This window comes from Chinchilla lanigera, unplaced genomic scaffold (assembly GCF_000276665.1).
Source record: "Chinchilla lanigera isolate Chin_1 unplaced genomic scaffold, ChiLan1.0 scaffold00052, whole genome shotgun sequence".
Classification (NCBI taxonomy): Eukaryota; Metazoa; Chordata; class Mammalia; order Rodentia; family Chinchillidae; genus Chinchilla; species Chinchilla lanigera.
The window spans coordinates 10,274,480-10,346,568 of record NW_004955453.1 but is presented as its reverse complement, the minus strand read 5'-3'; positions in this window follow the sequence as shown (position 1 = coordinate 10,346,568).

Below are 72,089 nucleotides of genomic sequence, written 5' to 3'. Positions count from 1 at the left end.
AGTCCTTAACACTGCCCGTCAGTCCCTGCAGGGCCTATCAGTGTTTGTCGCCCAAGCCCACCACATTCTACTCCAGTCCTTCCTTTCTGTTCCTCAATCATGTTGGGTTTTCTTCTGCCTCAGGACATCTGCACATGTCCCTTCTTCTGAATGGAGTGGTTCCTCACTCTTTCTAATTAGCTTCTACTCAAAGTCTGTAACCCTCACTTTACTCACCAATACCTAAAGGAACTCATCCCTGACGCCTCAGGTTAGTGCAGATTCATTTCATAGGCTCTCAAAGAACCCGATTTATTACTAAATTGTCTACATTTTCTTATCTTTTATGTTCTTTTTTGGTGTTTTTTTTTTTGTTTTTCTCTGGTACCGGGAACTGAACTCATGACCTTGCACTTGCCAGGCAGGCACTTTGCCGCTGAGCTAAATCCCCAGCCCCTCTTTTATGTTCTTGAATGCCCTGGCATTAGGGGCCCTCATTCTGGACAGACTGGCACTCCCAGGGTTAGCTAATCCCTACAGATGGCAAATAACTCCCTGTAAACACACCTTTGACATAGAAAACAAAAGATCCAGAAGATTTTATGTCTTTCATCAAACTCTCATAAACCAAGCCAATATTCCCTCTGCCCTAAATCACCCCAGTGCCAGATACGAGAAATCATCCCTGGTCCAGAGCCTGCCAAAATTACTTGAATTAGCCAATCATAAACTTTGTGTGCAGGTCAATCTTGATTGTCAATTTAACTGGATTGAGAGATTCCTAGAGAAGTGATTGGCTTACATGGGTTAATCCACTGACGAATGCATAGCTGAATGGGCTATGAGGGTTGGTGGAAGTGGGACATGGGGATGTGACCCTAGGGACTGACCATATCTGGTCCCTGGGCCCTTCCTCTCTGGCTCTTCCCCTGCTCTCTGCTTCCCAGATTCCATGAGCTGAGCAGCTTTCCTTAACCATTCATTCCTGCCTTGGAGCCAGATGACCATGGTCTGAACCCTCTGAAACCATGAGCCCCAATAAACCTCTTCTCCTTCAAGGTGCTGGTGTCAGGTATTTCATCCCAGTGATAAAAAGCTGACCAATACATTCAGCTTACCTATTCTTGCCCTTTCTGTCCCTAAAAATGCCAGTAAAGACCCTGGCTCTTGCTCTGCCCTCTCCACCTCCTCCCTCCTGACTGATCCTGCTGCTTCCCCATGTGGATCTGCTGGCAAAGTGTGCCTCCAAATTCTACAGATCTTTGCATACAGTTATCCTTTGGTATCTGTGGCCACTGGTTCCAGGATATCTCCTCAGGGTACCAAAATCTGAGGATGCACAAGTGTATATATAATCATTATACATACATAAAATCATCCGATATGTATATAGTCATTATATATATATATGTATATATAATGACAGGAAAATTTAACATATGTATAAAGTGACAGGAGAGTGATTATATATTATATATATAAAATGACACAATTAAATATATAAAATGACCTAGTGTTAGCACATAACCTATGCAAGCTTCCACCATATCTTTGGTTTTTTTTTTTTTGGATTTTTGGTTTTTTTCCGGTACCTAGAATTGAACTCATGACCTTGTACTTGCCAGGCAGGCACTGTGCCACTGAGCTAAATCCCCAGCCTGCTTCCACCATATCTTAAATCATCTGTAGATTACTTATAGAATGTAATACAATATAAATGTTATATAAATAGTTGTATAATGTATTATTTTAGAGAATAATGACAAGAAAAATCTCTGTACATGATCTCTTGCTGGTTGAATTACGATAAGGAGCCTGTATCTGATGAGTACAGGGATCTAGAGGGCCAACTATATAAACCTCTTCCTTCATAACAATCATTTCTTTACCTGAATATCCTACCACACCTGATTGAAATAAACAGAGGGTACATTTTAACACATGTATTGTCATAGAACTTTCCTTGTTCATTGACCTTTTTCTTTGTCTTCTTGCCTAGACTGTAAGTTCCCTGAGAGAAGATTCCATTTCTGTTTGTGCTGACTTTAGTATCCCAATACCTAACACTTTTGAGATGCTCTAAAAAAGAACAAATAGTCCCTGTACCTAGTGAGGAATAGCAGTACTAATCAGGAAGAGAGAGGTAGGGACCCACCGGGTTTTTTAATTAAAAACACACCATTCAGGAACTGCATGGTATGGACCTGACACGTGGGTGTGGATCCAGTGCACCTCTAAAACAGGGAGGCTGCCAGGTGAGTTGTTGTTGGCCCAGCTCTAGACCCCATTGCCTAGAGAACTAAGTCCATATCTCCCATTGCCTTGCACCCTGGTGTGTGATGAAAGGCATCAATGACTATTTGAGAAGGTCTGGGGTCTTGGAGAGACACACTAGCCAAAATGACACATAAGTTAGAGTGTTAGTACGTCCCACCCCAATGATCCTGAACCACCTGTGTACTTTACCTATGGATCTCCAGCATGTAGGCAATAAAGGACGCAGGAAATGGCACATGAGCCAGGAAGAAGCAGCAAGACACAGGGCTCCCACTTACCAAGGGGAAAGTCATGAGTGGGCAGGACTTTGCTTTTAATATTTGTCTGAAAGAGAAGGCATCTGTGCTCTCAGCACAATCTTAAAATATTGCAGAGTTTCTATAAATTCATCCCTTGAAGCTCAAGGGCATTTAGGAGCACAGTTCAAGTGATGACTGACATAGCTGTGACCATGAAAAAACAGGCCCATAGTCACCCCTCCCTGAGGGCTGAATCACAAAATTAGAGAGTGTCATTGTTCCTTCTCTCTTTTGCTTTGAAATGCGTCACAGGCTAAACATACATCCTGAGCATCTTTTAGCAAGCCCCTGACCTGTTCTCTGACACAGCGTGGCCAATTAAAATCCCCCATCTAGCACCTCTGACCCCATCTGTGGGAGGCAGGCTCTTCAGCTCCAGATTCTATTTCCAGCTTCTGAGACGCTGAGCCCTGGGAGGTGACACATCCAAACACCTCATCTGGTGTTTTCTAATTGACAGCCTTAGAGCGTCACATCAAATATTCTTCCCTCCAAACCTAATTAAGCAGCTTGCATCTCCTGGAAGACATGTGTTTTTGTTTTTTTTAATTCTCTCATAGCTCTGTTTTCCACTTGCATTCCCCAAGACCTAACCACCTCCTTCCCACAGGCGAGTGTGTTAGGGTACGCAGTGTGTGCCTTTTTGGTTGTTTGCAGACAACCAAATAAGGCCATCTTACAAAATGGCCTTATTGGTTCTGCATGCACATGTCTTTAATTTATGTACATTGCCTTGTGCTGAGGTTTCCTTCCACTTTTGTGCTTGTTTTCACTTATCCTTGTGCCCCCATAGATTATCCAAGTTGGTACATGTGAATGTAATCTGCATAATGTGGGCATGAATGCCCCATGCTTCACCCAGCCACTGACCTAGTGATGGGCACTGCAGTTGCCCCACCCCGGACCAATACAGAGTCTCAGAAATCATCTCTGGCCTTGTCTCCCTTACATTTGTGCAGATTTCTTTTCTTAAGTGCCAAGTTCTCTCCAGAGGCTCCTGAGCACTCCTCTATCTTCACATACCCCCATCCTCACCAACTCTTGGCATTTTCCAACCCCCTTGGTTTTTCCAAACTTAAAAATGCAAAATGATATCTTATTCTTGGAATGATCGCTAATGAGTTTAAACAATCCTTCATATGCTTCATGGCCTTTTGAACTTCCTCTTCTGGTAAATTTCTCTATTTGTATTCTCTGCCCAGTATTATTTTGTGGTAGTGTCTTGGTTACTTTTCTCTCTTGCTGAGACAAAATACCCCACACCCAAAATTAAGGAAGGAAATGTTTATTTAGCTCACAGTTTGTGGAGGTTTCAGTCCATACTCAGCTGGCTCCAAGGCAGAGTGCCATGGCACAGGGCAACAACCCAAGGCAGCAGAAGACAGCAAAAGCAGCAGGAGAAAAGGGAGAACAATCTCTTTTCCTCTCCATATTGTAAGCAGGGTACCCACCCTACGGTGCGTATAGCACTCATGTAATCTCCATGCCCTCCTCTTGCAGAAGATGAGGATGTTTACAAAGTAAGGACCCTGGCTCCCGGCTGAGTTGCTTAAACGGCTAAACTTCTCAAGTTGACACAATGTATCAACCATTCCAAGTAGCTACCTTATAGAGTCCAAATATTAATGCTTTGTCTGTTTTAGATATTGTAAATGTTTTATCTAATTATGCCTTCTATTAATTTTGTCTACAGTGCTAAATTTAAATTTGTTGCCAAATATGTCCTTTTATTAGCTAAGGGTAGTCATTCAAGGATTTGCTTTTTTAAGAAAATTCCTTCTACCACTGTCAAAAAAGTCTACTTTTTTGTAATCCTTTGTCCACTATTGGCAGCAGTATTACTAAAACCCAGTTTTACTTTTCTCCATAGAATAAGCCACTTTTCCCATCCCACCTACTAAATCATTTGTCAATACCACATTAATTTTTTAGCTCCACATTTACTGTATACAAATTCTAATATATTCACAAGCCTATCTCTCTGTTTTTCATTATATTCCATGGTCCATATATCTATTCCTGATCATATGCCATATTTTTATTATGAGAGCTTTATAGGATATTATAATATTTCATGCCTCAAGCCAGAACTTTAATGAAATGAAGTTCTTCAAGCATCCTAAGATGCTAGACTTCCATATGAAGCTAGACTCTTAGCTCATCCTGCTAAGGTAGAGCTCTGCTAGATAGGGACCAGCCCTGGCTAGGGCAAAGGAAGTCATCTAGATCAGTCTTCTACAGTAAGAAAAGGCTGCCTCACACCTGAGGTGGGGCAGAGACTGACAAGGCTTAAAGGGGAAGTTTCTTTAGTACTTATTGGTACATCTATTTCTCTACTACATTTTACACCACCTTTGGCATTTGATTTTTTTTCTGGAAATTAATCCACACTATCTAGTTTACCAAATGCATTAGACACGATTATCACATTATTTTTATCTCTACTGAATCTGAAGTTGCTTCTTCTTATATTCTGTATTTTATATTTTTTCCATGTTTTCTTTTTCCTTCATGTTGCTTGTCAAAGCTCTCTTTTGAATTAATATTTTGGCTTTGTTAATCTTTGCTAGGGTTCTTTCTGCTCATTACATTGATATCTGACTTATTTTCATTATTTCATTTCCTTTTTTACTTATTTGCTCTGCTGCTTTGTTCCTCCTCTTATAATTAGCTCGCTTACTTCTGAATCTTTCATATTTTGATAAATGTTTTTAAAGCCTTTCAATTTCCTTCAAAATAGATGTGCTTGACAAATTTTGACATTAATGCTTTCATAATCATGTATATCTATACCTTTCTTCATTTCCTTATGCCTCCAAGTTCATTTAGTAGTAAGATATCTAATCTCCTTGCATAGGATATTTCTTTTAGCTATCATTTTCTTATTTCAGTTCTAATTTTATTGCATTATAGTTGCAATACTTTGTCTGCTAGACAGGTATCTACCTGTCCCCCAGAGTTTCCTCAAAGATACCACAGCAGCTAATCTAATCATACTTCCCCAACCATGGTATCTCGCTTGAGGAATGGTCAGTTTGGACCAAGAAACTGCTTCTAGTTAAGGACATGTTGAGGGTTGGTCATCCTCGATACTGAGTTGAAATTGAGACAGACTTGAGGAGGGGGTTTAAACCCATCTCTCATTTTCAAAAAAGACCTTACACACTGTCATAGCAGGACAGAAGCACTTGAAAAAGTGGCAAAGTTGGGGCTGGGGATTTAGCTCAGCAGTAAAAAGCGCCTGCCTGGCAAGTGCAAGGTCGTGAGTTCGGTTCCCTGTACCGAAGAAAAACCAAAAACCAAAAAAAAAAAAAAAAAAGTGGCAAAGTTGAGTCCACAATACAGTTACAGCATTTGAGGATTTAGTATGTCACTCAGGATTCAAAGGAAAAGTCTACAAGAATAAGATGGTGAGAAACAGCAGGGATATGGGTCTGGAACAGGGCATAGGAGGAAAGGACATAGAGACAGAAGACCCACAGCAATCATTAGTATTTGGTAGAAGGAAGGTGCCTAAGTAGTGCAGAAAATCACTGAAGAATAGAAGCTGGTATTGGATAAGGTAAGGGACACCGAAAGATAAAGTCTGCAAAATTCAGTAGAGCAACATAGCCTTAAATGGTGAAGGATACAGTATTTGAACAGATTCAGGGAATAGAATGCATATTTTAAAATGTATGAATTCATAATTCTAGAAGATAATATATATATGCAGACCTATTATAGTATAGATTCACTGGTTAGTCAAGCACTTAAAATCAGCCCTTGGGTAGAAGGTATGAAGTGTAATATTCACTTACCTGTGTTTTTGGACAACAATCCCTCCTAAGAAGTATTTGGAGGCATCTTTTCTTTTTGCTTGCCTGCATACTTGTTGGTTTGCTTATTTCAGGGGTGAAGCACGGCCATTTATAGTGATAGGCTTAGATCTTACCCAAGGACTTTAAATTCCAGTGCTTGAATAGTGCAAATTTTCCTATTCCTGTTGACCAGAAAGTAGAATTGCTCATTAAGTTAACTTTTTTTTGCTAATGTCTTTTTGGGTAAATTTTCTGGCCAGAACAATTTATTCAACTTGTAGATTAGTTGGATGGCAGATATTATAAGACCCCCACAAGACTGGCATGCCTAAGTCCTAACTTCTAATACATTAGAATGAGAGCTTGTTTGGAAATTGTCATTGCAGATGAAATTATTTAAACTGATCTGAGATCATATCAGAATGTGTTGGCTCATAATCCAGTACAACTGGAGTGCTTATAAAAGATGAAATTTGAACATACATGTGCACACAGCAAGAACCCACAGAAGGAAAAGAACAGAGATGGTGTGGCAGAAACCTAGGCACCCTTGGTGAGGGTCTCAACACAGCAGGAAGAGTTGGAGGCTATCAAAGACGTGGAAGAGAGCCAATGGCAGTGTGACAGGTGTTTAGCTGGGAAGATCCATGTCAGTATCCATACAAATTAGTAAGTTAAGGTGGCTTTGTCTTCCCAACTTCCCTGTTTATGTCCCTCTGAGTGCCAGGCGTGTTTTTTACTCCTCCATGATTTACAGGAACTATGTTCTGTTAATTGCTACATAGGTTCACCAGCACTGGTGCACTTTGCTTTAAACTGAGAATACTGGCTGGCACAGTGACTCATCCATTGTCCCCTTGGGAGCCCCTAACAAGGCAGAGTCTCTTCAGACTCTAGGTCACACCCAGTCTGAGCTCTGAATAACACTCTCCCCCCACTCTGCTCCCAGACAGCATTGCAGCATTTCTTAGGTGCTCAAATGCCACACTTCAGGTGGCTTGGACTACAAGATCCTCCTCCTTCAGCCTTATTTTCCGACTGTGAATGATTATTTCTTCTGCTGCTTTTGATTATACACAATATACTCAGTATTTCTATCCCTCTTTCAGCAAGCAATTTAGAGTTGAATGTATCATACTGCTCTAAATTTTATCACTTTTTTAAAACAATTAATTACCTAGATGGCAGACCTTCAAGGACTCTTGCTTTTTTAAGGGATCTGAAATCAGAAGGTTACATAGTTTTATTTAGTGCCTCTTGGACCTATTCCTCTTTGGTTTCCAGAAACTCCATCTTCAGCAGGCAGTACTACTAAATTAAGGATATTTGTCTACAAGCTTTGAGTAAGCTTTTCTAATTGCAACAGTTTCACATCACTTTTGTTCACATTGATAAGTTATTTAAACACCATAAATAATTCAAAATCAGGTTTTGAATTGTTAATCAGAATAGATAGAGGCAGTTCAGTACTCTTTAACAACATGATTTGCAGCAAGCTTGAAAAACTGCCCCAGAACCTGAAACTGTGTTCTTTAACTCCACGCTCTGCTCTCAAAGCACAGCAGAAATCCTCCAAACACAAACGCTGCTGCTGCTCAAAGATAACCTTTCCCCCCGCTGCTCCCTGGTGCCTGTGCTCTTGCTGATGGCTTTGTGCGAGGTGATACACTGGTGACCTGTGTCTCTCTGAGGGTATATTTTACAACTGCAAATATCTTTGCATGCTCCATCCCCCTGATTTGCTGTCTTCATTAGGGACATGGCATTAAAAGCTCCTTCCTGCCTAAGGACTGTTAAGCAGGCAGAATTTAATCAGGGTCCCATTTGAGGAGAAATGGAGATTTACTCTTTGTATGAGCTATATTCTGCTTCATTTGTGCCTGTTGGCAAAGTGTGCACTTCTGAATCTGTAACCCCAGCTGCAGCTCTCAAAACCAGCCCCAGCCTGCACCTAAATGGCACCTGGTGAGTCCACTCAGATGAACCATCATCTCAACAAGCCAGCAGCTCTGCTGACTCCCTGGAGCTCAGTCCCCTTTCCAAATGCAGGGCTTGGGTTGATGCAGAGGAAGCAGCAGAGCAAGCAGTTAAGAGCACATCATTGATGCCCTCCTTCCCAAGTGTAAATGCTGACTCTCCACTTAAAGCCAGCATGTGACCTTAGCAGGCCCTCCTGTGCTTTACCTGTAAAAGAGGATGTGCTAACACTAGGACCTACCTCACAGAGTTACTATGGCACTACATGAGTTAGTGTTTGTAAAGTACTGAGACTGTTCCTCGCACAAAATATACATTCTAAAAGTGTTTGCTAAATAAAATGCTTTCTATCCCTGGATGACACTCAATAACTGCCCTCTCTCCATCCTTCTTTGCCTTGCTCAGGCCCTACCACCTCCATGAATTTCCTTTTTATGGTATCAGCACACAATGTCCTCTCTGTTTCTCATTTGCAAATAACAATGGAGTTGATGGAGTTCTGTCCCCTCAATGGTGCAAATCTTTGTTTATTTTGTCTCCCAATTATTTACAATTTTAAAATTATTTGTACAAATTTAAGGTTCTGTGTTAGTCACCTTTCTATTTTTGGAACAAAACTCCAGATGCTGTCAGTTTAAAGAAGGAAAGATTTATTTTGGTTTACAGCTTCAGAGGCTTCAGTCCATGGTTAGCTGGTTCCATTGCTTTAGGCTCATTGTGGTGAGGCAGAAACATCCTGGTGGAAGGGCACAGCAAAAAAAGGCTACTCACCTCATGACAGCCAGTGATCAGAGAGCAAGGGGAAAAGCCAGATAAAAGCTCTCTGGGCATCTCTCAATCCAGCCAGGTTGACAGCCAATATTAATCATCACATATACACCACATGATGCTTTGATACACATATACAGAGAGAATACATACACTACATTCACAGTCATATACATACCAATACACTTAACATATCATCTTCCATGGTTTTCTTTGGGGGTTGGTAATAATAGCACCTCAATGCTATGCTCCTAGCAAATTTTCAATATACAACACTATTAAGTACATTTTTCCTTCTGTATATTATAGATCTCTAGACTTATTCATCCTCCATAACTGCAAGTCTCTACCTTTGTATCTACGTCTCCCCTTTTCTTTCCATGTGTTCCTAATTTTCCCTAGTGTGGAGATCCTTGGATGTTGATGGGTTTTGTCTTTACTAATCACCAAAGATCAGGGTATTGACAATTCCAGCCAATCTGGTACTAGGTAGGTAGTAGGCACCATTAAATATAGTAAAAGTAGTTATGTGAAAGAAAAGGAATAATGATGGCAGAAAAACCTGAGAAGTGCTGAGCCTGAGAGAAGGAGTCATGTTCCCCAACCCCTGGAAGCCCTCCCATAGCATCCTTAATTAGTTCACTTATTTGTTTAAGGTTTGTGTCTTGTTCTAGACTTCCATAAAAGGGAAGATGATGTCTAAAATCACATGTGAAGTAAAATTGCAGGGAATGTATTTTCTCTGCTCCTTGTCACTCCTGTGGCTATTATAGTGGACTCTCAAGTTGTGACTAGCCTCATATATGAATAACTTGGGTTATGACCAGAATTTTAGGTTTAACTTTTGACCAACGTTTTGAGTTGCAACCTAAATGCCAGCCACTTCTGCAGTTTTAAACAAAGACTCTCAATGCCAGAAAAGCATATGTAAGTATATGTAAGCCTCAGTCTCAGCCAAGATGCATGTTTGTGGATGTGATTTCATTCACTGCTTTATATAACTGCTATGATTACTGCTATCAAAATGGCACCACAAAAGCTAAGAAAAAAAAGCTAAGAAAGGAAGGGAAGGTAAAAAAAAAAAAAGCAATCACAATTAAAAAGAGGAAGGAAATTGTGAAGAAATACGACAGTGGCATTTGTGTGACTGATCTCATTAATATATACAGCATGTCAAAATCCACTATTTTGACAGTCTTACAGAGAAAAGAATTTCTATAAGGAAGCTAGTGTAGCTAAAAGTGTTACTGAAATTAGTAATTCATGGTCAACAGTGTTAGACGTGGTAGAAAGGCTATTATTAGTGTGAATAATTTAAAGGTAGATAACAAGTTATAGCCTATCTGAGGCTATAACTTGAGAAAAATCTAGGGCTATAAATGCAAACCTTGTAAAGAGTAATCCATCAATGTGTGATAATGGTGAAACATTTTGAACAAGGGGTGGTTTCAGAATTTTAAAACAAGTACTGGGATTCATAGCATAACTAGGCATGGTGAAGCAGCCAGTGCTGATAAAGAGCTGCTGAAAATTACTTGCACCACTTGGAAAAAATGATACAGAGAAATGGTTTTTGCTCTCATTAAGTTTTCAGCTGTGATGAAACTGGCCTGTTCTGAAAGAAAATGCCCAGGAGAACATATATTACCAGAAAGAGAAGAAAATGCTAGGCCAGAATCCTAGGAAGGTTAGATTAACCTTACTGCTATGTACCCATGCAGCCACTTTGAGACCCCTAGAGAGTTCAGAAAACATAAAATCATGAAGAATAGGCTAGAGATTATGTGGGAATTTAATGCAAAAGCCTGGGTAACAGGAGTATTTTTTCTTGAGTGGATCAGGGAGGCTTTCTGTCCTACTGTTAAGAACTATCTAGAGGACAAAGGTTTACCACTCAAGGCTCTCCTCATCATGGACAATGCTCCTTCTCACCCACAAGATTTGCAAGAAGAATTGGTTGAAGAATTACCATGGCTCTCAGTCAAATTCTTTCCTTCTAATGCAGCTCTTTTACTTCAGCCTATGGAGCAGCAGGTTGTAGCTGACTTTAAGAAGTTATACACCAACGAACTGTTCCTGAAGTGTTTCCAGATGTTCTCAGATACAGACGTAACTCCTAAAGAGTTCTGGAAGGAATATTACAACATCCTTTCCTGTGTGGAGTTTACTGAGACATCCTTGGCCAAAGTCTCTCTAAGGACACTGAGATCTTCCTGGAAGAAAGTATCACCTACAATTATACAGGAGAGAGACTTTCAAGGCTGTGTAGGGGAGACTGAGCCTTCGATTGATCTTGTGATTGATGACATTGTCACTATAGCAGAGTCCATAGGCTTGCAGGTAGACTGTGGTCATGTTGTGGAACTGGTGGAGGAACACTCAGAGGAATTTTCTGCAGAGGAACTTCAGCAACTTCAGGCTGAGCAACAAAGAATGGCAGCTGGAGAGCTTTCTGAAGAGGGGGAGTATCAAAAATTAGGGCAGCAAAGTTCTTCATCTGACATAAAGGAAATCCTAAAAAAATGGACAGAGCTACAAACACTTGTAGAGAAGACCCACTCTGAGAAAAAGCTAATTGTTGCATTCACTTGTTTAATGACAATGTCATGTTATACTGTAGAACAATGTTAAAGAAAAGACAGAAACAGACAATTTTAGACCAGTTTTTAGTTCTGAAAAGGTTAAGACCTAAGGAACCAGAAGCAGGTCCTAGTGGGTTACAGACTCTCCCAAAGAAAGAAAGGATGCCAGAGAGCCAGATTCCTGCTGTTCTTATGGCAGGGGACTCTCCCTCCAAACAATCACCACCTTCTATTTGATCCTTCCTTCCTGCAAGCCAAGGATGTCAATTTGAATGGTGGGTACAGCGTGAAATTGTTCTAGTAAACTTGTTCCAGTAAATTCTAAAATTGTTCTGGTAAATTGTTTCCAGTAAACTAGGCACATTTTATAACTTTTTGGTGAGTACACTAGGAACATTGTTGGTGCTTCTAGTAAATTATGCACATTATACAGCACTTTTTTATTATGAAAACTTTAGTTAAGAGGTACTTGGGGAGGTTTGGAATACATTATGGGTATTTCCATTATTTTTTATGAGAAAAATAGTCTTGACTCACAATCAATTTGAGTTACAATGAGCCGTGCTGACCAAATTAAGTTCGTAAGTCAAGGGTCCACTGCACTCTGGTAGCACCCCCCAAACCTGGGTAGTGGTGTTGTTCATGTGCTAGTGCAAAATAGCCTGGGAGTGAGAAGATTTAGTTTATCATTAACCACTGAAAGTCACAGCAGTTAGAGTTGTGCAAAGAAAATAGTAATTTTTACACAGGGTTAATAAACCTCCTTCTGCCAATATTTCAACTCCACGGAACTCTAATATCTAAACCTGAGATTCAGCATTAGGAAATTGGCTGCTGTACCTTAATTTTACAAATTTATTTCTTTTCTGACATGCAGGAGAAATCTATAAATTTGGTTCAGTGCTGAAACAAGAACAAGAAAGGAAAAGACCTAAAATCATCATAATTTACCATGTCACCAAGCACTATTTGTCTCTGCAATTTGTCTCTGCACTATTTGTCTCTGACAATCAAACCGTGGTTTGACTAGGATGGAATAAGGTACCTTAAAGGTGACTGACATTTGGTTTATTCTCATTAATTTATGAGACTAAAGAAATAAAAAATGTAGCAACAACAAATTACTCTGGTGACATTTTATCTGTTTTAAACATTTTAGCAGAATGTCAGGGACTGCACGACCTATTTCAGAACACTCATTCTAAAATGGCTCATCTGTCCTGGGATTGGTCAAGAAGTTATTTTTCAAAAGTCAAAACAAACAACTGACATATATCATTGCCTATTAGAAAAGATTCCTTAATGAGCCAGATTTTCATACTTTCCTCCCCAAAAGAACATTCCAGAAGAGCTAAGAGTGCATAAAAGATATGAAGGTATAATATAGAAGGATGGAGATTATTTGTGAGGGATTCTGGGATGTTATAAGCACTCTTCCTGCAAAACTAGTCTATGAAACAACACACTTCAACCAGACACTTACTCTTCTCCAAGACTAACTCATTAATGCTTCTATTAAACTATACTTCTTAAAAACTTAAAAACATAATTCTTCTATATATACAAAATGAACACATGTCAAATATTCCATGCAACTCATTAATTAATAAGAAACCCAATGGGATACTAATATTGGCTCAAAGAAATGAGTCAGTCAGTCAATGGACTGAATTTGCGAATCTGTAGTTTCAAAACTGGCAAATATTCTACAGGGCAATAAATTGTAAACTTTGTGGTGACCTACCTTATGAATTAGAAGTATTTGTCCCAATAAATGTAAATTGCATTGCTATCAGTTTTCTACAAGCTGATTTCTACTTTTACAGAATTGTCAAATTGCTTATTCATTAGTAAACAGGATGTTAAATAAAATTAAAATCCTCTAAGATTAGAGAATTCCAGAGAAGACGGCCTTTCCAGAAATCCGTAAGTCGCAAACACAAAAGTTTCGACCTCCTCTCCAGCTGGCCTATCCTGGAAATGCCTGGCTGTTACCTGAGTGACCCTAGTTATGAATACAGTACCAATAATATCTTGTGTGCCTACTGAGTGCAGGCCCTTCGCATTACAAGTACCCTGCAATGTTACCATTCTCATCAGACAAGGAAATGGTTTGGCCATAAAACGATGACGCACTCAAGGCCTCTGCGAGCAGATGACAAAGATGGGATTGCGTCCAGTTCTGTCGGGCCCCACTGCACTTGATTCTGCACACGCCACAGCCTGTGACCTCATCTCCATTTGCTGATGTTGCATTCTGAGGCACCACGAGTCCATTACCCCTCGCCACACCCCTTCTGTGCGGGGAGACAGTAACACCTGATGCACACCTGGTTTCATTTGGTGAGGTGGGAAAGAAAGTATAGGAGCAAGACTTCTGTGGAGGAGACCACAGATTCCGCTTTGGAAATGTTCAGCCTGGTCTGTCCCTAAGACATTCAAACGGAGATGTCAAGAAGTTTGTAGAGCAGAAGGAGGCGGAGATGTAAATTTGTGAGTCATCAGCATAAAGAACTTATTTAAAGTGAAAAGCAAATTCATGCCTCCAGAAGAATGTTCCTCTGCAAAAATAATCACCAGACAAACAGCAAGGCCTGACCCCCAGGGGTATGGCCATGCAAGTTACTAACATCCTGAAATGCTTCCATAGCGGAAGATTAATAGCAGCTGCCTTGACACTCCCAGAAGCTATCTGGCTCTGCGCATCACACCCAGCTCCTTTGGGCCCGCCCAGCATCCGGCTACCAGAAGTACAGCGTGTGGTACAGCAGAGACCTCCAGACACTGACGTTTCAGACCGATCTATTTGTGCCCTACCACTTAGTAAATATTTCAGACATCAGCCATGATGCACAGGAAGAGTTCTGAGCATTTAATATATGCCAGGTGCCATGTGAAGCTCTTTATTTGATTCCATCAGTCCTCACATCCATCCTTTGCAATAAATATTCATCTCATACTCCTGATACAGCTGACAAAACTGAGGCTCACAGAGGTCAGTATCTGGTGGTAGGCCGCGCAGATAGCGAGCATGGAACTAGAACCTGAGCCCAACCCATCCAACTGGCAGCCGCTAAATCATTCTCCTCCCCCAGCTCCAAAGAGAGATCCCTGTCCTTGGCTGAGGGCTTGACAGCCCTCATCAGGGCATAAAATACGCCCAGCCTCAGGCCCTAATTTCCTGTATTGCCAAGGCAAAGAGTGGGCAAAGTTCCTTTCTGGGACTGAACTCAGAGCTGCTGCTGCCTCCAATGCTGAATGGTTACCTTTTCTGAACACTCTCCTCTCAGGTATACAAGAGTGGAATGATGTTTCATGTACTCTGATGCCATACCGTGTGGACGATTTGTGCCGCCCCTATGTATTGGGAATCACTCCATATCGCCTGTAGCACTTTACCAATACAAATAAGCACACTCGTTCATACTTCAAGAATAACATGCAGACATAAACAGCATGGTCTTGTGGATGATTTTCCTTTATTTCAAAACCAAAACAACGGCATGTTGATGATGGAAGCATCAAACGTGGAAGTAGAAGAGATGTGTGGAAGAAAAAGTCCCAAACCCACCCCCCATTTATCGAAGTTCTGGCGTGTTACACCCTGCACGGTCTTGATAGAAATGGGACAAGGCAGACACAAAAGGACAAACATTAGCTGATGCCATTAATAGACAGTATCTACAATCCATAGAAAGCAGAGCAGATGCTACCAAGAGCTGGGAGTAGGAGATAAGGTGGAGATGTTGCTTAATGGAGACAGAGTCTCTCTTTGGGATGATATAAATGCTCTGAAAACAGCTTCCGGTTGGTAGGAAGCTACCAACTGTTGTCTAACAGTGAAAATGTATTCAGTATTGCTGAACTGCACACTTAAAATGCTAAATTTTACCTTAGATATATTTTGCCACAAGAATATTTTAAAAACACACTCCAATAAGCTATTTACATAAGAGTAACTCACAAAAAATTGGCCACTTGATGCAAAAGGAGACTGGGTACAGTGGTGTACACATATACTCTCAGCTACTCAAGAGGCTGAGATGGGAGGACTGCAAGTTTGAGGCAGCCTGGATAACCTAGTGAGCCCCTGTATCAAAATAAATATAAGTGTAAATTTGTATTGCCAAGGCAGCTCAGGGGCATAGCACTTGTCTAGCACAGGTGAGACCCTGAGAACACACACACACACACATGCACACACACGTAATAAAAATAATAAATGATGGTGGTGATGATTTCGTGGGTACGTAAATATCTCCAAGTTTATCAAACTGTATGCACTAAATATGAGCATAGCTTTGTGTGTCAATAGAGAAAAATTAGCAGTATAAATAAAAATATTAATAATGTAGAATGGGTTTTATAATACATCTTGAAGGAAAGTTTATTTTAGCAATAGCTCAGGGGTGAAGAGGGGAGAAATTGCATTATGCCCCTGTGAAATTCTTCCATGTGAAGTGATGCAATATCACTTGCAGATAGACTTTAATAAATTATATATGGGGTTCTTTTCCTGTTGCTCTTTGTTTTGTTTTGTTTTGTTGGTTTTGTGAAATAGGGTGTCATTTTGTAACCTACTCTGGCCTCAAACTTATGATCTTCCTCCCTCCTGAGTAGCTGAAATTACAGGCATTTACCACCATGCCGAACTGACATATTTACATTAAACCATAGCTCAGACTCAGAATGCTGGGGGGAAATGAAGACCTCATTAAACAGAAGACAACGGGCTAGCACATCATGAGAAAGTGCCAGCACTGACTCTTAGTACTATTTCATTTAATAAACCTGTATTAAGCACTGTTGTGTGAATAGTATTATCTCAAATACTGAGAAGAGCAAAAAGACCGCCCTTCACACAGAGACAAATACCACATTTTTCTGTTAGTTTTGGGGGTTATTGTAAGGGGAACAATATAATACAGGACACGTATTTTATAAGATTATTTATAATAGTCACTGAAAGAATGATATACAAAAGAGTGCAGAAAATCTGTCCCCAAACTACGAACTAAGGAATCTAGCTGAGGGCCTGGATCCCATGATACTGTCCTGCATGAGTCCAGCTGAATACCTAGAGCCCATAACAATGCCTCCCACAAATCCAGCTGGAGGCCCAGAGCCCATAACAACATCTCATACAGGCCTGTTTCACAGATTTGCACTTGGAAGGCCCAAAGGCCAGTAGTGGAATCTAGAAAGTCTGTGCCAGCAGGATGAAGGGTCTGTGCTAACAGGCTAAGGGATCTACAATGGAGCCAGGAAGCGATGCTCAAAGTAAGAATCGGAGATTCCCTGCAATGTACCACAGACATCCTCAACAACAGTGAGGTCCTGAGCTCCTCAGATGATCGGGATGGCCGAGTTCCTATAGGAAAGCCAACACAGCAAGCTTCTCCAGGAGACTGGCAGTGCCCCATTTGCTCCTCCAGAGCAAGGAAGCGATGCTCAAAGAGAGAACCAGAGCTCTCCCAAAGTGAACCAAAGCCATCCTCAGTGCCAACAAGGCCCCAAGTGCCTCAGAGGATGAAAATATCCAAGTTCATCAGGAAAGCCAGCATGATAAGCTTCTCCGGAAGAATCAACAGCTCCTTACAGCTTCTGCCAGCTCCCAACAGCCTTTTCTCAGCTCCCAACAGCCTAACTTCTTCTCCAGTTCTGCCTGTTATGCGGCTGGCAACAACCCTTAGGTGGGCCTCCCACACCTGGCACCATGCTTACCCAGCTCAGCTGGGTGTTATAAGTTGACCACCAGTTGTCATTTCACTACACTACATGATCTTACTTACATGTGCAATCTAAAAAAGTTGAACTCACAAAAGCAGAGAGAAGGTGGGAGGTAGGAGCAAAGAAGATTGGTCAAGGGTATAAGGTTTTCAGCTGTACAGGATGAATACCTCATGTTGCTCTAATGTACTGCATAGCAGCTAGTTAATAATACTGTATTGTATGCTTGCAATTTGGTAAGAGTCAATCTTGTGTTCTCACCACACACACACTGAAATCATAGCTATGAGATGATGAGTGTGTTAACTTGTTAATTAGCCTGATTGTGGTAATCATTTTTCAATGTGTACTTATACCAAAACATCATGCTACATATCCTAAATATATATAATTTTTATTTATCAAGCATGTGTCAGTGAAGCTGGAATTTTTTTTTAAAAAAAAGGTAATCTCTGTTTTAGTTCCTTAGGGAGACTCTGCATTGATTTGAAAAAATATACAACACCAGACAGCATGAAATATGTGCTATAATGTATAAAGAAGCAACACTATTGAGCAAAGCCACACATACACACACCCTAAAGGAGAAACTAGAAAGCTTCAATGAGTGAAGGAGACTGCTACAAAATGATCTCTGTAAGTAGATCTTGCTACAGAACTTGAGTCAGTGGCTGTCGTGAAACATCAAACTCTTCCTTCAAGACTCCTCTTGCAATGACAAAATTGCACCAAAGGGACTATCGGAGAGCATTTTGAAAACAGACATTTGGAAATGTTCACTTAAAAAAAAATTCTGTCTCTCATGATCCCAGGCATATATTCTTTCTCAACTACATAGCTCATTGTAGAGGATGCTGTTTAGCAGCCTATTTTGCCCTCTAGTTCTACATTCACTCATTCCAGCAGACTGATTGATATGATGGAGCATATTAATTAAGTCCAAGATTCAGTATTTTTTTTTAAAGTTTATTCTTTGGACCACATTCATTAGAATGTCTTGGGTGGGATACTTATCATAAACATACACATAAAAAGCTATTTTTTATCACACTTGTAACACTTGCTCATTGGTCTCGCCATGAAATTATAAATTTTATTAATGCAAGGGCTGTTATCTTTTACAACACTACATGCCTACCTTTTTCTTAGAATAGCATGTGACAAGGCACAGGCATCGAATAAGAATTTGGGCCATGTGATGGTTCACACTGTCAATTTGATGGGCTTGGAAGATGGCTAGGGGGTTAGTAAAGCATGTTTCTGGGTATATCTGAATGGCTCAGTCACGCATGTGTGACCTGGCACCTTCCTCTCTGGTGCTGTTCCCCTGCTCTGCTTCTCCTCTGCATCCCTTCTGCCAGGAGACTTCTGCGTGGAGCCATCCAATCACAGACAGAATCCCCTGAAACTGGGAGCCCAATTAAACCTCCCTTCAAGTTGTGAGTGTCAGGAATTGTGTCCCAGTGATGCAAAATCTGAGTAATACACAGTGTGAATGAAATCTCAAGATAAAGAGCAAAAGTACTACCGGTTCCAAACAAACAGATAGAAGGACACATTCGGTGAGTTACATAAGTAGCAATTTTATATATTCATCATGGCATTTTTATTTGCTGGGTGACATTTATATAAAGATTCCAGGACAAGAATGAAGAATGATGGGGCTGGGGATTTAGCTCAGCGGCACAGTGCCTGCCCAGCAAGCACAAGGTCATGAGTTCGATTCCTGGTGCCGGAAAAAAAACAATAATGAAGAATGAGCAATACATATATTAGGAATATGACTTAATATTTGTTGTTCAACGAAAAAGACTGGAATTGCCATCAGAGTAACATATGATTAAATCCCTACAAAATCAGGTTAAGGAATGGAGGACCTTACCTCCAAGTTCACCCCACTATGAATAATGCAGACCCAGAAAGTTAATTCAACTGACACTGTCACTGTCAATTTCAAAGACCCTTCAAGCCACAAAGCCAATGACCAGAATGGAATGTAGAATCCAAATACTGCTAAAATTCATTGCTGTTAGAGCCTGTTTATATACACTCTGACGTCCTATCTCCTTTCACATCTCACACATGTTCTTCAACTGACTGAACCCTAGCTGCAGGGGCATGGTGCAGGATTACGTCATACTTTCAGGGGATTTTTTCTTCTCTGTATGCTAGGATGTTGACATAGACTTTGAGAGAACCAACCCAAGTGACTAGCCACTGCTAAAACTAAACAGTTTGGTTGAAAGAATAATGAACTCTGTATTTGAAGTCATCTGTAAACAAAAACATTTTATTTATCTCCACTTCACTTGACAGATTCTGTTTATAAACTGATAGCTCTTTAAATATAAACATGGATTTAAAAGTCTAACACTAGAACCCAGTTACAAACATATTTATTTATTTTGTGTACTTTACACAAAGAGTTCTAATCAATATGCTGCACAAACAAGAAGTTGATCTTACAGATGTTTTTCTAATATTATTGTACTTGTTGAATCTTGTTTACCTTCCCTATAATACTCTAATGGAGTAACATTGCTAAAATAGCTTCAATATGCTTTTCACGGTCACCTATGCCTTGTTCCCTTTCAGTGGCTAAAACAAAATAGGAAAAAAAAAAAGGGGGGGGGGAAATAGGATTTTACATCCACAAAGCAGAATAGCAATAACACAGGTTAGGAGACAGATGGGCAAGCCTACCTATACACACTAGATTTTAAAATGAATTGAAATGTCATAATGTGGTGGAAAAGTGAGCACGGTAATGAAAGCATCAATTTACTCCCTAAGTCACAATAGAGACACTTAAGCAAAAAGTTTCTTATGGAATGTATCAAAATATTCCTCTCAAACATGCCTTGAACATTGACATTATTATTTTTGAGCCATGTCAGGCCACCAGCACCAGGTGGTGAAAAGACAACGGTCCTGAGCTAAGGTCCCTGTCACTGTACCTTACAAGCTTTGCAAAAGATGTCCCTCAGAACCCAAAAGATATGGTGGTGTGTGTGGATGGAGCTCTTAAATCTTTCTGTTTCTCAGAGAATCATAGTTCAATGAACTAAACAGCAGAGGCGGAATGGAGATAGGTTGAGAGTCACATAGAGCTGTGAGCTCATTGCGCTGTCTTGTATTTTAGATCCAATAGTGTCAATCAGGAGAAAATGTCAGTACTTCTAAGGCTAGTCTATTACCGAGCATGTTTGCAATTTTTAAAAGTATAGGGCATCGATTAAGCACTTTACAAATATGGTCTGTAAAATAATCCCACATGTGGGTGCTATATTGTTCTTGTTTTACAGGCAGGGAAACTGAGGCACAGAGAAATGAAATAGCTTGTTTATGTCTCACAGCTATAAGTAGCAAAGCAGGATCCCCACCTAGCCAGTCTCTGGAGCCCATCATGCTGTGTCAGGGTCCACGGATTTTAAATTGAGGCTGGGGGACATCTGAGGCTGTCTTTGTCCTTCCCTTTGAGCCAGATTGGAACGCGGAAATTCCCTGCTTTGTTCTGGTCACAGCTGAAGCCCTGTGGTTAGTGCTACTGTGGTGCTCACAGGGCAAGGTGAGACTTGCTGAGGACGACAAGGATCTTTAAAGCAGCATAGGAGCAACAGTAAATAGCTTCCCCTGAGGAAGCACAGTGTCCTTCTTGCCCCTGGTCTCATCCTGGCAAGAATGCTTTGCTCTTCTTACCAGCTGCCCCCCACCCAATCACCATTACTGTTCCTGGAAATGCTCATTCCTCTTCACCTATTGTCCTTGATACAGATGTAATCAGTAAATACCGTAAATACCGAGGTTCTGGCTCCTTTGTGGTCATCTGTTCCCCAGGAGCAACTGGTTCTCCCAGCTCCCTGTTGCACTGCCATTTTGTCTCTTGCTCCTTCTTTTCACAGTGTTCCACATAACCTTGCAGGAAACTGGGGACTGACTCCAGGCGCCCCCGGTACTGCCACTCCTTCAATGCCATGGGACGCTGCTTCGTAAAAGCAGACCTGGCAGTGCCACCTGTGCATACTTCGAAGTGTACTTTGTGCTGAACCTGTGGGCTCTTTCCAATTTGGGGTGTAGTAAGTCTGAATGTGGCCTATTGTCTTGGTTACTTTTCTCTCATTGCTGAGACAAAATACCTGACACCCAGAATTAAGGAAAGAAAGGTTTATTTAGCTCATAGTCTGTGGAGGTTTCATTCCATACTCGACTGGCTCCAAGGCAGAGTGGCACACAGCAGAGGGCAACTGCTCATGGTAGTGAGAAACAGCAAGAGCAAAAAGGGAGGAGAAGCAGCGGTGAGGCTCTTTCCTTCCCTTATATTGTATGCAGGCTACCCACCCTGCTACACCCAGTACAGGGTGGGTGTAGCACTCACACCTACAATCCCATTGGACCATGAGTCAACCAAAAACTCTCAAAGCCCACCCCATGACTGCATAAGGCTTTGGGAGTGCATCCAGAGACAAACATAGCATCTCTTAAAGTGTGCACTAAGAGACGGTTTTTTATTCTTTGTATCTCAGATCAAAGCAGATAACACAAATTCTCTATAGCTATAGCAGGAACCATTCAGCTAGTGGCAAGTATGACTACTTACAAGTAGACAGATTTTTATATTCAGGCTCCCACTCTGTACATCTAAAAGATTTGTTTAAAAACCTGTTAAGTTCATGGAATCTGGCAAAGTTGGTCGCACCTGAGTCACATACAGGGAAAAAAAAATGTATGAACACATAAAACAGAAGAATCCAGAGATTTCAATTGGGACTCAATTCAGGATCAGCCCAGAATCCATCTCTCAGCTCTACATGGTCTGAGTGCTTCCCTATTAACACAATCCAATTTCCTCAAAATAGCATCCTTATCCTTGATTGGCTGTCTGAAGTCATGTGACCAACTGGAGCCAAGCTTTCCAGTGGAGGGGGATAGCAAGGATCTGCTCTATAGAGCAACAAGGGCTTCAGACTCTAAGGTCTTGATCAGCATCTTCCTCCCCATCCCACATTTTCTAACCTGATGCATGGATTTTAAAATGCTGGAATTAACAGCATTTTGCCTTTATAGTAAAGAAAGGACAAAGAAAATGCATTTAACAAATATCAGGCACACCGTGATCTTCATATATTCATGTGTGAAATGAGACATAACCCCAGAATTAACAGGCTCATCACGTAAACATGTGCCCTGAGTTTTCAGATGATTCTCTCAAAAGACTTCAGTTCCAACTATCTTCCCAGTCACAGTGGGAAAACAAAACTTGTATTACATTATGAAAACGAACATACAAGGTGCTGTCCAAAACTATAGTGGATGTTTCAATCTTTTTACATACATATATTTGCAATACGTAATAATTACATTCATCTTGGAGGGCTGGTACATATATATATTGCATCTTGATCATTTTAACTCCTCTCTCTCCCCTCCCTCCCCTCATTCCCCTGCTCCACATCCTCTTCTCATTGGCACCATCTACCACCTCATTTCCTACATCTCTCTTTTATTTTGCTCTTCAAATTATTTATTTTGGGTTTCTCATATTTAAGAAACTGTGCAATATTTAATCTTCTGGATCTGGTTTGCTTCACTTATCATTATGATCTCAAGAGTCATTCATTTTCTTATGAATGACTCAAATTTACCTCTCTTTATGGCTGGGTAGACTCCATCATGTATGTATGCTGCCTTCTCTTTATCCATTCATCTGTGGATGAGCATTTACAGCACTTTCTGTCAAATGAAATTATTATAGTATGTCTTCAGCCTCCTTATCCACCAGATCTGACACCGTGTAACTTCTGGCTCTTTCCCAAAGTCAAACTGGCCGTGATATGTAAATGTTTGAATCGTGTCAGGACATCAAGGCAGCCAGCAGAGCAACACTAAGGGCAGTCAGGAAAGAGAACTGGCTTTAGACAGCGGCAAGAGGGATGGTATAAATGCACTGGAAGCAAGTGGGAATGTTTGGAGGAAGATCAATAGCCATATATTGTCTGCTGTAATAAATTTTGTTAAATTTAACTACATAGTTTTTGGTCAGATCATATATTGACTAATTTTATTGTCATTTTACAGTTGTATTGTTCAAAAATGGCGTATGCCAAGATAAGCTCTCGTCCAGTGCACAGGGCTAGGTTTTCTACAAAGTTCTGTGTAACATGGCAGGCTCTTTCTCTAGGAATTTTTTTTCGAAGGAGTAGAGTTAAGAGGCAAATGTCTTGCTTATGGCATGGATGGAATGAAAACAGACAGAGAGATCAGAAGTGATGTGGCCCTAGCAATGTTTCTCTTTTCTCACAAGATATCTAGGAGACTGTATTTTCCTTTTATGGGCAAGGCCATAGGTGAAACATTATTCAGGTCTCACAGGATGCAGGCAGGAGCTTAGTAGAGAAAGTTCCCAAAGGACAACAAAAGATGCAACTTCTTTGGGAGCATCAGTACCCGCTTTCTCCCCAAAACCAACTGTGCAAGCCTGGGGACATAAACGTTCCTACTCTTCAGTGGCCTCTAGTGTTCAGTGAGGATGCTAGACTTCATCTCTCAGAATCTGCTTGCTCTGAGATCACTAAAATTGGTCCTGGACCAGAACAAAGCTAGTAAACAAAGTGATAGCTCTTAGAGCCAAACAGAGTCCAGTCTCTTCATCTTGCAGAGCCTGCAGAGCCATTCCAAGAAACAACATATTGGCACCCAGGAAAGAACAAGGGACTGTACCTAGAATGAGGGAAAGGCTGCAGTTGGGAGGGAAAGGACTAACTGGAACAACTCCAACTGCATAATGATGATCAGTCCTGAGAGGCATCACAACCACCAGAGTACAAGAATTATCTTGACTTCAGAGTACCCTCTCCTCCTATATCGTTAGCTCCATGAAGAATGGCCTTAGGTCTTGTTCATTGCTGAATATTTAGGGCCCCTATCCAGGCCTAGAACACAGAAAATGTTCTGTAATGTTTGATAAATGAATACAAGGATAACAATAGCCAATACTTCCTGGGTGCTAGAAACTTCCCTAAAGGTTTTATAATTGCTAGCTCATTTAGTCCTTGCAAAAAGTGGATTAGGTAGACACAGCTATTCTCCTCATTTGTCACATCGGGGAGCTTTAACATGTGATGGGATAATATTTTTTAATGTTTTGCATTTTATGAATACATGCCTGCAGAAATACAGTCATTTTGGGGAGTGGATACATGTATATGATACCATTCTTTTTTAGTCTCCTTCTACTTCCCTCCCACCTTCCTCTGTCTTCCTCTAATTCCTCTATCCTGATTTTCATTCTTGTTGAGGTTATTAACCTTAGCTCATGTTATAGCATATAATGTTTACATTCATAGAAGTTATTAGGTTCCTGTGCATGGAACATCTTTATTCTACTTACTTCTCCTTCCCCTAATCCTCACCCTTCACATTTGTTTCCTTGGACCCTTCCCTACTGTAAGAGATCCAGTCCCTGTTCCCTTCTATCCATCCTTTATTATTCTCTTCATTTGTACTTTGCATCACTCAAATAAGAGACACTATAAGGTATTTAAGTTTGTATGTCTGGTCTACATTACTCAACATTATATTTTCCAGGTGCAGCCAGGGATATAGTTCAGTGGCATAAACACCTGCCTGGCAAGTGCAAGGGCCTGAGTTCAATTCCCAGTACAAAAACAAATATATTTTCCAAGTGCATCCATTTTCCTACAAGTGTGTCAAATTTGTCACTCTTTATAGCTGAGAGGTATTCCATTATACATAGGTACCACATTTTCTTTGTCCAGTCATCTCAGGGGATTAGTATCTAGAATATATAAAGAACCAAGAAAATTAAATCATCTAAAATTAAGGACCCAGTCAAGAAACGGGCAAGAGAAATGAACAGACACTTCATGGAGGAAGAAGTACAAAGGCTGAGCAAATAGATGGTATGATATTTTAGCCAGGCAATCTCACTCAAGCATCTGTGCTCTTAACCACCACATGCACTGCCTCTTAAATGAGTGAGTGAATGAATGAATGTGAATAATTTGGAGAAACATCCCCATGGTACCAACATTTCGTTCTTCTGGCAATGGCTATATTGATATAGGAGAAATATAACTCCCAAACAGCTATGTCAGATATACTGAATCCATGTCCCCAAAATCAAAACATGAATTCCAAGGAACAGAGGTTAAGAGCAGGAAAGACTTATTGAAAGATAGCTCCTGAGAGGCAGGAGGGGTCCCAGAAGTGGGTTGCCACCAAGCCCCTTGTCGAGGGTAATTTATGCTTTAAGTCACAATGTGGGTACAACATTCAAACTATAATCAACCAGATTGCTTTGGATTACAAGTACAGCTGCTTAGCTAATACTGATCCAATAGGGAAGTGGTTCACATAGCGAGGGTATATGAAAAGAGCAAAGGCATTTTAGGGAAAGGTTGGGTCCAGATGGTGTGGTCACCCACCTGGGTAACTGATGCCTATCTGTAGTTTCTGGGCCAAATGATCCTAGTTATAGTATAATTCCAAATTACTTCTTATCCCTTAGGGAGACATGTAGGTCTGGCTATTGCATCTTTATCTGAGGTCTAATCTTCTTGAGATGCACCTCCAGCCACAATTCTATTTTACCTTAGTATCCAGATGTTCTCTGACTGTATATTTCTATCTAACTTAGCTGCCTATAATAATATGTGGACTTCTGGGAGCTACAAAGTAAGAATAAGAGTACTAAAAGTAAATCAAGTGGAATGATTCAAATTACCTGCAGCAGAAACCTAGGACACTCAGATTTGACCTTACTTAATTTTACATTTGTTTTTAACAATTTCTACCATAAAAATTCCCTCTTATCAATCTTCTCTTATCAGTATTATTTCATCTGCTATGTAAATTGTATATTTAACCAAAATTTTGAATTTTTTCTCTTTTTGGTTTCTTGAGACAAGGTCTTGCTCTGTAGTCCAGGTTGGTCTGGAACTCACGGCAATCCTCCTGCCTAAGCCTCCTGAAAGAGTGCTGGGATTACAGGCATGTGCTACCACGCCCAGCTTTGGTCTTTTTGTTTGTTTGTTTGTTTAAGAGATGCAAAAGATTTGAAGTTCAAAGTGAACTTTGTGTTTTCTTCATTTTGCAATCTACTAGATGGTACTGGAGTCAAGGGTGTCCCTTGATTGCGATAACATCTGCCATTTTCTTAAGCCCCATTCTTCCCTCATGAAAGCTCCACAAGCAACCCCCAAAGGTAATTTTCTGAATGTAGAAAATTACTTAGGGAGCTCACTTAGGGGAGGCTTAACCCTTCCTATGTTGAGATTGAAAGGCCATGCATGTGTCCAGGGAAATTGATAATGATCAATTTTTTTTTAAAAAAAAAGAGACAAGAAAGCACAAATAATTAGCAAGAAAAGAAGTACACCAAACGTTGTAGTTCTATGAAAACAGGCCTACCAAATATCTGCAGTGAGGGTGACAAAGTCATATCTGTGCTTTTACAAAAAGGAAAAACAAGGGTGGCTTTACAGCTCCTTTTTGGGAAATTTTTTTTTCTTTTTATATTCCAAGTATTCCCGACATGTAATTCAGAGCACTTGCTTGTATTTCTTTATTTAAGTTTTACTCTATATAAGGTGTACAGCACGATGTTTTGAGATACATATGCATAGGATGCTTTTAATCTGTTCAGCAAAATACATTTATTTACTACACCAAAACTGACTAGAGATGTTAAAGTTTTGTTTCTCAAATACTATTTTTAAAGAAAAGCAAAAGTTGAGAAATGACATCACAATCATTTCTTGGCCTTTTGGCTAAGATCAAGGGAGGAATTGACATCACAGATTTCTTCAAAATAAATTTTCTGGAGTATGTAACGGTTGCTATATATTCATTTCAATTTTCTTACACCTTCTATTTTATAGGATATCTCTGTGAAAAATAGTGTTTATCTTGTAACAACTATCTAAATTATCAAAGAGTTTAATTTATGTCGTTATACAGCATTAAAACCAAAGCAGAAAAAAGGGCTCACACCTTTATCTACAGGTTCTTCAGAAGATTTTTAGTAACAAATTAAATATTCTGAATATTCTGGTTGACGGAGGCTTTAAAATTAAAGACTGTATTTTGGAACCAAGGAATCTCACTTCCTCCCAGGCCATATTGACAATATATTTAATCCAATACATTTTCTTCTAGAAAAACCTTACCCTCTAGAGAAAAGAAAATATGATCAGTCCTGCTGGAGAGACTGTCCATTCCTGTTTTCAATGCTTTCTGAATCACCCTTATAATTAAAAAAATAAAATAAAATGATGGATGGCATGGGATAGAGGGCAGAAAGGGAGAGGAAAAAATCAATGTGCTGAAAGTATAAGGAGCCTGAAGATGAGTTTCCCCAATGGAAAGAATAAACAGAACATCTGACAGAGCCCAGCTTTACACGCCCTCTACACCAACTGGCCTAGGCACTGAGGCACACCCAGTGGAACACTAAGCATTTTCAAAGAGACCTCTGCCCTGCTGGTACCCAGCTGGTACTTCGGTATCTGTGTGGATTTCTCGTCTCAATTTCTTTTGTGCAACTTTGATTGTGTCCAAAAGCCATTGTGGAAAAAGCAGCAGTATTCAGGGAATGACTTTAGACACTTCATTTAATCTCCTTAAGCGCTGTTTCCATAGCACGGTGTGTGAACCCATGAAAAGCAAATTAGCTCATTGCAGGGCACATATTCATAAATCAAGCCTTCATTGTGTATGTTTATTTTCTTTCCTAATATCCAAATAGGAAGTCAGAAGTCCTTGGTACTGGGAGGCAACATTAGTATTCTCTTCTACTGCCCATAAAGGGAAAGTGACTTAAATTGGGTTACCTGGCACCAGACTTTGGGGTGGAAAAATACATATATGCAGAAGGTTTGTTGAGAAGCCTTCTCAGGAGATAGGCTTAGAATGAAATGAAAAAGACTGCAACCCACGCTGCCTGTGGCCTCAGCCTAGCCAAGGAGGGCCTGGCAAAGAGCATAGCTAAGAGAAATTGCCAGTGTAAAACACAGCTGTGAGCTATAAGTAGGTGATATTCCCAGAAGCTGAGGTCTGGATGCATCAGCCCTGATGTAGGTACCAAAGTAGAGCCCCTAAGTATTCACTAAAGTCCACCTCTTGGGCCATGTGTATTCCTTTAGACCTTGTAGTAAATTTGACTCACCTGGGAATGATTTTTTAGGATTCTTGAAGGCCTTTTTCCTGTGAATTTAAAAGAATTCTCATATCTGAGAATTGGAACAGCCCACTGTTCACTGCAGAATTTCTGCTTTCTTCCCCAAAGGGAACAGCAGTGTCTTCACATCTTCCTGCTCTTTGTCACCAAGTCCTTTCTCTTGCCCTTTGGAGGAGTAGCTGATATAACTGGGAAGTCTATGAAGAGCCTGACACCCATTGGACCTCCTTAACCAGAGAGTCCTTGGTGATTTCTGCCATGAAAATCACTCAGCGCTGGGAAGTGTCTGTCTTTTTAACCCTCTTGATAGCGAGGACCTACCCGTAGTCTTGTAATTCTAAAATTAACCCTTCTAGTTTTATGCATATTCATTTTTACTAAGCTTTGATATGCTGTGGTAAAGTTAGCACAAAATTTCAGTGACTCAGACAAAGGTTCACTTCACCAAAGTCTGTTCTGGGTTTGCGAATCTCTTCAGGGTTATTGTTTTCCATGTGCTGACTCCATGTTCCAGGCTGCTTCACTCTTGTGTCCCCGGCACAGGACTGGAGGGTTCTCCAGAAACAGAGTTCCACCGGATGTAGAAGTGGTCACATTAGATGAGGAACCAAATTGAAAGGAACAGTTAAGGTTTTACATATTTGCTATGGTACTACAGACAAGAAGCTGAATGTCAAAGAACACCAGTTCCCAGTATTCATTTTTCCCCGGAGAACAGTGCCAGAAAAGAGTCAAATGACATACATCAGAGATTTGGGGACTGGAGGAGAAGGAAGGGCTAGGAGTAGAAAAGTATTGAGCCAGAGTAAAGTGTCTCCAGCACTCCATCATTTCTGGAAGCCTCCAGATGGAGATGCTTAGTCCTGGAATGCAGACAGTCATGACAACCCAGCAAGGGGCTGGAGGTGGAAGGCTAGAGACTGTACTGTAGGAGAAAAACCAGTATCGATCCAAATGGAAGACTATTTGCTCTGAGGATTTAGAAGGCAACTTTTATTACTCTAGCAGGCTGGAGAACCCACAGGTTCAAATCACCAGCCCGGAGTCAGGTTTGAGTTCAGTTTAAACATGGTTTGCGAGTGGGAAGTACAAGGCTGATGGCAGGTTATTACATGATTGGCTACATGAAATACAAGAATTATGTCATATGTTGTCAGGCAGGTTTGTAGAGGAACATTCTGGGAAAGAGAGGGTCTGAGGAGAGTAAGTAGAGTTCAAAGTGTCCTTGACTGGGCCAGTCTTCTCCCAAATATGATGGCCTTGAAGCCCTTGAAGCAAGTTAGAATCACTGCATATTTTTAAAACACAAGCTGGACATGGTCAGTTTGACCCACACATTATTAAGGAAGAACATCCGGGCCTAGACAGTGGAGGCTGGCTATATGACAGGGAGAATGAATGTAGTCATGGGCAATGAACTGATCTCTAACTCTTGTTATAATATGCCCACAAGTCTGCTATTCTATAAGTGTGCCCCAACAGTATTACACGGACTGCACACTACATCTGGTGAGAAGAGAGCAGCTTCCCTCACCCCAATGCAGCCTTCCAGATACAGCTGTTGTAATTGATTAAGGCTAGGTCTGTGCTACCAGCACACCTAGGATTTTGTCCAGGCGCTCAGCATCTCAGGGAGCATGGCATATAGTGCTGTTATTCATTCAGGACAGTGGTGGCAGATGTCAGCTCCTGTTATAGCCCTTTGCCCAGTCATAAGGTTCTGCCCAACCTCAAAAAGGGCCAGGAAATATGATGTTCCATGGACTGAGAAAAAGTAGAGAACAGAAAGTATTTGTGAGCGTTAGAAATGTCTAACACAAATGCAGTAAGCAGGATAGGTGGGCCTAGTCAGCCATCAGCACTCTCTGTTTTAATTCCTCCCTTGCAACTGAGTGAGGAAGTCGTTATCCTATAAACCTAGAGCCCTAGTTTTAAGACTAAAGAGGCACTACAGATGCTTTCAGATTATTTATTATTTTAAAAATAGGTCTTGTATTTTAATCTTCATTTGGTTCTTTGTATGTGCTCTCAACTGGCTAGAGCCCATTGGAGAGAGAAGAGATGGGACGGCTGGTATCCTCCAAACCATCCATACCTGGCACAAGCATAGAATCAGCCGTGGATGAAGACGGAGTGGAAAGTTGTCCACCTAAGGAAAGGTTGTGCACTGTGACCAAGGATCGGCAGATTGCATAAGTAACTACTAAGAATTCTGAAAAAAATAACTGAAGTTTCTTCATAGCAAGCTGTCATCTTTGCCTGCTTGTCCTACCTCTCTAATACCACCTGCATAAGAAGGAGTTTGCAGAAAAAGATTGAATTCACCTAAACAACCTGCAGATAAATAATACCTTTGAAAAATTCCTACAAGATATTCTGGAGAGATTACGCATCTTGGAATCTAATCAGACAGGAAGGCAGAAGTCACAAGACCCTGACGTGGACAGTAGTGAGTTGGTTGGAAAGCCTTTCACTGAGAGAAATAGCTGCACTAATAAACCAAGTGTCAATGATTTTACCCTTGTTTTAATACACTAGGGAGAAACATATACTTCGTTTGCAGAAAAGACTTACTTTCCATGACTAAAAATATTAAGGTTGTAATTATAGTGTATGTTTAGATATATATGTAGGTCGTGTGTGTGTGTGTGTGTGTGTGTGTGTGTAGAGAAATCTTCAAAGGCAGTTTTACTAACACATTAACCAGTTCTGTGTCGGCGTACTGAGATGTCAAGTGATTTCCTGTGACAATTGTGCCCATTTCCTTAAGGCTTGATTTGTACTTCATCCCTGCTGACCCAGGGGTGCTCTTATGACTTACACTGGTTTGTATGGCAATGTCTCTGCTTAGAATCCTTAACTAAGTCAGGGGCAATAACAGACCACAGAACAGCCTGGAGTGAAGAATTTGAGTTTTAATTTGTCCCAGGAAAGCTTTTCTCCCTTAGGTGGACATCCCGTTTCCTCTCACTTCTCTTATCTGGCAGGCAGAGTTTTCTGTGCCTTTATAATAATGAACAAGGCCAAGCACCATCTGTAAGTCTTTCTGCTCCCTCAGGGGCATCAAGTGTCCAGCCCTGGTCTGTAAGACCTCCTTCCAGGGCTAATGTGGTCCCTGGGAAATCAGTTCCTCCTCAAGCTCCCCCACTGGCTTTGAATTCCCATGCAGTCTCTGAGAAGTCCTTCTTCTTTCAAGCTCAAATGAATGCCCATTAAAATTGAACCAATATTTCAGTTATTTCTCAAGGAAAAGGTTTCTGAGGGTATTCCGTCCTCCAATTACTATAATTACTAAAATTACAACTATAGGCAATATATATGTTGTGGACTGAACGTTTAGGTGCCTCCAAATTCCTATGCTGAAGCTCTAACCCCAAATGACTGTATGGAAATAGAGCCTGTAGGAGCTAATTAAGTTTAAATGTAGTCATAATGGTAGCAACCCAATTCTAATAGGATTCTCAGTAGAAGAGACACCAGAGCACTCACTATCCTTCACACACATGCACTGTGGCAAGGCAGTGTGAGGATATAGCTAGAAAATGCATCATCTGGGGCTGGGGATTTAGCTCAGCGGCAAAAGCGCCTGCCTGGCATGCGCAAGGTCGTGAGTTCGGTTCCCGGTACCGGAGAAAAACCAAAAAAAAAAAAAAAAAAAAAAAAGAAAATGCATCATCTGCTGGCCAGGGACTGAACCAGCTTAATATAGGACTAGATTAGGACTGAATCAGTCCTACAAATCTATGTGAAATTAAACTTCTAGTTTTTAAGCCACCCAGTATATGGTATTTGGTTATGAAAGCCTAAATATGCTAAGATAATTTGTTTTAAACCATTTTTTTCTGGCCCAATTTTCTTCAACAGGTACTGTTTGTGATAGTTATTTCTTGTTTCATAAATATTTCTGACTCTTTGCATTCTGGGTCCTAGAGAATTGCATTTTCCTATCTTCTCCAAAGTTAAGACACAGCCAGGAGATTTTATCTGGCCAGTGAAAAAAGCCAGGCAATGATTTACCTCATTCCCTTACCCAGGTGGGGTGACCAGGTGGGGGGATATATTAGCTGACATGGAGTTTTCATTGTCCAAGTTATCTGAGTGACCCTGATGAGCATAGATTTCCTATTCAGTATTGATTGATTGAGAAACACGCCTATGAATTCTAGGGTTATTTTTTAGTGCAGCATGTCCCAGCCTGCTCTGACTGATCTAACTCCTAAGTCACAAACAATAAAATAAAAATGTTAACCTATCCACATTTAAGTAGCATCTGCTGTTTGATGCAATTATACTGTACTTAGAACAGTTGTCCTTGTGGGGAAAAAAGGATACTGAATTATTCCCTCAAGCCTAAACACTCATTATATTACTCTGTCTTCAGTTGTTGGTCATTCTGTTCTTTTTAAACTCAGATATTTCTGGGGGCTGGGGATTTAGCTCAGCAGCACAGTGCCTGCCTGGCAAGAGCGAGGTCATAAGTTCGATTCCCAGTACTGGGAAAAAAACCAAAAACAAAAACAAAAAAAAATAAATAAATAAACTCAGATATTTCTATCTTCATACATGCTTTTACTAAATGTTGCTCAGCCTAAAAATAATAACTCATTATGAAATTTTTCATTGGAGGCAGCTCAACTTGAATACCCCTTTATTATCAAATCATCATATTGGTGAAGGACGAGAAGCTAGGCTTTACTAGATTTTTGTTGCTGGGACAAAAAATACTTTCTAGACATAAAGAAGGAAAGATTTATTTTGGCTCAAGGTTTTGGACTTCTCAGGCCATGGTTGGCCGATTCAAGGCAGAGAATCACAGTGGAAAACTGTGGTAGAGAAAAGCAGCTCACAGCATGGCAACCAGGAAGTAGAATGAGATAAAAAGAGACAAAGAGGAAAGGACTGGGTGATCTGGGACCAGGCATGCCTCCATGATCCACTCCGTTTCCCATTCCTGAGATATAATACCTGATATCCACAACTTAAAAGAATCAGCCCAAGTGAGATTGAAACTCAGCAAAGCAAGAATTCAATCCTGTAGCTGCATATCCAGGCACACGTTGGTGAGCTAGGAGTTCCAAAGGACCTTGGGCAGCCTCTGTGATGGAACACATTACCTGACACTCAAAATTTAAAGGACAGGTTTAATTTACCTCACAGTTTCAGGGGAATCAGTCCATGGTCTGCAAGCTTCAAGGCAGGAACATTATGACAGAATGGCATGAGAGAAAAGCTCCTTAGCTCTTGGCAGCCAGAAGCAGAACAGAGTAGTAGCACCAGTGAAGAAAGGATGAAGGACCAGATACAGTAACCAAGGTCACACCTCCATGATCCACCCACACACACTCACAAGGTGCTTCACCAGTCTCCAGGCTTTCCTTAACCCCGTCAAGGTGACGTGCCAGGATTAATGGTCATAAATAGGTTGCCATGGTGCGAGGTTTTGGGCAATAAGGGTATGAATCTTCTAGGAATGAAAGTGAAAGGCGATAAAAAAGAAGGCCAAAATGTTTTCAAAATGTGAATCAGGAAAGACTTTAAGTCTGTTCAAAGGAGTGTAGTAAGTACTTTAACCTATGGGGTAATAAGTTTCCTATTTATCCATCTTACAAATCAGAAAATTCTAGGATAAGAAATAGGATCTACAATGTGCCAATTAGAGGGAAGCAGTCAAACAGGAGTGGGAAGATGGAAATGCTTGCTATATGTCATGACAAACAGTTAGAGCAGCCTCATCAGAAACTCAACACGACTTCCCTCTGAACTCAGCATTCCTTGTTTCACATAAAGTATGAATAAAACATTGGGCACTATTTCTAGAAGAATAACCTGTTATAAAAATGGCATCAGTGAAAGAAAAGCAGGAGGCAAGAGCAGTCAAGTAGTTAGACTATAAATGCCAGAGCACAAATTTTTCCATTAAAAGCAAATGCCCCACATAAAATGCTCTGCTTCACGGTAACTACACTATGTTGCGACTTCTGTGGATCAAGCTTGGGCTATTAAGTGCATAAGAGTGGTCCTCAGTGTGTCTTGCTAATTAACATCTTCTCCAGTTGGTGTGGAACCTAGGTGGGAAAAATACAATTTGCAGCTCTCTATTTAAAGCAAGTCTCCTCACAAATATTCTCTGGAATATATCATTTTCCCTTCTTATTTCCAAAACACATAGAAGGTGATAAAGGACTTTACCTCTTCCACTTCTGCTGGCAGAATTTCTATAGAAAGAGTACTCATAGTTACTGAAATAAAGTCAAATGGGCCCTCGAAAAACAAAGTTAGGAAAATTCCAGAGTATCTGAGTAAGCTCCATTCTAACCCTCTCTCTGGTATCTGCATCTTGCTCACTCAGATACTCCCATGACATTATTTCTTTGCCATCTTTATAACTTTTGGGCCAAGAGCTCTCTAGTTTTCCACTGTATCAGTCCTCTCTTGTAAGCAAACAGGCTATTTCTTTCCCTCTCCATATTAGACTTCAGAGTCCACCACCCCAAGCAGGATCTAGTCACTCTCCTCAGTGAATCTTGAGTCTTCTCTTTCTAATATATTCCTTGAGTATGGCAGTAGAATACTTTTAGCTTCAAATAACAAGATACCTTCTTAAATATCATCAGCAATGCAGAAAGGTCATCATGTCATATAATAAGGATACTGGTTCAATTATATTATTAAAGGTCAAGTTCTATCTTCCATTCGTATGTTTTTATCTGTCACCTTGTCTTTAGGTTAGTTTACTAACATCACTTGCAAGCAGAACAGCATTCCAGGATATTAAAAAGACCATCTGTTCCTTGTACATCTTTTTAGAAGCAAGAAAATCTGTCCCTATCTGTAGAATCCCCCTTCTTGCCATGTGTTCATCCTCCTCCCAAATCAGTCATCTGACAGAAGAACAAGCTTGGCTTTGACAAGCCAGGGCCAGCCTCCTTGGATGTGGAAGGGATGACCACCTAAAACGCACAGGAAGAGAAATTGCTAAACAAAAGCAGTGGAATGGAAGAAAGGAGAAAAGTGATGGGTGTAGTATAAGTAATCAGTCATGTTTGACTTCTAGTTCAGTCCAACTGTCTTCCTGTCCTAAGCCTGGCCATTGGGCTGTGCTGAGAACAGGCAGCATGGATGAGAGCTGCTCACCGATGGCAACTTGATGTCTTAGGCCTTACTGCCTTCCAACAGCTTAGCTAGTCCTGTCTTCCATTTGCCAGAAGGGGTATGACCCTCTCTATTTTTAATCACTCTTCCACAACCTACTCAGTCTTAACAATACATGATTCTGTCAGTATGTTGAACTCTAGTCTTTTTCTAAAAGAAACTAAAATATCCCTTTTATTGCATATCCTTCCTAACTCCCACACTGTCTCTGTTCTCGCCTTCACAAACTTCTTAAAAGTCTCCACTTCCTCTCTGTTCTTTCTTACTTCTGCTTACACCCTGAACTATTGAAATCCGGCATCTACTGCCACCATCCCACTAACGTACTATAGTTCACAATGCTCACTAAAGACCTCATCACTTAACCTAGAGTCACCCTGCAGGCCATTTGTTACTTGACCTCTGTTGTAATCTGAACTTTTGTGGTCCTCCCCCCCAAAAAAAATCCATATGCTGAAATTTAATCTCCAATGTGATTGAATTAAAAGGTGTGGCCTCAGGGAGTGATTAAGTCATTAGGGCACCTTCCCCTACATGAGTTGGATGCATAGCCTTATGAAAAAGGAGTAGGGGAGCTTGTTTGTGTCTTCTGTGAGGACACAGCAAAAAGTCACTATCTCTGAAGAACAGGCCCTTGCCCAACACTGAGTCTGATGCACAGATCCACACTGAGTTCTACTTCCCTGCTGAGTGCTGCTTAACCACTCTGTACTCCTCCCTTTTTGGGGTTTGGGTCATCTGCCTTCCTTGCCAGGGAATCCAGTGAAAACAAAGCTCTTGTTCACTGGCATCCCTGGCATCTACCATCAGGCTGAGCGATTCAGAACACTTGTTGCATGAGTGAGTTTTCCTTCCCTTTTCTTAAATTTTCTTTCTGTGTTCTGTCCAGCCCTCACACCAAGCCAACTCAGTATTCTTAATTTGGTCTTCCCACATACTCCTTAAAAAGGTTGTTTTTACCAGGTCTTGTATCCTTTCATTTCCCAAACCAGGCTGGTACTATTGAAATCACTGTGGAATTCTTTTTATAAGCATGGTTTCCCAGTCTTGTTCATAGACCTCCCAAATCAGAACCCATATGAGGCTAGATTTTAAATTATTCCAGATGATATTGATCATCAACAGGCTGAAACCTCCTTGGTCTACAATCCCATGAAGGTGTGACTTATATATGACTCACTAATCTCAAGTGATATATGAGTGAGTTATATGACACCCTTCTCAAGGAATCAAAAACAACATGTTGTCTTATTCCAATTAAAACCACCACCTTCAAAATCCCCCTTAGATCTGAAATTTAAAGAAGAGTCTTTGGGAAAGGCAGTGGGAGACATTCCACTCAACATTTTCCTGAGCAACTCTGGTGTCCTGGTTTCTGGCTTAGCCAGTCAGAACCAAAGTTAGACAATGTGTGGCATTTACAACCTAGTGGGAAGAAAGTTTCGTGTGGAGGGTAGACATATGTGTGCGCTTTCCGTTCCTGTGACAAAATACCTAAGATAAACAAAGGAGGAAAGGTGTACCTTGGCTTACAGTTTCAGATGTTCCAGTCCATGGTGGCTTGGTCGATGTTGTATTGAGTCTGCAGCAGTGCAGTTCATCAAGGCAAGACCATGTGGCAGAAGGTTCTGCTCACCTCATGGTGGCCAAGAAGCAAAGAGAAAAAGGAAAAGAGCAGCATCCCAATGTCTCCTTCAACGTTAGTCCCCCAGGAATCAACTTTTACAAGGCCCCAGGTGCAATAGTGCCACAGGCTGTTGACCCATGGACCTCTGGGGAGCATCCAGATCCAAGCTATAACAGCATAGAACAAGGTGAAAAGTTGAAAAAGTAATACAAGAGCAGTGGAACACAGAGGAAAAGCTATTTCAGCAGGGCCATGAAAGGTGGGTAGTACAGAACTTGTGTATTTGTGATTTAAAAAAAAATTCCAGGAAGTAGCAAAGACAAAGGTCAGGGCAGCAAAAAAAAAAAAAAGCATGGTAAAGGCAAAAGGATCTTTTCCATCCAATTAGAAAATGGAGAAAGGAGGGGAAGTGAAGCCGGGTGGAGAGTATGACAGGTGGACAATGCAGTTGAAGAAGGCGATTGCAGTTAGGTCAGGGTGGGCTTTGAATGCTGAATCAAGGACTTAACTACATAAATGCAACAGGCAACCATAAAGTTTGGTGAGCTTCTTTGTTTTCTGGTTTATTTTAACAAATAAAAGTCTTGCATAGTTAGATACCCTTTCACTCAACCAAACATGTTGGAGAACCAATTATGTCTAGCACTTTTCCATGTGCTGGAAATAGGGTGATAATTAAAACCAAGACCCTGTTACACTACCAAGTGCATCAGAAAAACCTAGTTTGGAAGAAGTAAAACTTAGAATTACTTAATAAAGCATTCCAGTGGTTCTTCTACTAGGCAGCCAAGGTCTGAGCCAGGGCTGGGAAAACAGATATGGAAATGAGATCATGGATTAGTACTCTAAGAATTCTTGGAGAGGTTTATAAGCAGTGGAAACCAAATTATTTAACATTTCCTTAAAGAGAATATTGAAACTGATTACTGTGGAACTTATTTATCTATGGACCTTCTTAGCCAGAGGCTATTATTTCCAGGGGCAAGAAACATGGTAACAAAGTCATAGGATAAGTCAAATTGCTGAGCAAAAACAAAAATTAATACTTCAGCTTTGTATTTAGAAGATATGAAACATTTTCCTCTTCTAGTAAAATCTGAAGCTGCTCTAATGGATGTGTACCAAGACATCTAGGAATGAAACTGCTTATGATTGTCTGGTTTTTCACAGTAGGTGGAGAATTTTTGCAACTAGTGATGAAAGCAATCTATCTTTATTATATCTTCTACTCTTTGGATTGAAACATCTCTCTCTGTCTCTCTCTGTCCACCTGTCTCTCTGTCTGTCTGTCTCTCTCTCCCTCTCTGAAATATGGGTTATTTTTAAACATCAAATTCCAAATAAAGATGCTGATCACTTCAAACTGAATCATTGCGGTGAATCTGCTCACACTACTGCCACAAATATCCCTTTACCTCAATGGAAAAGGAAGGAATATTGAACCTGAGTAACTTGGACTTAGGATCATTTTGATTTCTGCTTTTGAAGTGCTTGAGCCACAATGCAAATGTAGGCACATATACTATTTCCTACCTATAAATGAGAACTGTCTCACAAAACTTTGGTGTGGCTAGCTTAAGACCCACACACAAGTCCCATCCTATAATCAACCCACACTGAGTAGGTAATAGTTACATAGCCCTGGGCTAGACTCTCACTCAGAAATGTCTCTGCAGTCCGCTGTGGAGCTGGTACCTGCCCCTGATGTCCAGACTCTCGGTTAGCACACATCTGCTCGGTGTCACAGGAGCGCAATCACCCCAACATTTTAATAACAGAATCCGCTGTAGGATTGGTTAAATGCTCCACTTACCCTCCTGAAGAAAATTAGCATGACTCAATATTATTTTAAATATTCATCTAATTAGCTTTTTTATTATTATTATTTCCAGCAGGCTGGCTAGGTAGGGATATATTAGTTTGAATGCTATTGTTTCCAAGAAAACTGAGGCAAGAAAAGTGTCTGTCCTAAACCACAACTTGCTCACTTTGCACCAGATGTGAACCTTGCACAAGTCACACAGTCCCCCTCATCTTTAGGTAATGACACCTATGAAATATATTACAGAGTCGCAGTTGACGAAAGGACCGAGAAAGTGCAAGTCCTCACAGAGGCTCTCAACCAATAAGTGCAGAGGAGCCGTGGATGAAAAGGGCATAGTTTGGGAAATTTGAATCAGAGCATTAAGGATGTTTTCTTCACTGCTGTGATTTTGGCAATCAGTAAGAGGGCCTCAGGGCTGCTGCCTGTTCTAGCTTGTCCATTCTACAACGTGTAACTGCGCACAGACAAATTAATTAGTAAGAAGTATAGCTCAGGGAAATAATGATCTTAGTTCTTGAGATTTACAGAATGAAAGTCATCTCATGGCTGGGGGCTAAGGATCAGATGTGCACCATGGTGGCACCCACCATGTAAAGACGCCCTCCAGCCTAGAAACACCCATCAACCCCTACATAAGCCACCCTTAACACAGCTTCCCGGTAAGATGGACTTCCTGGCAAGAACCCCTATCTTTGCATCTATCCAGCTTTTAGAATAAAGTCACCTTCCTTTCCTCAACACTTCGTCTCTCAACTTAATTGACCTGAGGCAAGGAGCCAGGCTTGTTCGGGTAACAAATGCATTCTGTTTTGGGAAAATATTCTGAACCTTTTATCCCTGTCACTTTATCCCTGTCCCTACTCACTGGTGGAGTCAGAGCTCTCAGCTGCATGTGCTGTGGAAATGACAATTACTTAAACAGAACATTGGTTGGCTTTGAAGAAGAAACGCAATCTGACTTTTAGTTAGCAAAAGAAGACTTGCCTACTTTGCCAGGCACTGGATGAAGAAACAGGATAAAGCTGAGTGTTGATTCGATGAGCACAATTCCACCAAATGAAAAGGAAATTTTTTCACAATTATGGAAGAGGGCAAAACCTATTTTCTTTTAAGTCATCAAAGTTCGGTTTGGGCAGTCTGCAAGGAGTTCCTGAGACCTGGAGATTACAGAGGACGTACTCCAGGAGCAGACGGGAGGTGGTAAAGTAATCAGAATAAGAACATCACAGTTTTATAAGAAATGGAGCCTGAGACGATGAGACAAGAGACAAAGAGATGATTCGGTCCTACGGGCTGCCTGCCTTTCCTTTTCCGGTGTACAGGATGTATCAGGAAACATGGTACCTGCAAAGGGTCCTGCAGCAAAAACGAATGTACAAGGAAAAACATTTTAAAGAATGCTTATGTGAAGTACTTGCCACTGTAGGAAGAAAAAAGGCAGGAGTGAGAAAGAGGGGGACTGAGCTGATAAAACAAAGGCAAGCAAAAGTGAAGGATGCGGCCCTGAAGTTCTCAAGCTCAGGAGATGCCTCTCAGAATCAGGAGTGGCACCTTACTCAAATCATTGCCTCGGTGCCACCAGCAGCCCCTTCTCTCTGCACATCTTCCATCTCTTCTTTTGTAATCACTTTCCTCAAGACTCAGTTCAGATCTTCTACAGAAATCTTTCCCTGGCCTCCCGTCCAAGGCTAAGGGAAGACACCTCAGTCCTGGGTTCCTCTCTCTTGCTCCCTACAGAGTTGTTTGTCAGTGTTTGTTTTGTGTTAGGAGGCTGTGGGCCCCCGTCGGCCAGGGTCTGTGTGCTCAGTGTACACACACCACAATGTTTCCCACACAGCACGAGCTCAGCAACTGCTCGTGGATTATGGCAGCAATTTCTACCCATAGTCCAACTCCCATTATAGGAAATGAATGAAAGCAAAGCGTCCCCATTTTCCTCGCTGCTGACAGTAAGGTCACAGAGACTGCAGGCGTTGAGGGAATTTGTTTTTTAAAGAAACGAGGAGGGTGTGATTTGGTGGTTCTGCTTATAGTACTTTAGTTCAGAAATGTGGTACTATCCAAAGTAGCCTCCGGCATCATTGCAAAAAAATGAGTTAAGGCTAATACTCCTTTGAAATTTGCAATAAAATTAGAAATTCAGTTTTTAGAAAACTGGCTGGAATTGCTGAACAACTCCTTCAGGAAAATCTGATGTAGTCAGGAAATGAGAAAGAGCCTTAAAACTGCTTTATTAACCACCACTGAATTTTAAATAGCTGGAGCATTAACTCTTTGCTGCAGGGGGTCTCAGAAGCCAGAGATCTTGTGATGCTAATTGCTAAAACACTCCTAATTTGTTTCCAAGGGTTTGAAACAGCTCTTAATTGCTGCTGTGTCTTTGATCAAGGCAAAGAAAAAAAAGTGCATGTCAAGTTCATCCAGTATTCCCAGTGCCGACAAAAAGCATATAGGTTAAAGTTCTTAAAGAGTAACCCAAAATGAAAACCTGGGCCGCTGGAAGAGCCGCCAGGTGATGATGAATGTGAATGGAGATGTGTCTTGTCCTTGTTCTTTCTCAGCCTGGTGTGGAGATATTATCATCACTCTCTTTCATTTTAATTTTGCGGAAATGGGGTCATATTTCTTTAAAACAAAAGGTGAATGGCTTTGAAAGGTGATATGGATAAATCCCTCTTCTTACGTAAGTCCTCTTTGGGAAGTTTCCATTCCCATTTGGTGGGTTTTTGTTCATCTTTTAAACCTCTGTAAGCATTAATTTTTAATTTCTAGAGCTTTAATTTTATAGATCCAATTTTATGGAGCTTACAAGATTACATTTCTTACCTGAATATTGAAAGTATTCCAGGGCCTTTATATATTTTCATTTCATTAGTTTGGATTCATTTATGTCATTTAAAAGTCACACACACACACACACACACACATGCACACATGCACACATGCACACACACACACACATACATACCCACATATGGACATACAAAACTATTTCAGGTTCTCTTGAAATTTTTCCAAAATAAACATGTTGTGGGCTTCACCAAAACTATAAAGTACTTTTCCAATAATTCATCATTTAAGGCCAGGAAAATATTTTCAAATTATATTCAAACAGACACCAGACAATGGGCTCTTTGGACCCAGAAAGGGAAAAACAAAACTGGCCAAATGTTTTAAGCACACACACTGCTGCACAAAGCTTTAGAGGAGGTTGTGCAGGATTCAGCTGAATTGAGCCTTTAGCAGAAGGGAGTCAGCAATTGGTCAAGAGAATGACCAGGCTGCTATTCACAGAGGAAGGCAGCAGCAGATCTTTATTGTTTTGCTGGGGTGAGCTAAGGTCGGATAATTTCTATTGGCCAGGGGCAGGGTTGCACTAGATGTTTCTTCTTGTGACAACTGATGGTCATAGGCAACTCATTGTAGAAGCTGTTGAACTTTTGTGTATCTGGAGCCATCATGCTGAGCATAGCATCCTGACCTTGTGTGTCTGGGTGTTGTGATAAAGCTAAAAGACTTGGGCTTTTGTGGCTTGTGAAGAAGGACAGGTTAGCATAAAAGAGAGATAAGAGAAAGAAAAACACATCCCAGTTGCAATGGCAATATGTCAAGCTGACCCTGTCTTGGTCTATTTAAATGATCAACATGCCTACATGCAAATCGGAGTAAGATCTGATCGAAGGGATAAGACAGTGAAAGGGACAGACACAACATGAAGAGAGATGCTGTTCTGGTTTGTGTCTGGGTGTCCTCCCCCCAAAGACACATGCAGTCATGGGGCGGGCTTTTAGAGTTTATGATTGACCCATGATCCAGTGCTGGGATTATGGGTGTGAGAGCTACACCCACCCTGGGGCGGATAGTTTGCATATGTAAGGGAGAGAAAGAGGCTGCTTGCTGCCGCTCCTCCCCTTTTGCTCTTGCTGCTTTGCAGTTTTCCGCCAGCATGAATGGTTACCCTGTGCCATGTGCCACCCTGCCTTGGGCTGAAACCTCCACAAACTGTGAGCTAAAGAAACCTTTTCTTCCTTCATTTTGGGTGTTGGGTATTTTGTCTCAGCAACAAGAGAAAAGTAACCAAGACAGATGCCAAGACTTTTATTCTACTTTAGTCATCTGTTTAAGATTTCATAGGCTCAAGTGAAGGATCAGTGTTTTCAGCAAAAGCAGCCTTCATGTCTCTGAGAAGTCACTCTGGCAACTCTTGTCATAAGCCACACATCAGAGGTGTTATCTACACACAGCAAAAGCTAGTGGGACTCGCTGTGTGACTTCTAAAATTGAGTGATTTTTAAGTCTTCTAAGAACAAGTGGAGCTAGATGCTTATTTAGGCTTTTTTTGGGTTTTTTGGTGGGAGTCTACCAATTTCTCATTTCATGCAAACATTGTGTGTCTGCAGTTTGATCAGTCTCCTGATGGGTCTGTTGAAATATTCCATGCTAGAAAGGGCAACAGTTTCCTGTGCCCAGAAGTTTGTTTTGTCCCAGTATACTGTTCTGCCACAGTGGTCCCTGTCTCAAAACTCGTACACTAATTTATGGGGGGAAATATACATATATATATAGTTTTTAAATGAAGGAAAAATATACTTTAGACAGACCATTACATTATAACACAAATCCACCAGAAACCAGAGGATCTGTGAGAAAAATAAGGATTAAAAGAGCAGACTTGGTCTCTCCACAACAAATACTAAAAGAAATATTCCCCCAACCCTGCTCTCCGAATGAGAGGACTTCAGTATTCTATGCAAATATGCAACAATTTCACTCAATCCCAACAACCACGGTGTAACCTGAGACATTTGTTGATTGCCCCTCCAACATTCATCCTCCAGTTCTTTCCTACCTTGTGTCCGCTCCTTCTATTCATTGTACTTAAACAAGGTTAGCAGTCCAAGAGCAAATCCAGATTAGTTTTAGCCTTTCAAAGAAGTCCCAGTTCCTGTAATTGTTTTAAAGCTGGGTATGTTTACCTGATCATGGAAAGACAGCCCCTCTTCTATTACTAGAAATTGTCACATCTGGATCTGACGCATAGATCTGTGGCCAACATCTGGCAGCCCTAAGATGGGATGTCATCTTCTGAAGATGTCAGAATGGACAAATTAAAAAGACTTGTATCCCTAATGTCGTTATTGAGCTCCTTGGTCAACAAATCTTGGAGGCACCCTACCTCAGACTCATTCTATGAGATGATACATTTTTCTTTTAGTGCTTAAACCACAAGAAGGTGAACTTTATAGTCACTAGCACCTAGAGACATAGTCACTGACAAAATACTTTAAATTACAGGGCTGGAGGTATTTCTCAGTGGTATAGCACTGTCCTATGTATGAGGCCCTAGGCTCAATGCCCAGCACCACCAAAAGAAGAATGAATAGGAGCAGTAAAAATGGAGAAAGAATAAAGAGAAGGAGGAGGAGGAAAAAGAGGTGGTGGTAGAGGAGGAGAAGGAAGAAAAGGAGGTGGTGCTAGAGGAAGAGGAGGAAGAGGGGAAGGAAGAGGAGAAGCAAGAGGAAGAGGGGGAGGAGGGAAGCAAACTGCTCTTGCAATGCATCTGATTTCCACCTCCTTCCCAGCATTTCTGATGCTCCTCCAACTTTCCTCACTTCCGTTTGACTAAGGAGAATCTTAAGTACTAGAACACACTCAGAAACTCTGCCAGTTACTGCAGTAACTTTGGTCCAATTATATAACTGCTCTTGGCTTTGCTTTTCACTGCATATAAAGTGGAAGACATAATATTTCTGTAGCCAAATAAGAGTGGGAAAATAAGGGACTAAAAACTACTGGACAATTTATATTCTTCTGCAAGACATCTTGAACAACTTGGATTAGACCACTTGATTGTCTTAGTTCCTGCCAACTTACTCATTATCCCACAGGCAGAGCAATAGACTAAGTAACAAATAGTTCATAGAACCGCCGCCACTTCACATCATTCGATAGTTTTCAGTCACATCTGAAGTAAGCTGCAAACTTCTTGCTGTTGCTGTAAAGGCCACGAGTGACCTGTCCCACACCTATTTTCCCTCTTCTCTCCTGGCTCGGTCACTCTAAGCATCTGATACTTTCTGGAATCCAGGAAGCTCTTCATTGTGTCAGGGTCTTTGTTCTCCCTATCTGATATAATAAGAATTGATTCCCTGCTCTTTGAAGAATGTTCCCTAAGTGCCCTCTCTAAAGTATTTCCTTAGCCTTAATAAGTTTATAATCTACATACAGTAGCAGTCATTTTGTTCATGTGTCTGGGTGTATTGTAGCTTCCCACAGATCAACTCCCAGAAACTGTCAAAGGAAGACAGTGACCAAGACTTCTTTGGATACCATTATATTCCCAAATCCTAGTGCAGGGCCTGAGGCATGAGTACCACACACACACACACACACACACACACACACACACTATTAATCATTGAATCAATGGATGAATGAGTAGACATTTGGAAAATTTATAGGGTCTGAGTCTTCACTTTTCACAAGTATTATAATTTACTCATCCATCTAAACAAATAAAAAGGGGGCTGGGGATTTAGCTCAGCAGCACAGCTCCTACCTGGCAAGCTCAAGGTCATGAGTTTGATTCCAGGTACTGGAAAAAAACCAAAAAATAAAAAATAAAAGAAATAAAAAAGTTTAACTTCTCCCAAAAGGTGTACTTTTCAGACAGTAATCAGTTTTGCAATTGATTAAAACAAGCTTGTACTTGTAGCAGCAAATCTATGTATTTTTTCCAATTCATGGTAAATTTGAAACAAAACAGATAAAAAAATATTTGAATTCGGTTGGTTAATACATTTTAAAATATATGTAAGCCGGGCATGGTGGCACACACCTGTAATCCCAGCACTTGGGAGACTGAGGCAGGAGGATCATTGCAAGTTGGAGACCAGCCTGGGCTGCAAAGTGAGCTCAAGGCCAGCTTGAACTGCATAGTGAGACTGTCTCAAAAAGACAAAAATAGAATAAAATGAAATAAAATATATATGTATATAAATATATAAGTATATATTCTTCCATGTGCTGTATACCAGCATTTTGTTCAGGCAATGACAGATTGCTTACCAGAAGTGGTCCTAAAAGATCACAATGAAGCTGAAATATTTCTATCACCAAGAATTTTTATTCTACTTTTTGTCTGTTTCAATATGTCTAAACATTCAGATATTGGCCATTGTATTATAATAGTCTACAGTTTTGAGTATAGAAACTTTGTTATAGAACAAATAAGTTGTGCCCTCCAGCTGGGGTATGTACTTGGCTGTATATCCAGTTTGCATAAACATTCTATGAGGTTGGCACTAGGTGGAAATCACCAATGTGTTTCTCAGAAAGTATCTCCATCATTAAGAAATATATGATAGTATATGCATCTTATAATACACTATATATAATATAAGGAAAATATATTTTATGTATATATATATGGGAAACTTAAAAATCCATTTCAAAAGTCAACACTTCAAATGTCAGGTTAACAAAAGTTCAGGGAATTTAGATTCACATATTTTCTTAAATATTGGTTTCCTTTTAAACTATACTATTGAAGATTCTCAAGTCCATAGTAAGAGACAAAATTTATTCCTTGAGATTTGAAGCCACTAAAGGTCTAGAATTTTTAATTAATGTCCAGTAATGAGATAACTCTTAAGTAAAGAAGACAAGAAACCTAGATTTGGGCTTCAGAATGATACATTATGTTACCAAAAAAATTAAAGCATAGTCCACAGTGATATAAATAGGTTATGGGATAATTAATAAATAAATGAATAAGAAGTAACAAATCTTCTTTACAGAAGATGACCAAATAATATATGAACATTCCCCCTTCCTCCCCAGAGAGTGGAATTTAATTTACATCCCCTTCAGTATGATCTGCACCTAGTGACAAGCTTAAAAAGAGAGTATTGAAAGGAAAAACTGGATTCGTATGGTGGAGAAATCTGGCGGAAGCTCACCCACTGACTGAAAACTCACATCACCAGCAATAAATCCTGTGATAGCACGTACTCCTGATAGGATGTGAGGAGAATTCACTTTTGTGATATTCCTCCCTGAAACCCATAGCCTCCAGCTAATCATGAGAAAAACATCAGACAAATCCAAACTGATAAACTTCAAAATTCAAGACCAGTGCTCCTACAAACTGTCAAGGTCACTAAAAGCAAGATAAGATTGAAAACCTGTCACAGGTTGAAGGAGACATAACGACTAAATGTAGCACAGTAACTTGTGTTGGATTCTGAAATAGAAAGAAGATTTTAGTAGAGTAACTGGGAAAATCCAAATAAACTTAAGAATTTAGCTAATCATATTGTACCAATTTTAATTTCTTGGTTTAATAAGGTACTGTTGCTATATGTGATTGATACACAGAAACTCCCTGTATTATCTTTGTAACTTTTCTACAAATCTAAAATTTTTCTAAAATAAAAAGATTTTTTTAAATTTACTTGAGGGGCCATATAGCCTAACTAAATATCTGAGAAGTTGAGAATTAAGCTCTTTTGATGTAAACTGCCTAACATTGCACAGGAATAAAAGAAACAGAACATAGATTGGAGTGTGGATAATTTGACATTACAGCTTTTAATCTAGGTCTTAAAATATTTAGAATTTCTTACCTGTTCATTCCTTTTTCATTTTTGATACTAAGGTTAAGTGCTCGAACTTCTGGATCAGGTTGTTCAAATATAGAGCCTTTCTGAGATATAATTATTGTCATGACTTACAGTGTTCAATTGTATGTTTAGGATATAATGCAATCCAAATCTATATCTCTATATTATAATTAGATCGAACTAGAACAACTATATCTGCTCTGACCCACAGACATTGATACTGCTTTTCTCCCAGAGTTTTTGCAAAAATTAAATGAATGAGCACATGTAGAGCAGTTATAATGTCTGGCATAAAGTATGTTTTAGATAATTCCCCATCCCTAAGACACAATATCCAATACCCACAACTTAAAGGAGGAGGTGGGTACTTTGGTTCAGTCCATGGTCAGCTGGCTCCAAGGCAGAAATAGGATGGTAGAGGGGCCTGGTGGAGGAAAAGCTGCTCACATCATGGCAGACAGGAAGCACAGAGTTAAGGGTGGAGCCAGGGTGGAAGATGTGCCCCAGTGGTCCTGCTCTTTGAACCAGGTCCCACCTCCTAACAGCTACTCAGCTCAGAAAAAACTAGTTCACCAATCCGCTGATGAGGGCAGCACCCCCATGATCCAGTCATCAACCAAGAGCTTCACCCTTGAAGACCTGAGACTTTGAGGGACATTCTACACAGAAACTATAACAGACTAGGTGGTCAATGTTAGTCGCTTCTTTCTACTATTATTTTACTATTATTTTTACTGGTAATTTTCTCAGCTCTGATTTCAACTTATTAATATTCTTATTAGTGAGGCCTACTGCACCTTTCAACCAGCCTCTGGAGTTTTTCATTTTAATGCCTATGCCTTTTCCCATAATTTGTCTTTGTTTCCTTTAAAGCCCTATTTTGTAGTATATTGCTATCTCTAAATACATCTCACATAGGTGCCTCCTTTTTTCCCTACATCATTTTTAGTATGCTTTATTGCCTCCTTTCTTTCATACTGTTTCCAGCTACTGGGGAAAAAAATTCTTCTTATAGATGTTCTGTTAAAAAAATAATAATGGACTTTTCAGTGTGGTTTCTAGTTTCTTACTGTGACCTCATTTTAAGTGACACTAGCTTTTCTCTCTGGGGTCAGGTTTATTGAAATGCACCCCTGGAGAAGTCTTAATTTTATCTCCATTACTTACTTGCCCCAGTAAAATCTCTGTTCTGAGTCTAATTTTTATGTTAATATTTTATCCTGAAATTTTCTCAACACTAATGTATTTGAAATTCAGGTTCCAAATCTATAAGATCATGTTTTTTTATTTCTTGAGTTATTTTATCCTCTTGATCGAGGGCCAAGATAAGCTTCCCCCTTGCCTTCCTGAGACCAAAGGTGGCTTTTCTTTTTCAGAGTTACTCTCTCCTTAGAACCATGACCTTTCCAGCTCTAGCTCAGAATCCAGTTTCAACACCCACTCCTCAACCACGAAAGACATTGTTTTTTTGTTTCTGCGCAACCCGTGCTGTGATGAATGTTGCACATTAGCTTGGCCACACCGTTGTACACAGATCCTTGTCAGTCATCTCAATGTTGCTGTGAGAATGTTTTTTTTTTCCTTAGATGAGCTTAACATTTCCATCGTGACAATGAGTAAAGTAAGTTAACCTCCATTTGTGGTATAGGCGTCATCCAATCAGGCGAAGATCTTAATAGAAACAAAACGATTGCCCCAAAGCACAGGGAGTTTTACCAGCGATGGCTGCCGATTCCCATCAGGTCTCCAGCCTACTACCCTACCTGGCTATTTTGGATTTGCCAGCCCCACAATGTCCTGAGTTGATTTCTTTATAAACACACACACACACACACACACACACACACACACACACACACACACATTTTATACACACATGCATCCTAATGGTTCTATTTCTCTAGATAACCTAGCATAGCTTTGTTTTTTTAAAAAATAAAGTTTCCTGGGGCTGGGGATTTAGCTCAGGGGCAAAAGTGCCTGCCTGGCAAGCGCAAGGTCATGAGTTCGGTTCCCGGTACCGGAGAAAAACCAAAAAAAAAAAAAAAAGTTTCCTAAGATATGTTAGGTACATGTACAATTCCTCATGACCAATATAATCATTGTGCACTGCAAGCACATACTAATAAAAATAAATGTTTAGATTCCTGTTTCTATTTATCTAAAATCTGGAGGTATATGCAGAAGGACTTCTCTATTAAGCTAATGTTTTTCTTCAGTCAAGGAACCCAGTACGATTCTTAATATTGTTAAAGAGAATTTGTTTTATCCACAGAACACAAAGTGCTATGGTGTATTTTCCTTTTCTATTAAAAGTGTATTACATGAATGTAAAAAGTGGCAAAGAATAATTTTCACTGGAAAAACTTTCTTGAAGTATTATCTATGACAAAACAAACAAATCAAATCCAATCAACTGAGATTATTACCCACCACATTTTAATTATCAGAAGAGAAAGTTTAGAGGAAACATTCCCAGCTTTACATGTGAAATGGCATGCACTTTAATTTTTAATTAATCCAAAAATTGTCACTTCAAAAGACCAACCAACCATTTACCCATGTCAGTGGAATTTTTCAGATATAATTGTCAATAGGCAACAGTTCAGTGTTTCCTAATGAAAGCGAAGTGAGAAGAGCTTTCTGTGGAGACATCCTAGGATTAAATAATTACAGTGCTTGGGGAAATGTTATTTGATAAGCATCCATAGATTTCTGCATCTGAATATTAATAAAAGGTAAGGATTTGTGTTGACTTCAGATCATCTCAGGTGCTGACAACCTGCTGGCCAGAGATCTAATTCAGTTGACTAACCTGACTTTTTTGGCCAGGCAGGTGCATTTGTCTCCAAAGTATTCGGAGTGTCTTAGTCACTTTGAGCTGCTGTAACAAAGTCCTTTGGGCTGAGTGACTTGTAAACAAAAATTTATTTTTAGCAACTGTGGAGGCTGAAAGTCCTAAATCAGGTGGCAGCATAGTTGAGTTCCAGTGAGGATCTTCTTCCAGGTTGAAGCCTGCTGATTTGCTCTAACTGCACAAGTTAGAATGAGTAGGAGCTCTTTGCACTCCGTTTTTAAGGTCACTGTTCTCATTTACGAAGGTGCAAATCTAGGACTCATAACCTTCCAAACTCCATCAGATGGAGGATTAGATTTCAGCTATGAACTCTGAGAAGAGGTAAACCTTCAGTCACAGATTCACAGCACTGAGTATCTCTGGACACACGCATGCACACACATATGAAATGTCATATTTAATTGTAGGAATAATTATGTCAATAGTTAACAATTTTTCTATTTTAGAAACCAATCCAGGTTACCATGCTACATAACAGTTTTTTCAATTTTACAATAACAATCTTTCAAAATTAGACAGTGGTAACAGTTGCACAATTTTGTATATATTAAGCATCTCTGAATGATATGCAAGCATCTCAGTAAAATACACTGCAGTTTGTTTATGGAAAAATATAACTTTAGAAAAGTAAAAATCACCAAATTGTGCAAGTAAATAAAATATAGTATTAATATGTTAATGTATAAATTATATCTATGTCAATAAGAAAAATATAAGGAGAACAAAGGCAAAACATGGATATAAAGTTCATAAATAAGAAATATAAATAACAAACATAAAATATTCATCTTCACTTGTAGTAAAAGTATGAATTAAAGTGACATTTTTGTTTACCAGATAGATCAAGATTACAAAAGACAGTATTTATGTTCTAGTAATTATCTTAGTAATTGCTACATAATTGTATGTTGACATGTATATGGAGAGAAATCTTTAAAGGGACATAAAATGTTGACAACAGTTACCTTTGCTAAGGACCCATAGCACAATTTTGAGTGATGTTTCCTATGCAGACATTCTTGTTTAACAACCAAGTTCCATTCCTACTACTAAGTCATGAAGCAGATTCATCGCTAAATGAGGAATTGTCCATAGTATGCACATTACAATATTCAAAGCAAAGAAATAGTCAAAGGAAACTCCAACCTGATGATTTTGCTTTCATTTGCATAACTCTTACATGCAGTACTGTTATATATAACAGAACGTAGAACTACAGTACCATACTATACAGTACAATCAGCAAAAATTATAGTGCTGAATATAAAAGGTGTACTGTACAAAAGAAGACACTGAGGCTCATAAACAAAAACTTTATGGGAAAAAGAGATGGATCATTAGTCCAAACTGCTGATCATAAATCCAGACAGTTGTTAAACAGGTAAGTCATTAAATGGGGAATATGTATATTCTAATTTCACTTATTATTTTTATACAAAATAGATAAATTGCATAATGTTTTGTTGAAATGTAAGCAGACACAGGATTAGAGCAGATTAGAGAAACACTTAGGCTTTTGACAGAGTCAAGACGGATAAAGCCTTGGCTTTTCTCAATGGCTTTGAGCAAAGCACGTAACCTCCCCCAAGCCTGTTTGCTCAGTAAACCATTTCTGAATTTAGTAGTGAGCTAATAACGTTCATGAAATATCATAATGATTTTTAAAGGTTAATATTATTCATTACTTTACTAATGAGGCTAATTCCTTTTCCAGAAATTTAGATTTTAATATATTTCAACTAAATATGTTAAGTTCTTAACACATGATAGGCACATGCAATAAGCACTTAGCAGATGGTCTTAGTTCCATTATTATCATTATCAGTATGTTACTAATACTAAGGCAAGCGTTCCATTATTCATAAATACAAGGCTTTTAAATATCCACACACAGACCTCACAGGACCAAGCCCAGATGTCAAGTGGACTCCCTCAGTCCAAAGAGCTGGACATCCACCAGGTCGCCTCCAGGGGGCGACACTGTGGCAAAGCCACCGCATTCCTTCCTCATGGAACATTTTTCGTTATAACTTCCGCATAACTGTCAGTTGCTTTTCTAAAGGTGACTATCAAAGCATATTTATTTCATAGCTTAAAATTGTGCTAGTAGAAATGAAAAATAATAGAAAAATTCTGTTGCCATGTGTAAATTATTTCAGAAATCAATTAATTGCAGAGTTAACTACCTTTTATAATATCAGGAAGTAATAATACAATAATATTTTATAACTATGTCACTGTAGATTGTGTATAATATATGGAATGTTGCCTTATATAAATATAGTTACATATTGTGTAAAGTATACAGCAATCAAATATATTCTACGGCATTCTCAATAATATAGATAATGCAAAAATAAAACTAACACATTTTTCCAAGTTCCAGGTAACTGACTTTCAAATAAAGTTTGAGCTAAAACATATTTCTAATTGGAGGACAGGATAATGTCATGTTATAAATCATGTTATTTTGAATTATATATTAACATTTTATATCTTATTATACATTATTTTGTCTCTATTACATATATAATCTCTAGGCTATGTATATAACCTATATATATGTAACCTATATAGTTTATATAGGTTCTATAATCACTTATTTTGGTGTTTCAGACTTTCAAGGATTTTTTTAAACATGTATATATATTCTGTCCTAGGAAGCGATACACTGCTTCTGAAATAGTAAACCAGTGATTAAAAAGCCTCCCTGATTTCCTTCAAAGAGTTAGGAAAATTATGAATGTGAACTGCTTCTGATTACCCTAAGAAATTGCACACATCTCATGTCTGTAATATAGGAAAACATCAAAAGGGCAGAAACCAGAGACTTTACTAACAACTCTTAGATAAAAGGGCAAAGCTAAATTGAGAGGTTAGGTCCATTGGTCTGGTCTGACTCTTTACAATCACCAAGTCAGGTATTGTTTAGATGAGAATCTTTGTTTCCTAAAGTTTTCCTTCATTAATCTGTTTGGTCTGCTGTTCAGGGAAACGTATCAGCACTTTTAAATTCAGAGGAGCAACCAGTTGTGTTAGGTCACACTGGGCTACTGCTACTGGAAAAGCAGAATTAGAGTTTTATAAGTTAGATAGAGACGTGGCTCGATAGATGTAACCTTTGTCTTGATAAAGAAATCAGTTTAAGACTACAGAATCGAGCAAACCCAAGATGTAGAAGGATGTCTTCAGGAACTGTTGAGGAGTCACTATCTTAGCAGTAGGTGGTGAGCTGTGAAAGAAAGCTAAATTGCTTGCATTAAAAACTGATCCAGAGAATCAATTAAATGCAGATTCCCAGAGTGGACCAGGGAATCTGCATGGTTTTAAAATACCCAAACCTCTAAAAATTGATGGAATGCCAATTTGGAAGCATGTCTATAAGAAATTAAAATGAGCACAATCAAATCAACTTTTGGTACACTGATCCACAACCATCCAATGATATTTGAGCCAAAACTCAAAGTACAGACTTTATTTTTAAGCAATGTTGCCACAGCACTGAAACAGCTATACTGAAATGGGAAAGAATTACACAGCCCAGCAGATATTTTTGCCTTCCAACCACTAGTTTGACATTGTTTTCAGTCCCTACCCCACCTAAGTGAGCAGTCGTTCTGAGTTATAAAGACACCACTCCTGTCTCAACACCAAATGACAAATTAAATTGGGAGACAGAAGTAAACTGGCATGGTGGATTCTATAATGATATTTTAAAGGTTAACATTATTCATTACTATACTAATTAGGCTAATTGCTTCTCCAGAAATGTAGATTTCACTATATTTCAACAGTGACAGTTTATTCCTCCATAGCTAATGCTACAGTTCAAGTTTAATCAGCAGTTCCATAATGTTTTCAAATTCAACCTTCAAGTTCAGGCATGCTCTCAGAGCAAAAACATTAAAAAATTTACAGTCTCACCTTTTCCATCTCCAAGTGCATTTCGACTTACTAACCTCTTGAGGATGTGTAGGGGGCAATGAATCTTAGCATATTATTTTAGATAAAATAGTTTTGGTAAAAGCCTACATGGTGCCTTGGGAAGCCTCCCGGGACAGTGTAAGAGCTAATTCCCCAGATCAACACTGCCCAGGAATGTCTCCCCAAGATAAGGGGGTGCCTAGGCCTAGGTGACCCTCCGTGACCCTGCCTGGGCAGTTCCCTAGGTAAACATTGTAACCATAAAGGAAATGTATGGTTATCTAAAAGGGGACATATAAAACAGAGTACAGAAAGTATATATCATTGTGGTTGGGCTCATGACCGGAGCCTGACCCGGTTACATGGCACGAGGAAAACAACATGTGGCCAGGGCTACAACATTCCTTTCTGTTACCATGGAAACCAAAAATGTATATAACCTGGGAACAAAGACAGGTCCACGCCCACTTCCCAGACTTGCAAGTCGGGATGAGAGGTGACCGGTCTAAATTAAAACTTTGTCTGTTCTCTTTGGTCTCTTGCGGAATACAGCCCGAATTTTTGCCGTAACAGATGGTCCTAAGAGTTGAAGACTGAACTCAGGGATTCTTCAAGTGCCCTTCTTTTACCAGCAAGGTACAGTCCTTCCAGGACCACTTGGAAGAGCCTTGGAGTCTGTGTTTGCACAGGGTAATTCTGATATGAGAACACACGAGTCTATTTTCAATGTCCCTGAATGTGCTGGCCAGGATAGACAGATAAACTCATAATATTTCACATCTTAGTTTACTAATCTACTTGGTAGAATAATATTTGTTTGTTTCCTTAGAAACATTACTGAGACAACATTAGTGAATATGCATTCAAAAATAAAAATCTAACAGCTTAAAAGAGAAGCACAATATGATGGTAAAATAATGAACTTAACATTAGAAAAACCTGGATATAAAACCCAGTCACCCCACCATGAACGCAACTGAATTTGAGTCTCAATTTTCATATCTGCACAGAGGAAATAATTTCTACCTCATAGAGTCAGATTAAAGGAAATATTTCATGTAGTTCTTATGATTACTACATTGTAGACAGTCAAAAAAGTAGATATTACTAAGCATTAGAGAAGCTACAAATTCACTGGATTTAAGTCAAATGAGAGTAAGAAATGAAACAATATTTTAATACCCACTAATGTTAAACTAGCTTTTTCTGACTGGTACAGATTTCAGCTGATGGACCAGTGCTTTGTTTTCAATAAAATAAAAGACCTACAAAGTACAGTATTCCCTAAGAACTGTGAACACAGTGCCTATCAAAACCTGTATGCACTCAACCATCTAGATCAACAAGAAGCATTCCCCTACTATAATTATCACTTCTGCAGGGAAACACAAAGAACCCCTGGCAGGACTATGCCTGTTGCTTGATGTTAAGTTTCATATTCAGCCAGATGAGCTGTTTTTATTTTCCAGTCATAATTTTATGACTAGTGCTCATGAAAATGAGATCTTAATATGCCATAAGGGAAAGGCTATCTTAGCAATTTTGGGGAAAATACTGGGTATTAAACCTAGGGTCTTCACATTGAGCTATATCCCCAGTCATTCTTGTGCTTTACTTTGAGAAAGGATCACACTAAGTTGCCATCCTGGCCTTGAACTTGTGTCCTCTTGACTCAGCCATCTGAGTTTCTGGGATTACCGGTGTGTCACCACATGGGGCTCTCAATGACTTTCAGAGATGTCTGCAGCAATATGTGTGTCCTGCATGAATACAAGAATTCGCCGCCTCCTTGGATTCTAGCTACTCTAGAGAACAGTGTGTTCAGCTCAGATCTATCAGTGCTCCAATCATGTGAAACATCCACAGTCGCACCCCACCACCCCCTGTTTACCAGTAGCTCTCCACGTGCCTCTCTGCAGGATAACGGATCCCTGGAGTCTTGTCAATGTCTGCCCCAAAGGAGGAGTTTGCATGGAAAGTCGGTGCTGTAAAGTGTGTTAAGAGAGAAAAGCAGTGATAAGAAGCGAGTAGAAATGAAGCACAGAGCCCAAGGTTGTTACAAATCAGCACCACTCAAGGAGACACAGTGGAGCAGTAGGAAGAACATACAATTTGGAGCAAAGGAAGCAAGGGTTTGAATCTCAGCTCCATCAGTACTGCCAGGAATAATAAGACCTAACATTTCTTGAACACTGTCTAAGCACTTGGCGAGGGTCAACTCATTTTATCCTCAGCCAGTGTGACATAGCAGGATTTCTATGGGTCACTTAAACTGAGCTAATGAGCACCTGGATTATACATTACTTCTGGGTAAATCTGTAAAAGTGGCTGGAGATGAGATGAGCACTTGCATCCATAAAGTCCTAAGGTAGATGGACTTCTCCATGTGGGCTGGCATTGTCTACTCTGTTGAGGGTCTGAATAAGAAAAAAGGACAAAAGGAGGAGGAATTTGCTCCTTTTGAGTCCTGCCTGCCTAACTGAGCTGTGACACTGGGCCTCTGCCCTTGGATGAAGACTTACACAGTTGATTCCCCTGATTCCCATTCTCTGGATTCAAATGGAATTACACCACTGGTTTCCTTGGACTCCAACTTGCAGATGGTAGACTTTGTGACATCTCAGCCTACATAATCATAAAAGCTAATTCCTTAGAATAAATTCCTTGGCTCTGCTCCTCTGCAAAACACTTACTAACCCATACATATCCTACTGAATCATTGCTCGCATTCTACAAATTAGGGAAACCAATGAAAGATGAGCTGTACTATAAACAAAATGTTCCTTTTAATCTTCCAAGTTATTACATCCCTTTTAAACTCCTATAAGGGCCAGTTCTGTGCAGCTACCACCTATATGCAGGAAGTGAGGAGTTTAAGAGGTTTATATAATTAGCTTCTGATAAAATCAAGGGACAGTGGATCTGTTAGAAAATGCTTCCACAGAGAAGCACAGTGAGTGTGCCAAAGGTGAGATTTAAGACAACAGAGTCAGGCAGAATTGGGCAGAAATAAGACTACCTCATGGACTAAAAGGAGTTTGTCAGTCTCCTCATCCTGGGCTACATAAACATTTACTCATATATTTTCCTCCTAAAGTGTTTTGTGCAGATAAAAAAAAATAATTCAGATAAACATCTCACCTTCCACTGGGAACCTTCAATAGCTTCTTAATAACCACCACCCCACCCCCAAGAAAAAAATAACATTGAACAAGGTCTCAAAGACTCCTTACAGTCTTCCCCAGGCATACCTTCCAGCCACTCTTTTCTCTCCCACCACCCCCATACAGTGACCCTCATACCTATTACCAGAACCTGTCTTTACCTCCCCATCCCTTTCCCCGTGCTATTCTCCACCAGACATAACTTTTTCCCTAATTGTCATCCATCAGAAGAATACCCCTGTGCATTGCTTTCCATAGGTGCTATTCCATGTCTCTGGAAGCCCCTGGTGGTTTGCTGGTAACCTTTGTGTCTTGGTTACTTTTTTCTCACTGCTGGGACAAAATACCTGATGCCCAAAGTTAAGGAAGGAAAGGTTTATCTCGCTTACAATTCATGGAAGTTTCAATCCGTACTTGGCAGATTATGAGGCAGAGTGGCACGTGGCAGAGGGCTGCATCTCAGGATGGCAGCACACAGCTAAGCCGCAAGCACACACCAGGGCGGAATCGGGGAGAAATGTCCTCAAGCAGCTTCTTCCTCTCCCTTACATATGCAAACTATCCACCCCAGCACAGGTGTAGCTCTCACACCCACAATCATTCAACTCTAATAGCCTGGCCCATATCCGCATGAGGCTTTGGAGGGGACACACAGACATAAACCATAACACTTTGGCATCCACCTTTTGGCGTGTAGATGTCCCTCCAAGCCCTGTCTGTGTGTTCATATGGAGTCCTCCCTGTGTCTGTGTCCCCAAGTTTCCTTTTACAGGATGCTAGTCATAGTAGATTAGGGACCCACTCTGCTCCAGTATAACGTCATCATAAATTTTACTACTATTTCAGAGAGGATCATATTTATTCTCAGATACTGAGGGTTAGGGCTTCAATATGAGTAGAGTTCAGGGGCTGGGGATTTAGCTCAGCGGCAAAAGCGCCTGCCTGGCAAGCGCAAGGTCATGAGTTCGGTTCCCGGTACCAGAGAAAAACCGAAAAAAAAAAAAAAATATGAGTAGAGTTCAGGGGGGAAAAAAACTCAACCCAAAATGTCATGCTTCAATTTTCACAACCAAAAATCCTACTGCAGCTAAATATCATCCTCAAATTCCCAGACAAAATGCAAGCTCCTCTCTTCTGAATTTACAAGAGTCACTTAAATTGAATGACTTTCAAATGCCTTATGATTTAGAAAACATTTTAGTGTTTCCTAGTTATTCACCATGTGTTTTTCCTGAAGGTAAGGCTCTCTTCCTTTTTATCTTTTTGCTCTCTCCATGAACATTACCTTACACACAGATGGCATCGTATCTGTTTGTGGAGCAGAATTTTAATTTCTCCTCTTAGCTTCTCTTGTGGGCACTTTTTCATTCTCTGTTTCCCTGCCACAAAGCTGCCACTGGCAACACCCCAAAGATGTGTCTGCCCTGAGGATGCTCATCATCACAGAGTTGGCCCAGGAATGTGGAGGAACCAACACTTTACATGGACTAACACATCCCTTAACACTTTGGATGACACTTGGGAAGCTTTGACAACACTTGCCATATAGCACCGACAACACTCATCATAAAGACACATATTCCAGGATAGCAGGCTGGTGTCTTATAGATAGTTTTACATACACCTTTTTTTTCCTCTGAAACAGGATCTCGCTATGTAGCTCAGGCTGGCCTTGCACTCACTGTGTAGCCCACAGTAATCCTCCTGCTTCCCCTTCCCAAGTGCTGGGATTACAGGCTTGCGCCACCACTCCCAGGCTATACATACACTTTTAATTCTCTATCTGCTATCACAATGACAACAGTTTTACTGTGAAAATTTTGACATGGCCATATTTGATCTGCTAACCCTGCTACTGAAAACAAGACTCTTCTTCCAGTCCCGAGAACCCAGTGCTACCCAGCAAAATCTAGTCTACATTGGGCAATACTGGTGTCAACTGGGAACTTTATCCTGACAGATATGGATGGTGGAGGATTGCAGAGACCACCTCTTTCAAGATATGTCAGTGTCCCTGAGAAAGATAAACAATTACAATATATACATGAATGTTAATGATTTTGTACTCTCTGGACAAATTACAGTAATGAATAGAATACCTTAATAGCACAATGAATGTGTCTAAAGCCAGACTAAAAATCAGTATTTAAAGACATGAGAGACAGCTATTTTGAGATGGCGTGGCTTTCAATGTTTATTTCTTGCACATATGCTGTTATTTATCTTTTCGAAGTTTCCTCTCTGTTTTACTCTCTCCTCTGTATCTGTTCCTCTGAAAGCCTCCAAAGAGCCAGCATGGAGAGTTTAGTACCTTCTTTCTGCCACTCCAGATGTCCCCAGGTTTCACTATCTGAGGTCTTTAGTCAATAATTCTTTTCCTTAAATGTGTATTAATATCACCTTAGGAGATGTTAAAAGATACAGATAAGTCAGCCCTCAGTTTCCTGATTTAATTAACTGGGGAAAGGGCTTGTGCACAAGTATTGTCTCAATATTTCTAAAAACATTTTAGTGAGTCTAACGTTCACCCAGTTTGAAAACCACTGCAATAACTTTTGTCTTCTCTCAAAACCTATATTTCTAGATGTGTTGTCCTCAGACCTCCTGTATCAGGATCATTTGAGAGGATCATTAGTGAAGCACTGCTCCTGGTCTGACCTCAAACCTACTAAGTCAAAATCTGTGAAACAGAGACCCAACATCTGCTTTGAACATCTCCTGAATGATTCCTCCCCCAGTGAGAATGTGCCCTTAAGTTTCTCCTCCTAAGACAGTAAGATACACAAGAAGAAGATTAGCAGGGTGCTGGAAAGTTGGAAAGCTTGGGGTCACTTGAAGTTAATTACTTCTACCCTCTGCACACAAACAAAAAAATCCAATGTATAAAAACACAGACTTAGACTTCACAGGACTCAAGGCAGAGGAGAGGTGGCAGAGCTCCGCTCAGCTCTGTCCCCCCAATTCCAGGCAACCACTCTCAACCTCACCTGCCCCTATGAGCTACCACTGTAGTTTACAGATCACAAATGCCACACTCTGCCCACGTGTTCAGAGCAAGTAGATCTGGATGGGACACAAGCACTTGTGTTTAAAAGCTTCACCAGTGTCTAATGCACAGCCAAGGCTCATAAGCCCAGAAGGTAAAGGACAGCCTGAGAACAGTCTTCCACTGTGAAGGGCAACTCTCAATAAAACAAGGAACTCTTTCAGCCATTCAAAAAATGACCGAATGGATATCCAGGTCTCTCTTCACTCTGATTTTATTTCACCAAATCAATTAGAAAGAATTTTCAATTTGACAGAAAAAAAGTGGGACGCTTGCTTCATTCCTCCACAATCTTTCCATCTAACACAAAGGTTTCTAAGTAACGTAAGTGATTAGCACAAAACAAGAATGGCTTAATCTTCTCGTATTTCTGTATCAGGTCACACTATTTTATCCAGCTTGCTCCTGATAGATGACTCTGGCTGGCAGTCAATCTGAATATCTACAATGGACAAATACTTCTTAAAGGGGCTGAAAGTTTTTAGATACATTCATTTTCAAAACACCTTCATAAGCATGCAGATACCACCATACAGATCTGACTGTATTTTGACCTCATTTTGACACTGTTAAGTTTATCTGTCGCTCCCCAAAAGAGACGAATAAATACTTTAGTCTATTTCTCATTATGAAATTTTATTATAAATGAAATTCCTTTACCTCTTGGAACAATTCTTGGGATCCAAAAACAAGATGAAATTGTTGATGAATACCAACATGTGGTAGTAAAACTATATCAAATGGAGGAAATGTATTTTTCAAGGCTCTGAGACATTTCAATAGAATCTAATTTTAAATCCATTGTCCATCCCAAAAAATCATCCCTTGATAACATTTTCCAGCATATTTTTCCTCAGGCTCCAAGTCTCTAAAATAAGGGTGATCATCAGCCATGTCTGCAAGCCCACCGGCACTTTGAGACACTGAATACTTTCGAGAACATAGCATGTTTCAAAATTAATTACTAAATGAAAATCATGAAAAGATGCTTGTCATTAGCACCAGTCATTAGCTCATTCATTCAAGCGAAATGATTCTCCATAGAAACTGATCTTGTCCATTAGATGTGCTGGCCTAAATGAGATTGAGGCCTTGTAATTACCAAGAGAAAGACAGATCAATGGAATTGATGCTGCTCCACAAGCCTGTCCTTTTCATTTATTTCTTGTGAGTCATATGAACTACAGGGAGATCTCACACCCATCTTTTCATTAAGGAACAGGTAATGCATTTTACTTTCATTTTATGACTCAGTCTCAAGAGCACAATGATCTGAACTCTGGCGTTTAGAAATAAACAAACCACTTTCTCATCAATATTAGGATCATTTAGGAGGAACTGAGAGATTGGTTTAACTCATCCAAGGGAAGAAAAATGCATGTTACAAAGACTAAGAAAATTTCCACAGCAAAATATAGGGGTTATCTGCTGAGGTTCCTAGCATGGTCCCCACCTGGACCTATAAGCCAGAAGAGAAAGTCTCTTTGATGTGGAAGCTTCCGGGAGTGATTCTGGGAGGGAGGCACAGCCTGCACGTGGGGGATAAATTTACACTTCTCTCATGCTTGTAGTAGACCACCTATGACCTTTTGTACCCCATGGTCAGGTAACAGACAGTTAGATTTACATTTCAGAGGGAGCAACTCTTGGAAGTAAGCTAGGGTGGAGGTACAAGGGAATCTGTGTCCTTGATTGGAAGGACCACTTCTACCTTACCTCCGTGACTACCTTCTCTGTACCTTAACAGTCTCACTTTTACTAACATGTGTTCAGCAAACCTTACCTATTAGCATGTTATCCTGTCATAAAAATGTTGAAAGGGAGTCATGCTTGCAGGATATAATCATGATTAACTGTCCAGCTCCTAATCTCCCCTTTCTGGTTCTCATTCAAGGATTTTAAAAGTTCACTAATTAATGTCCCTGCTGCCGTAGAGAAGATCAGTGACGAGATGTGTTCTTCCCAGTGACTCCATAAACCCTTAGAACAAGATGAAGTTGAAGCTATCTTGAATCCAAAGTCCTATTTTTTCTTTGAATTTATTTCTTATCTCCAAATGACATTCATGCAGGTTAAGGAGGTAGTTTTTTGTTATGATAAACAAGCACAAATACTGTTAGAAAAATATGTTGCAATTTATTGTTAGCTTCTTTTACCGTCCCTAATTCAATAAAGTTCAGCCTGTGTTTTTGTACTCTTTTCTGGTCCTTCAAACAAATTTCCTCTAAGGTTGCTTCTGTCCAGTAGGGAGAACAAGGATTGATTGACTCAGAGTACGAAAGAGTAACACTCGTCATAGGAGAGTTCCCTGAGACTTCCACCTCAGCATCTCCAATCCAGCCAGTATGTTTTCTCTTAGAAATGGTTCTACCAGCCCAGCTCTGTAACTGTCCTTTCTGAATGGCAGAGAGGCATTAGGATACAGCAAAGGAGAACATTATTAGCAACTGAATCAAGAAAGTGGATATGGTACCTGGTGGGTGGCTAAAAGAAATTAACTATTGAAAAAGAGTGGGATTTTGACTCAGTTTTTAAAACTGGCCTGAGACAGACATGAGGGAATTTCAGATTGGTTCTAACCAAGAAAGTTAGTTTGCTTGGGCTGTCTTGGAGGCAGCAATGCTGGTATGAAGGCCAGAACGAGTTTGAAGGAGAGAATGTTCATAAGAAAAGAAAATGAGGAGGAAGAGAAGTTGTACCACCTGGGCCATCAAGACAGTGTTTAATGAGTTCTCACTTTTGCTGCCCATCAAGGTCAGTGTGTATTTGAAAGATAATGGGAAAGTAATGAGATTCCTTCCTACTGAGTTAAAAAGAATACAAGGTACTTCAGGGTTTATCTTGAGACCTTTTGCGTAGATCTGAATGAACAAAGATGAGTTATGACTCAGGGCCTAAAGGAAATGACTCACAGGATGGTGTATTCAGCTGCCTGAACCTCAGCATCACACCCAACCAACCCCACATACAGTTTGCTTACAGTTGAAAATTAAAGTTCATGAACATATTTCTATTATCAAGATCTTTATTTTCCAACATAAAATACATTTCTCAATCCCATGACTTTGGAGTCAATCTTATAATGAAATTTATGCTAAACTAGTGTGAGAATAAGATGTTATTCTGTTTTGTTTTGTCTTCCCAAATATAGGATACACATAAATACAATGAGATAATCAATATCTCTCCCTGAGGGAGTATAAATCCATGTGTCAAAAAGAAACTAAATTAACAATTTGAAAAGTCAATCATAGCAGTGATGCAACAGCCAACACCACAAAATATACAACCTCAGGCTCTAGACAGTGTTTAGTAATTTTATCCAATAAAATATAAAATTTTGTTTTATGTGGAAGATGATCTCAATTTTCTATGGTATTTGGTTTTCTTATATTCATCCAAACGCTAGGATTCATCTTCCTCATAAATAAAACTTTGTTTGTTGTTGGTTTTATGGTACTAAAGCTTAGGCTCAGAGTCTTCACACTGAGATATATCCCAGTCTTTTTATTTTTTAGACATATTTGCAATCCTCCTGCCTCAGCCTCCCAGAGTGCTGGATTTACTGGTGTGTGCCACTGTATCAGGCTAAACATCTTTTCTAAAGCAAAGTGAGATCACTGTCTTAGTCTATTCACTGTTGCTATAACAGAATGCCTGAAACTGGGTAATTTATAGGTAAGAAATATATTTCTTACCATTCTGGAGTCTGGGCATTCCAAGGCTGAGGGGCCCCATCAGATAAAGGATTCTCAGAAGAGTGCCAGGACAATTCATGCCCCAAATGAGAGAGGCCAACTTGGCTGTTATAACAGACCCACTTGTGAGATAACCTATCAACCTCTTCATCCATGAATGAGCTCATCAGTTCATGAAGGCTCTGTCTTCATAACCCAAACCCCTCAATCGGCCCATCTGGTCTCACCTCTGAAGAAGTCACAACAGGGGTTTAATTTCAATGTGAGTTTTGATGCTGGCGTTCAAACCACAGCAGCCATGAAGATAATGAGAACACGTTTTCTCAACTACTACTGTTTTGTCTTGCCTTTCTTTCATGGCCCTTTACATCTTCCTGTCTCTGTGACAGGCGTGTAATACAAGTATGTCAAATTCCCGAGGTTTTTCTCAGTATTCCTTTAAAATTCAGCATTAACTAATTTTGTGAGCTAGTCAAATAGCTTGTGAAACAATCCATTTAGTAGTCTCTGTTCATTTATTTGGTACCACCAACACATAGAATTCTCTTTTATACCGGGCTTAAGTTGGTTTCCATCCTATTTGTCCAACTCTATGCATGCAGCCAAAACCACATGGCCTGATGTAACTGCAAACTAGCCCTTGAGGACAGGAACGCCTGTGCTAAATCTCAGCTGCCACTCAGAGTCAGGCTGAGATGAATGTTCCCAAGGCTATTGGATAGCTTAGTCTGACAAATTATCTTTTGAGATTTCCAGAATAGAGCTACAAAGAGTATCCACATGAAAGTATTCAATTACATGCAAATATTTGATAAATTTGGCCGTTTTTTGATAGCAAGTACTGATGGAGCATTTATCATGTGCCAAACATTATTCAGAGTACTTATCACAACCACATGCTACGAAGGTACTATTATCATCTCCAGATTAAGGAGGATAAAATGAAGACACAAATTAAGTAGTTGTACCACACAGCTAGTCAGTGGTACTCCCAATATTAAAGCCCACCTCGGAGTCTGTGCTCTTCGCAGTATGCTATGCTACCATTTATAGATTACAGAGGAAAGTTCTACTTCCTGATAAAGTGTATTTCGAGAAACAGGGTCAGAAAGCACTGCAGTTAAAGATGCCGTGGTTTTCTATAAATTCTCTCTAGTCAGCACTTTCTCTAGGTGGTGATCTTAATTGGCAAGGAACAATACAGATTTCAATCTGGGCCAGGACTGCCTTTAGCCCAGCAGTTCCTTCAACGATACGTACTTAATCATCTGGTCTGGTGGCTTCACTCTGGGCCGGAAGGAAGAGACAAGTCAGCTGCTTAAGCAGATGAATTGATGGCTTCCCCAGTGGAATGAGGCCGTACAGGAAACACTAGATAAATAAATTGGAGAAATTCATGACAGCAAGAAATGCCTGTCACAGAAAGTAATACGTATAAATTCCTTCTCTGGGCAGGCATCGTGGCGCATACCTGTAATCCTAGCACTTGGGAGGCTGAGGCAGGAGGATCGTTGCAAGTTCGAGGCCAGCCTGGCTACAGAGTTAGCTCAAGGCCAGCCTGAACCGCATAGTAAAACCCTGTCTCAAAAAAAAAAAAAAAAAAAAAAAAAAATTCCTTCTCTGGGTTGCTATAACAACTGTTATCTACATGAGATAATTCACTAACTGTTACAAAATATCTCAGTTGGTTCAGAATATTCCCTCTTCTCTTCTTCATGAGATAGTAAGCTATCTAAACTTTGAATCAGTATTTTCTTTGGGTATGTCCCACTGTACCCAACCCATTGCTAGAACAGAACCAATATATAACACATTTGTTGTTTAGGAAGTGGATTTTCCTAATCTGAGTGGACATAACCACAAAGCAATATCCATTTGTGATAGTAATTTAAGAAATAATCACATTCATGAAAAAAATTATCTGTCACTTTATACTCTTTATATACTTTGGTTTGAATAACTTGCACTCTTTCTCCCTTTTTGCATGAGATTTCAATGAAATAGTGGTACAAAATGAATGCTAAAGAGTCTAGCAGAAAGCTTTCAATAAATGGTAGCTATTCTTCAAGCAGTGATTATTATTGTCACTTTATATAAGTATATTTAAAGGGAAGATTTCTAGAAGTAAAATTATTTCATAAACAGTACTCATGCTTTAAATTTTAGTAATTGTCAAATTTCCTTCAAAAAATACTCTAAATGGGGCCAGGGGTATAGTTCAGTAGCAGAGCCCCAGCCTGGCAAAGGTAAGGTCCTGAGTTCAATACCCAGTACCCAAAAGAAGCACTCCAAGTATATTACCACACAGTAAAAGAGGCCTTTCCCCACAGCCAAACACTTTAACCCTCATTTTTCTCTGGCCTGGAGAAAACATGACAATTCCATTTAAGTTGCATATCAATTTGTAAGATAAGTATCTTTTTATTGTAACTATTCGACATTCAATTCAGTAAATTTCCTGTTCATATCCTTTCCTCATTTTCTTATTTTTTGTATTGGTTATTTTTTTTCCACTAATCTGTAATAGCCCCTTATATTTCATAGAGGTTAATATTTTTGTCTCCATCTTGCAGATATTTTCTGCCAGTTTTCTCATAGCCTTTTAATTTTGTATATTATATATTTTATGATTCTGAAGGGTTAAACTTTTATGTATTCAAATCAGTCCAACTTTTCTCTTTATTGTTTCTGGGTTTGGAGTTTTGCATAGGCAGGTCTTCCCCATTATATCTATAAAAATAGTTTTATATTCTCTTAAAATTTTTGCAAGCTAATAGAATTGTTTAATATATCTGGAATATATATATGTATATATAGTATCAGATAAAGCTCTGACTTTCTCTCTCTCTCTCTCTCTCTCTCTATCTCTCTCTCTCTCTCTCATATCCACTTATATCTGTACTTTGGCCAACTTTTAGACTTCTTCCTTTTATTAAATATGAAGTGTTTTATTATAGTCAGGAATAAAGCTAGCAGCCAATATCTGTAAGCTCCTGCAAATATGTCCTCTTATTCCGATCCCCCTCATACATATAATGATTAGACACTTTCAGTTTGGGTCAGACTAAAAAAGGAACTGAAGACCAGAAAGTCTAAGCAATGTGTTCCAAGTCACGTAGCTGATAAAGGACATATTTGAACTTAGTGTGTAGATCTTTTGACTCTGTCCTACACAGTTCCTACCAAAAACCATGGTCATATGAGGATCAATGTACAACTAGACGAGGAAAGAAGTTAGTTGCAATATTCAGAATCAAACATTGAATATATTCATTTTTATTTGCAAAGCTTGACCAACCGTCAGAGCTTGGTGGTGTAAGTAAAATACACAAATTTGTTTGGAGGAAAAGAAATCAAATAGGTTGTTAAATTCTGGATCTAAAACGTCGCCCAAAATTCTCATACAGTACGCGTGAAAGGTGATTGACGCATGGGGGCGCTATACCCATCAGAACATTCATCCGTAGATGAGCTCAGACACTGCCTGTGCTGCCGGAGGCGGGATCGGATTGGAGAGGGAGGGGTCCGGGGCTGTGACCTGGGAAGGCGTGTTCTTGTTCAGCAACTCCTTGTGTCTCTGCTTCCGGCTGCCCCAGCTGGAGCATCTCTTCCCCTACAATGACCCTAGGCCATTGTGTTTCTGTCTTGGAGCCAGCAGATCGCGGACGGAAATCGTGAACCAAAATTAACCTCTCCTTTAGATTGTGGGTGTTGGGTATTTTGTCCAGCGAAGGGAAAGTGACTAAGGCATGGGTGCTGGAGACATTTCCATTCATGATCTTCATGTTCTGAAATGTGTCACTTCATCTGGTGTAGAAAAAATATAATAGCCTGAAGGAATCACTACTTCCATTTGTACACTAATGCGTCGCATCTTTAGAGATTTGTAGTATTTATTTAAATTAGGAATCCACAAATTGACATTTTCTATGAAAAGCCAGGTGGTGCATAACTTAAGCTTGGTGAGCCATATATTCACAGTCACAACTAATTCAAGCGATAACATGATACACAGTGTACACAGACTATATGTAAAAAAAACAGGCTTTCGGCAAAACTTCGTTTATGACTTGGGTGCAGCTCAGTGGTACAGTATTTGCCTAGCGTGTATGTGGCCCGGATTTAATACCAGTACCACATACAAAGAAAATTTAGACTATATTTACCACATGCATGTTTTCTGACCTCTGATCTATATTATTAACAGAGAACTTTACACTTTCTACTCTTTGCTAATGCAGGTAATAATCAGGAAATGAAAAAATATGAAATAAATTCGAGGCATGAGAAAAACTTATGGACTTTAACTTCTCAGAGAATATCATGACAAACATTTTTCCTTCATATTTAGCACATATTAGTTGACTGGACTAGTAGATGGGTTTAGGATCTGTTTTGGAGTAGAATCAACAACAGAGAAGACTCACTAGTAGCAGACATGTGGGAGGGATCGATGATGTTTCCAAGCTTGCCAGTGTGAGCAAATGAGATGCCACTGTCATCCCAGTTCACTACAGTTTACTGGTGCTAAGGGGATTTCTATCTAACTCCCAGTTTTGGTAAGTCTACAGTTGTGTGAGGTAATAACCTATATTCCTGCTCTCCGAATATGTGTTTCAGTTTGTTGAAACACATAACCTTTTCCCCAAGAAATACCTAGTGGGGAGTACATATATGTTCATCTAAACACAGCTGGAGAAATGCCAAGCAAAAAAGTAGTGATTTGTGTGCTATATTTAATTTAATACAGTACTTCTAAATTCATTTTCTTATACCCATGAATTTTGGTTGTCCTATAAAAAAGTTAATGTTAACTTTCCTGGCATGAAGAGAAACAATGGGTTTCAAATCATCTCTGCGATTCAGACTGCAGCTGTGTTTTATTTCTACCTACCTGATAAACTCTGTGAGTTTCTTCCTGGAGCATTGCCTGCCCACTTGGGCAAATTCTCTATAGTTAATAATTTAGAGACAACAAAAACTAAAAAAGTGGAGACTTTCTTGTCGTCTGTTGGGATAATTTTATCCACACTTATACAAGACCACTCATCATTTTACAGAATTCAGGGAAGGAAGGAAACAAAACAGTACATGAGAGGTAGGTGCTCAAAACAACAAATTTAGCACAAGTATCCATCCATTTCACAAGGAGTGGGGAAATGTGTAGTTCAGCTTCCGGTGGAGTTGAGAGGCTCCTGTTAGAACAACACCAGCAATTCACAACTAAAAACTCTGAAAGGCAGTCAGAAAGTGGAACGCAGTTGATTTTTTTTTGTTTGTTTGTTTTGTTTTTTTGTTTTTCTCTGGTACCGGGAACCGAACTCATGACCTTGCGCTTGCCAGGCAGGCGCTTTGCCGCTGAGCTAAATCCCCAGCCCCCCGCAGTTGATATTTATATGAATGGCAATAAAAGCCTAGTTTATATAACTGTCAGGTAGAAGATAGTCTCAAAGACAAAAGAACTGGGCTAAAATCTGAGTCTCCTCACCTACTTCAGAGAAGACAAAAATTTTCTTTTTTTTTTTTTTTTTTTTGTTTTTAATTTTTTTCCGGTACCGGGAACCGAACTCACGACCTTGCGCTTGCCAGGCAGGCACTTTGCCCCTGAGCTAAATCCCCAGCACAGAAGACAAAAACTTTCTATATGAATTCCGCCACATTACCAGCCTGACTTTTTTAAAAAATTAATAGTCCTTGAAGGAAAATCAGAGAATCAAGAGTTTATATTAACATATTATTCAAAATTCCCAGAATACTAAGCACAAAAATAATTAGGAAAAAAATGGCTTATTCTTAAGAGAAAAGACAATCAATATAGACCAACCCTGAGATGACTCAGATTTTGAAATTGGTAGACTAGGATTTTAAAGCAGCTATTGTAATTGTGCCCAAAGATGCAAAGAAATATTCTCATACTGTGTGAAAATTAGGATATTTCAGCAAAAAAAGCATAGAAACTATTAAAAGGAACCAAATGTAACTTTTACAGCTAAAAATTCTGCATATGAAGTATATGTATATATTTCAGTACTGGGGATCAAGCCCAGGGCCTCATGGATATTAAGGATTTGCTCTGTCACTGAAGTCCACCACCAGTCCTCTGTGTCTGAAACATAAATGTCCCTGGTAGGGCTTAGCATCAAAGTGAAGATGGCAAGGAAGATCAGCCAACCAGAAAATAAATCAATGGAAGTCATTCAAGCTGATGAAAAGTAATAAAAAAGATTTGAAAAAATAATAACTGAACCTGAAAGACCTGTGGGTAAATAACAAAGTATGTGCCAAATTGTAACAGGAGTCCTAGAATGAAAGGAGAGAAACTACAGGATGGAAAATTTTTTGAATAAATAATGGCTTAAATATTTTCAAATTTTTTTAATGACAAATTTATATTGATCAAGCAGGATTAATGCAAGGATAATGCTTCCTGGACACTTCACAGTTAATCTAGTGAAAGTCAAAGATAAAGACAAAATCTTAAACGCAAAGAAGAATAATGCCTTGTGCACCAAAGCACAAGAAACAAATGATCACTAACTTCTCATTGATCTGAAATTTCCTGATCTCAATGATCACTAACTTCTCATCAGTAATGAAAGGCCAGATTTCCTGTTTAAAATGTGCCAAAATAATTTTTTAGAGTCAATGCAAAATTTTTATCTTCTGCAAAAACAACCTTCAAATATCAAGATCAAATACAGCTATTTTTCAGATAAAAACTAAAAGATGTAATTACCTGGAGATCTATGGTACCAGAAATGCTAAAAGAAGTCTTTCATGTTGAAGGGAAATAAAACCAGAAGAAAATCTAAATATGCAGGAAATAATACAGAGCAACAGAACATAAATATACACAAGTATGTAAAAGACTGTTTTTCTTCTTAATTTTAAAAAATACATGACTGTTTAAAAAAACAAATCGATCCTGATATTTGAAGATAGACTGAATTTTTCATGTTTCATCTAAATGTTATCAGAAGTAAGTCACTAAAGGCCATCACATTTTTGCTGGCATGAAACTGACAGTTGGATGTAATGTGCTTATTATTTTTTGAAGTTAAATATGCACTTTCTACCAGTGTTTATTTGTCACTCATTCTATTTGATTTTCTTCTCCTTTTTTGTAGAAAACCATGTCTAGAGTTGATAAGTGTGTAGCAGGCTTCCAGCCTAGTGGGATAATTCTTAGTATATTTCTTTTTTAAAAGGTAGAAATTCAGGCTGAGGATTTAGCTCAGTGGCACAGCGCCTGCCTGGCAAGGGCAACGTCATGAGTTCAATTCCTTGTACCAGAAAAACAAAACAAAACAAAACAAAACAAAAAAAAAAGGTAGAAATTTTCCTAATAGGACTTTCATTTTGAAAGATTTCTGAGTTGCTAATCACTTAAGTAACAAGAAATGAACTCTCTATTGCATAATAAGATCTCCTAAATTTCAGGAAATGTCATTTGTTCATTAACTCTTTATCTTTAAGGTAAAGAACAAGTATTGTTCTGATAAGTGTAAAATTGATAGATAGAAAAAAATTATTCATCGCCCTCCCAAAATTATCATCTAAATA